This window comes from Zootoca vivipara, chromosome 3 (genome assembly GCF_965207765.1).
Source record: "Zootoca vivipara chromosome 3, rZooViv2.hap1.1, whole genome shotgun sequence".
Lineage (NCBI taxonomy): Eukaryota > Metazoa > Chordata > Lepidosauria > Squamata > Lacertidae > Zootoca > Zootoca vivipara.
In genome coordinates, this window is record NC_142586.1 from 109,832,610 (window position 1) to 109,893,557 (window position 60,948).

Sequence of the window (60,948 nt, forward strand, 5' to 3'; positions counted from 1 at the left end):
AATGGAAAGTGGATTAACCCATTCCAGACGGGTCTGCGGAGTACGTAATCTGAAAATACTCAAACCGAGGCATACTTAAACTGAGGTATGGCTCTAATCAAAATTCAAGGACTCATATCTTTTTAAGATAGAGTTACATGGTTGGTGGATCAGGGGAATGCTATGGATGTAGTGTATCTTGATTTCAGCAAGGCTTTCGGCAAAGTCCTCCTTTATATTCTGTGGAGAACCTGGCAAAATGTGGTCTGGATGAGGCTGACTGACCAAACTCAAAAAAATGCTCATTAATGGTTCCCTCAACATCCTGGAAAAAAGTGACAACTGGGGTGCCACAGGCTTCAGTCCTGTAGGTGTCCTTATAAATGAAATGGATGAAGGAATTGAGGGGGTGATCACCCACTTTGCAGATGACACCCAACTGGGAGGGGTAGCTAATGGCACAGAAGACAGAATTCAGATTCAACATGACCTTAGCAGATTGGAGAAATGGGCCAAAACTAATGAAATGAATTTTAATAGCAACAAATGTAAGGGTCTGCACTTAGGTAGGACAAACCAGCTACACAAATATAAGATGGTGGGCACCAGGCTTGCCAGGAGTACAGGTGAAAAGGATCTAGGGGCCTTAGTAGACAACAAGTTTAACACAAATCAACAGTATGATGCAGCAGCAACAAAGGGTAATGCTATTCTAGAATGCATCAACAGAAATCTAGTGCCCAGATCAAGGAAAAGACCACACCTGGAGTACTGTTTCCAGTTCTGGGTGCCACAATTTAAGAAGGATATTGACAAGATAGAAAATGTGCAGAAGAAGGTAACCAAGATGATCAAGGATCTGGAAACCAAGCTTTATGAGGACCAATTGAGAGAGTTGGGTATGTTTAACTTGGAGAGGAGATATGATAGTTGCTGTTTAGTTGTTTAGTCGTATCCGACTCTTCGTGACCCCGTGGACCAGAGCAGACCAGGCACTCCTGTCTTCCACTGCCTCCCACAGTTTGGTCAGACTCATGTTGGTAGTTTCGAGAACACTGTCCAACCATCTCGTCCTCTGTCGTCCCCTTCTCCTTGTGCCCTCCATCTTTCCAGCAATCAGGGTCTTTTCCAGCGAGTCTTATCTTCTCATGAGGTGGCCAAAGTATTGGAGCCTCAGCTTCAGGATCTGTCCTTCCAGTGAGCACTCAGGGCTGATTTCATTCAGAATGGATAGGTCTGATCTTCTTGCAGTCCATGGGACTCTCAAGAGTCTCCTCCAGCACCATAATTCAAAAGCATCAATTCTTCAATGACCAGCCTTCTTTATGGTCCAGCTCTTGGAGAGGAGATACGATAGCTATCTTCAAACATTGAAAGGGCTGTCACGTGGAAACTTTTTTCTGCCTGCTCTAGAGGCTAGGACGCAAACCAATGGCTTACTAGAAAAGGATATTCAGACCTCAGGAAGAACTTTCTGACAGTAATGCAGTGGTACCTCGGGTTGCGGACCCAATCCGTTCCAGGGTGCCGTTTGTACCCTGAAAAGTCTGCAACCTGAGCAGAGCTTTTGCGCATGTGTGAAAGCGTGATAGAGCACTTCTGCACATGCACAAAGCGCACAGAATGCTTCTGCACATGCGCGCGCGGTGTAACTCAGAAGTAAACACTTCTGCGTCCACTGCATTCGCAAGATAAAAAACGCAACCCGCAGTGGACGCAACGCAAGGTATGACTGTAGCTGTTTGACAGTGGAACAGACTCCTGCGAGAGGTTGGATGGCCACCTAGCATTGATGCTTTAGTTAAGATTCTTGCATTGCAGAGGGTTGGACAATTCTATGATTTTCTGATTCCAGCTGTACAAAAGTACCTGAGGGGCTGAGGCAGTGAGAGGAGGTGCCTGGGTAGGGGCAGTTTCAAAGGATGGGATAGAGATGACTGGAGTTTTAGTCCATGGCATCATCACCGGTGGAGGAAGGTGGGTGTGGGGGGTGCGGTGTGCACTGGGTGTCAGCCGTGTGTATGGGTGACATTGCTGCGCCACCCCCAAACCCACCCCACACTCGCTGCGTGGGTGGCACAAACGGACACTTGCTGCGTGGGCAGTGAGCCTCAAGGGACGATGCTGACGCGGACGGCTAGCAGAGCCCCTCTGACGCTTGCTGCGCGGGCGGCTAAGAGCACCCCCCTCATGCTCACCGTGCAGATGGCTGCCCCCCCCCCGTGCAGCTCCGGGTGCCGGGGCAGGTAGCTCCGCCCCTGGGCATCACCTGCTGAAATGTTCTGAGCTTTGTGACATATTTTTGAATCATGGGTGTTGTTGGACTCCGACTCCCATCAGCACCAGCCGGCATGGCAAATGGTCAGGGATGATGGGAATTGTAGTCCAAAGAAATCTGGAGAGATACAGGTCTCTCACCACCTGTTCTAAACTTCTCGTGGCTTCCATCTTGCCTGTTCCAGCTGGATATTCAGCAGCTAAAGACTAGAAACTCTGGTAGGGGTTTGCTGGCCTCCCCATGCTGCGCAAAAACTTTTTAAAGGCTCAATTAGCAACGTTTCTCGAAGAAAATGTTTAGCCAATTTGTAAAATTATCAGTTCAATTTTTTACTGACCTGTCTCTTTAGCACATTAAGCCAATGTATCACAACTAATATCTTTCCCTCTCTAATTATTATTAAGTGTGACTTATTCTCCCTTAACCAGAATCAGCTCTCACTTACCCAAATTAATCATAGTGCAGAATAAATCTGAGGAGAAGTTAGTGCTTTGGGTTTCACATGCATCTGTTTTGATCGGTTTTGGGCCTTTGCAGTGATTTCCAGTCGGGCATTCTCTGTTTGGCCTGGCACATCACCAACCAAGCTGTCCTTAGGTACGGATGAGACAAAGCTATGGTTCCCAGGTGGGATGGGAATAGTTCTGATAGGGAGTTGAGATTCACTTTCCAGTTCTGATTCCAAATCCATTATGGAAATGCATAAGAAGTAGGTTTAGGTGCTAGAGCAGAGGTGTCAATTTGAATAAAATATTCATAGAATCATAGAATCATAGAGTTGGAAGAGACCACAAGGGCCATCCAGTCCAACCCCCTGCCAAGCAGGAAACACCATCAAAGCATTCTTGATGGATGGCTGTCAAGCCTCCGCTTAAAGACCTCCAAAGAAGGAGACTCCACCACACTCCTTGGTAGCAAATTCCACTGCCGAACAGCTCTTACTGTCAGGAAGTTCTTCCTAATGTTTAGGTGGAATCTTCTTACTTGTAGTCTGAATCCATTGCTCTGTGTCTGCTTCTCTCGAGCAGCAGAAAACAACCTTTCTCCCTCCTCTATATGACATCCTTTTATATATTTGAACATATTGGTGGGGGGGAGGGAGGCAGGTATGCCCCACATAAATGATCACATGAGTTGGTGGGCACACACCATTTGAATGGCAATGCCCATCGGCCCCTAGGAGTTGGCTGCTATGGGCTAGAGATCCTTCCGAAATTTAATCATAGAAAATTCTGGTATTACCTGATTCAATTAAGAGAATTCCGCTATGTAAAAAGCTCCATGTATATAGAAAGGTATTATGCTAAGGAGAAGAAGGTGCTTTCTTTCTTTTTTGTAAACTACTTTGAGGAGCTGTGGTTATTTTTGCAATCAAGCAGTGCATGAATTTTATAAAAAAAAGTTTTAAAAAATGATTAAGTAATAAAAAAAAATTCTCACCTGGGTTAGGGCAGAACCACTCCACACATTCAAAGCACATTCAAGTACGTTCAAGTCGCATTACTTCCCCCAAAGAAACCTGGTAACCATAGTTTCATCCTCAGAGAACTCCTATTCCCAGAACCCCGAACAAACTACATTTCCTGTATACTGTATTTCCTGTATTTCCTGTATTTCCTGTATTTCCTGTATACTTCAGTATACCTGAAGGAACGTCTCCACCCCCCATCGTTCTGCCCGGACACTGAGGTTCAGTACCGAGAGCCTTCTGGCGTTTCCCTCGCTGTGAGAAGCCAAGTTGCAGGTAACCAGGCAGAGCGCCTTCTCGGTGGTGGCACCTGCCCTGTGGAACGCCCTCCCATCAGATGTCAAAGAGAAAAACAGCTTCCAGATTTTTAGAAGACATCTGAAGGTAGCCCTGTTTAGGGAGGTTTTTAATGTTTAATAGATTATTTTATTTCATTTTTCTGTTGGAAGCCGCCCAAAGTGGCTGGGGAAATTCTTTATCTGGAGGGATTCTTTATCAGGAAGCCAGGAAAAAATCAGGAAGCAAAAAAAAAAAGGATAAGCACACCCCCACCTGAAATTTGATATGGTACAGGTCAGAAATCCACCATTTTGCAGGGAAGTGTGGCTCTCTGTCGCCCCCTTCAGGCCTCAACACGCTAAGACCTGAGAGGAGTTCCTCTTCAACCAGGTCTTTGGCTGATTAATACCTGGTTTAAATGTGTTTGTAGGAGGGGGTGGGGGAGAGGATTATTGGTTTGTTTTTGTTTTTGATTATGTATGTTGTGCTTTTCATCTGAGATCTACAGATGGCATGCGTATTTTAACAACGACAACAACATTTGCAATAATAATGACAAATATTTGCAATAATAAATAAATGCAATAATAATAAATATGGCATGTCGTTTAGTCGTTTAGTCGTGTCCGACTCTTTGTGACCCCATGGACCAGAGCCCGCCAGGCACTCCTGTCTTCCACTGCCTCCCACAGTTTGGTCAGACTAATGTTGATAGCTTCGAGAACACTGTCCAACCTCCTCGTCCTCTGTCATCCCCTTCTCCTAGTGCCCTCAATCTTTCCCAACATCAGGGTCTTTTCCAGGGAGTCTTCTCTTCTCATGAGGTGGCCAAAGTATTGGAGCCTCAGCTTCAGGATCTGTCCTTCCAGTGAGCACTCAGGGCTGATTTCCTTCAGAATGGATAGGTCTGATCTTCTTGCAGTCCATGGGACTCTCAAGAGTCTCCTCCAGCACCATAATTCAAAAGCATCAATTCTTCGGCGATCAGCCTTCTTTATGGTCCAGCTCTCACTTCCATACATCACTACTGGGAAAACCATAGCTTTAACTATACGGACCTTTGTCGCCAAGGTGATGTCTCTGCTTTTTAAGATGCTGTCTAGGTTTGCCATTGCTTTTCCTCCCAAGAAGCAATGGGAAATATTTCTTGCATAGCTGCCAAGTTTTCCCTTTTCTCGCGAGGAAGCCTATTCAGCATAAGGGAAAATCCCTTTAAAAAAGGGATAACTTGGCAGCTATGATTTCTTGGGAAATATTGCATACAAGAATGTTTAACAACAACAACAACAAACAACAAATTTCTTATACCCTGCCCATCTGACTGGGTACCCCAGCCACACAGAGGGAGAGGGAAGCATTAAACATTAAATGTCGCCTGTGACCCTTCTGGCCCATTTTAACCAGCTCAGGCAAGCACCTTCCCATAAGAGGGTTTGTGAGAAGTACTAAACCAGTCAGTGGAAGACCTGCATGAAGCCTAAAACACCGGGGTGCGGAGAGCAATCCCCCCAATGTTGACACCAGCTATTGAGTAATTGATCTGCAATATTTGCAATGTCCCCCCCCCACCTCGCGTTCCTCTGACAGCATGTTACCTTTGCAATTCATTCATCTACCCAAGCTACTGCTTTTCATATATATATACATATATATGAAACATACAACTCTTTTAACTTAAGGTCATTACAAAATTATAGCAACAACAGATGTGTGCACTCATTAATAAAAGTATAATACGCGCCTGCCCCCCCTCTCTGAGAGAAGCCAGAAAATTATAGATTATATCTGAGACTGCAGGGGAAGAGGAGGGGGGGGAGAGAAGCTACTATGTAAGTTAAATGCTCTATTATTAAAAATGTCATCCTGTATGAATTTCATAAATAGCAAAGCCAGGAACGAAGTAACCATTTTAAAAAGTCTAGAGGGGATTCCGTAACAACATTTAAATGCATTACTACTCAAACAATTTGATTGGATTATAAAATATTTAAAAACTGCAGCTGTACTTGCAGTGTTTAATATTGGCTATTTTGATTTCTGGAGCATCTTTTCTAAGTTTACTAGTTATCTCATTTGAATATAAATATATATCCAACTGCCTGACACATTAAAGCCTATGATATTGACTTTTAATTTACAGCACATACAAAGGCGAGGGTGGGGGGAGGAAAGAGAGGGACAGGAGAGGTGTTGTGTGGAAAACAGACGGGGAAATTCAAAATGCCGTGAAGATCAATGTTTTTCCTCAGGCTCCTTTGAGGTCCTTGAACACTTTGCTGGGGAGGTGTCACTTAGAGGGGGCAGAAGGATACTCCCTCCCTATATTTCTTTTATTCCAATGTATCAGTTTCTTTAGTCAACCTAATGGCTTTACACCAATAGCGGGGAACCTTCTTTTCCATCCAGAGGGCCACATTCCCTCAAAAGCAGCCTTTCAGGGGCCACGGGTGGTGCTGTTTTACTGTTTTTAAGGTTCTGTTTCTGTTTTAACATTGTATTGTTAGATATATTAGATAGGGTGCAGCAGAAGGCGAGAGATAAGGAGGGAGAGAAGACAACTCCATGGAAATGGAGGTCGGAAGTCAACAACAAGAAAAGACAAAATTGTTTAATGATTGCATATGTTAAAAATGTTGAAACTTAATAAAAATATCATTTTAAAAATCATTTCATTGATATATTTTTTAGGCTGTAAACTGATTAGAGATGCTTGATTTTTTTTTAAAAAAAGTGCTGATACAATAATAATCAATTTTGCCATCAATATCCCCTAATATCATGCATTTTTTTCACCATTTATTTTAAACATCTCCAAAACACTTAACATTTAAAAATATTTAAAATCTCAAAGTGGTGTAAAGTCTCAAAGCCATATGCAAAAATAAAAACAGAGTTAAACAGTGTAAAAAAAAAGAGAGAGAGAGAGAGAGAGAGAGAGAGAGAGAGAGAGAGAGAGCAGAATTAATAGATGCATTTTTCATGCACAATTTCTCCTAATATATTCCTTTCTGTACTCGTTTTTTGTTTTGAGAACTTCACTGCAAATTTCAAAGTTGTGCCAGTTTCAATGGACAGCTGCGTTTCAGTTTGCATGTTGTTCCAGGAAATGTGAAATTTTGTAGGTTAAAATATGAACCAAACCTGATTTCTCCCCATTCCTAGATGTCACCCAATTAGAGAAGTCAAAGTTGATTGATCTATCAAATTTAGTTGATTCAGCAAGTGATTAAATCTACATTTATTTGCCTATGAAAGAAACAATCATTCTGAAGTTGGGGACATACCTGCCAAGTTCCTGCCGGAAAAATAAGGGATCGGCAGACCGGAAGTAGCGCTGCCACCATTTTGGAACTGGGTAGAGCAGCAACGGAAGTCGCTTCTGAGCATGCTCTGCTCAGTTCCAAAATGGTCACCGCGCCAGAAGCATAGCTGCCAAGTTATCCCTTTTTTAAGGGATTTTCCCTTATGCTGAATAGGCTTCCTCGCGAGAAAATGGAAAACTTGGCAGCTATGGCCAGAAGTCGTGCTGCGGCCATTTTGGAACTGGGCAGAGCAGCATCAAAAGTCGCTTCTGAGCATGCTCCGCCCAGTTCCAAAATGGCCACCGCGTCAGAAATCACTTCTGCGCATGTCCAGAGACTCCAGACATGCGCAGAAGGAGCCTCCCCCGGCCGGTCAGTAAACCGGGGGGAAACAAAAAAATCCGTTTTTCCAGCTGGGAACGGCTGGAAAAATGGTAGTTTCCCGGGGAATACGGGAGAGTTGGCAGCTATGGTTGGGGAGGGCGCAGTGAAATGTTTTTAATGTAGAATGCTACTAGCCCAGAGATGGAAGGAAGGACCAATACCAACAAAAGAAGAATGGCAGATGAAACTGATGGATGCAGAGACTGTTGCAGAGATGGCGAAACGGACGGAGAAGATCCGAAACCAAGAAGATCAAGTATTTTCTAAAGATTGGAGTAAATTTGTAATTTATTTAAAATGCCACTGTAAAAACTATAGGAAACTATAGGATAATAAAATAATGGAGATTGATTTGGACTGATAAAGAAAAGTGTGACATGTTAAAGCTTATAGGATCCACAATGGGGTGATGGGAAGTTGTTATAGAAATTATGTATAGGGGGGGGACTAAGAATATGGGAATGTGTATTTTTTCTTTTTCTGAATGTATGCCTTCTTTGTGAATTTAATAAAGCATTAAAAAGTCAAATAAAGTGGCGGGGGGAGAGAGACCACTGTAAACAGTTAAAATCTTTGGAAGGGATGTAATGACACTTGAAATGTGGAATTATTTATGGTAATTGTGGTTATATAATAGACAGAGTTGCAGCAGATTTAAACTTAAATATGGAACCCATGGAGGGAGGGGGGGGAGGTCTGAAGGTTCAAAATAACCTTGTATTTTAATGTTTGAAATGGTTATATGTATAAAGTTATCAAAAACCCAATAAAAACTATTTTAAAAAGAAATGTTTTTAATGTGTAACTAAATAGTTTGTTAACCAAACCAATAGCATCTCTGTGAGGGTCAAGTCAACAGCAATCTGCTCCCACAAGATCTAGGGATGGCCGGAACTGGACAAATAAGGCTCTGAATGCCTATTGACCATGATGGCCATGGTCTCCTGCCACTGCTACCACCGTTGCTGAGAATCACAAGCAGGGCGAGTGCTGTTGCATTCATGTCCTGTTTTTTATGCTGTCCATGGACCAGCAACTGGGAGAATAGGATGCTGGACTAGATGGGGACATTGGCTTGATCCAGCAAGACTAAGCCCACATATTAGTCTGAGAGGTCCACTTGTATTCATGAAGATCTGATTCCACAAGCATCCCTAAAGCCCAGCAGAGCTGGTCCCTTAAGATGCATGTTGTTGTTGTTGTTGTTGTTGTTGTTGTTGTTTAGTCGTTTAGTCATGTCCGACTCTTCGTGACCCCATGGACCAGAGCACGCCAGCCACTCCTGTCTTCCACTGCCTCCCGCAGTTTGGTCAGACTCATGTTAACATAGCTTCGAGAACACTGTCCAACCATCTCATCCTCTGTCGTCCCCTTCTCCTTGTGCCCTCCATCTTTCCCAACATCAGGGTCTTTCCCAGGGAGTCTTCTCTTCTCATGAGGTATGTTTGCATGTAGAGCAAACATCAAAGGAATCACCAGTAATTTGGGTGGCCACATGCCCTAATGGACAGAGGACAGTTCTCTATTGAAGAAGTCCTCCATTTCAAGAGTAGTCAATGTCATGCTCTCTGGATGTCATTGACCTACAATTCCCCTTCTCCCTAACCATTGGCTATGATGGCTGGTGCTGATGGGAGGTGTAGCCCAGAAGATCTGGAGCACACCATTTTTGTTACCTCTGCTTTAAATGAAGGACTCTCTGGTCCAAGTCCAATCTAAAGAAGGGAGATCAAGAGGCACCTTCTGCATCAGAAGTTAGCATCTAGACAGCAGGCATGCAGGTCAGCTGGCCACCGTTTCCCCCTTGGTGAGAAGTATAAAATTATGGTTTCTAAAAGTGCATCTATGCATATATAATAGCATACATGGATTTATGCAAATCTACATCCTCTTTTTTTGGTGACCCATAAGTGCCTACCAGGTAGTCTGAGCTCCAAGAGTCAAAGAGCTGGGTCTAAGTTTAATAATAATAAAATAAAATAAAGACCAGCTACAGAACTTTCTCCAAATCCCTCTGTGTGAATTCCAGGAATTTGCCAGTCATTGCGCCTTGCAAATTATTTGGCCCGAGTCTCGTTCTCGGCGAATTGTGCTCTTTTGTGCTCTTCAATGTTCTGTCAGCTTCCAGGAAAAGAAATCTTTGATTTGGCTAGGTTTTAAACAGAGGTTTGGGCCACGCATGAAAGGATCCCATCAGAAAATTAGATATAAATCTCATTTACGTGGCAAAAAGGGCAAATCTCTCACCCGGTTAAAGAAAGGGAGAAAAGGGGAATGCCAACAAAGCTCTTAACATTTGGCTGCTGCTATTCCTTCATTTTTATTTTTATTTAAGAGAATGTGTTGACTTCAGGCCCTTCTTGTGCAGAAAGGAACGCCAGGTAAGGGTGCCTGGCCAACACTTAACTCCCCTCTGTCTCCCCCCCCCTTCTTTTTCCTCTTCTTTTTCCTCTTCTTCTTCTTCTTCTTCTTCTGCTGCTGCTGCTGCTGCTGCTGCTGTGAAAATGCAGACTTTTTGCTGCTACTGTATACTGCTAAAATAAATTGAGAAGGAAGAACTAGCTACTTAATGGCAGGCCCAGAACCTCCAAAGCCAAAAAGTATTCCTTAACCCCCAACAAAACAGCCATTCTCGCTTTGCACAGAGCACCCAAGAAGCTGAGAGCTCTGAAACATCAACAAAGAGGATGATAAAATTCATTTCCTGCCCTTCCTCCCAGAGATGTCCAGGGTAAAGGTAAAGGACTCCTGACAGTGAAGTTCAGTCACAGACGACTCTGGGGTTGCGGCGCACATCTCGCTTTACAGGCTGAGGGAGCCGGCGTTTGTCCGCAGACAGTTTTTCCGGGTCATGTGGCCAGCATGACTAAGCCGCTTCTAGCGCAACGGAACACCGAAACCAGAGCAGCTCACACAGAAAAGCCGTTTACCTTCCCGCTGCAGTGGTACCTATTTTTCTACTTGCACCTTTTTGGGCGTGCTATCGAACTGCTAGGTTGGCAGGAGCTGGGATCGAGCAACGAGAGCTCACCCCGTCGCGGGGATTCGAACCGCTGACCTTATGATAAGCAAACCCAAGAAGCTCAGTGGTTTAGATCACAGCGCCACCCGTGTCCCAATGTCCAGGGTAGCAAACATCAAATCAGAAATTCTCATGGACACCACACACATAATAGAACTAACCAAGGGCATACCACAGTCTATTCCTTGGCTACAATGAAGTGTTCCTTTCAGATCTAATTTCAGCAGGTGGAGGGGTCCGTGAGAGGATCCTAGGGTGCAAGGAAAGGCCAATGTGAACACAAAGGTGCTATGTGTGGTACCCTCCCTTAAAAAAAGCTCAACAATTCTGGGCAATGTGGGTGGGTGACAAAAAACATTTCGCACCGGGTACCACCTGACCTCGCTACACCTCTGCTGGCAGTGTTCCTTCCTTCTCAAAAAGAGTGCCCCCATAAGCTTGTGTTCTTCCACCTTGGGTCTCCAAATGTTGCTGGACTACAGCCCCCATCATCCATGACTATTGGGGGCGATTGGCCTTGTAGTCCAATGACATATGAAGAACGCTGCTCTAAGCCTTCTGCGATAGGCTTCAAAGGGTAATTGCATGGTCAAACACAAGCAAGTTGCTGCCTTGGCAACAGCAGAGATAAATTTGGAAAGTATACTTTTTCAGCGTGAGATTTGGATCTCAGGCACTAGCACGGTGCAGAATGTCTGACCTTCTCCTGAAGTTTGTGTGAAACAAAGGCAGATGCATTATGTTTATTAATGTGTGACTCCTCAGTAGGATCTGAAAAGCCAAGGAGACCACCTCCATGCTTGGATGACATCAGGGGTATAACCTGCAAACAATTACCGGAGTGCTTCTACCACTTTTGGCAGGAACCCAATAGCTCTATCTAAACACACAGGGTGATTTAGAGGACCTTTGTCGGACTGCAAACTAACTAGACCTCCCATTTGAGAAAACCATAAACATCTCAACCCTAGCTGATTCAATGCAAGCAACACTTTATTTAAGACCGCAGTCATGGGCAGGAATGGCCAATATGGGGTTATCCATATTGTCTTTTTGTATGAACAGAAGTTTCAGAACAGTTACTTCCAAACTATGAACTCACGTTCATGTGTTGTTGTTGTTGTTGTTGTTTAGTCGTTTAGTCATGTCCAACTCTTCATGACCCCATGGACCATAGCACACCAGGCACTCTTCCACTGCCTCCCGCAGTTTGGTCAAACTCATGTTCGTAGCTTCAAGAACACTGTCCAACCATCTCATCCTCTGTCATCCCCTTCTCCTTGTGCCCTCAATCTTTCCCAACATCAGGGTCTTTTCCAGGGAGTCTTATCTTCTCATGAGGTGGCCAAAGTATTGGAGCCTCAGCTTCACGATCTGTCCTTCCAGTGAGCACTCAGGGCTGATTTCCTTCAGAATGGATAGGTTGGATCTTCTTGCAGTCCATGGGACTCTCAAGAGTCTCCTCCAGCACCATAATTCAAAAGCATCAATTCTTCGGCGACCAGCCTTCTTTATGGTCCAGCTCTCACTTCCATACATCACTACTGGGAAAACCATAGCTTTAACTATACGGACCTTTGTTGGCAAGGTGATGTCTCTGCTTTTTAAGATGCTGTCTAGGTTCGTCATTGCTTTTCTCCCAAGAAGCAGGTGTCTTTTAATTTCGTGACTGCTGTCACCATCTGCAGTGATCAAGGAGCCCAAGCAAGTAAAATCTCTCACTGCCTCCATTTCTTCCCCTTCTATTTGCCAGGAGGTGATGGGACCAGTGGCCATGATCTTGGTTTTTTTGATGTTGAGCTTCAGACCATATTTTGCGCTCTCCTCTTTCACCCTCATTAAAAGGTTCTTTAATTCCTCCTCACTTTCTGCCATCAAGGTTGTGTCATCTGCATACCTGAGGTTGTTGATATTTCTTGGGATTCATCCAATCCAGCCTTTCTCAGTCTCAGGAGACAGATGAGGTGATCAGGCACTCCCATTTCTTTAAGAACTTGCCATAGTTTGCTGTGGTCGACACGTGCATGTAGTGTGCCTAAGAAAAGCCATCATGCATCAAACACTTTGCCCACCAGAGAGATCCTCGCCCAACCCTTTTCTGCTTAAATATGGGCCCTTGCATCATCCTGAGGAAGGGAATTAAGGAGACGCTGTGATTCCTATATAAGTGTGGCTGTCATGTCCCCAAAGTTTCACTGTTATCCGTGCATCAGGGATGAGGAACCTATAGCCCTCCAAATGCTGTTGGAACCACACACACAAAGTAAACATCCCAGAACCCCTTCCGAATTCTGAGCATCCACCTGCCCTTCATTGCTTCAACCGCCACCCATAACTTAAAGGTTAAGATAAAGGACCCCTGACAGTTAAGTCCAGTTGTGAACAACTCTGGGGTTGTGGCGCTCATCTTGCTTTACAGGCCGAGGGAGCCAGCATTTGTCCACTCCACAGACAGTTTTTCTGGGTCTTGTGGCCAGCATGACTAAGCCGCTTCTGGCGCAACGGAACACCGAAACCAGAGCAGCACACGGAAACACCGTTTACCTTCCCGTCGGAGTGGTACCTATTTATCTACTTGCACTTTTTGGGAGTGCTTTCGAACTGCTAGGTGGGCAGGAGCTGGGACCGAGCAACGGGAGCTCACCCCGACACAGGGATTCGAACCGCCGACCTTCTGATCAGCAAGCCCTAGGCTCAGTGGTTTAGCCCACAGCGCCACCTGGGTCCCTAACCCATAACTTAGGGATCGCTTTTATGCAAAAGCTGTCTACCCCACCTGCAAAACAGGGCTTGTGCCAGATCTGAATTCCACTGAAACCTTCTGCCCCACAAAACCCACTGAGATGCATGGGAGCTGCTATCACAGGCACATTTGCCTGGCTTGCGTAACTCCGTGGGGCTCACAATACAATTCTGTTCCAGCCTCCTCAGAAGCAAGTGTGCTCCTGAACAGTCCCCGTCCATTTCAGTGGGTCATAGCCTGGAGAGCATCCCAGTAGATGGAGCCTTTAATCTGTTTTCTACCCATTTCTCTTTTCCCTCCCCTCCTCCCTTCGTTTTCCTCCAGCAGAAAACGGTATAATGAACTAGCATTTCATTTGAATATAGTTTATTAATGACACAAAACACTAATCTATTAATCAATTGAAAAGCAAGTTGGTAAAAGGAAGGAAAAGGTTTTGGGGTTTTTGTGCCTGCGTGCATATGCTTTATTTTATTTTAATTTTCTTTCTTTTTTTATAGAAACAGGAACACACACATCTGAAAAAAGGGGCCCATTATCTCTACGGGTTTCTCGGCTGAAGTTAAAAATCTGAAAATGATTTCTCATTAATATGCAAAATTATTCAAATGAGGCAGTAATTAACCATCTACTCAGTAGAAAACCTTTTCATGATAATTTATGATAAACTCGGTTGCAGCTTTGATTGAGGCTGAGAAGCCAGCGTGCATACAAAAAAGCACCTGAAAAAAAATATTTTTAAACACCTAACTTATTGCTCAGCTAATTACATGGTAACCATGTTCGCAGTTTATTTCAAAGGCAGGCCTATGGGCAAAAAGAATGCGGGCGTAACATCCTTCCTAGCCTGTCCTACATTTCATCAGAGAGCTGAGTTTTCTTTTACATCTCGCTGCGCAATCTCCCTCGGCATAAAGGGAATTAGCACACGCAGGCATGGCTGTGGACTTCTGTGGTTCCCATGGATTCCTGTTTCGTTCCTGAGGATCCAGGCAGCTCAAGCCATTTCGGTACCATGAATGGAAATGAATTCCAGCCACACATCTTATTGTATGTAAGGGAGGGGGGGGCAAGCATGTTTCTTTCTTGGGTCCAAAACGCAAACTACAGTCAAACCTCGGTTGCTGAACATAATCCGTTCCAGAAGACCGTTCAACTTCCGAAACTTTCAACAACCGAAAACTGAAAGCGGAAGCCTCAATACAATATGGAAACTCAAAATGGAAGCCGTGTAGCACGTTCGGCTTCTGATAATTGTTTGAAAAACTGGAGCAATTACTTCTGGGTTTTCAGTGTTCGGGAGCTGAAACGTTCCAAAATGGAGGCGTCTGGGAACCAAGGTTTGACTGTACATTTATTCAGCACATAATGGTTGCAGATTTTATGCCGTTCTTTTCAGAAAAAAGGGGGGTTGCAACCATTATGCAGTGAATTACGGGGGTGGAGATGGAGGAAGGGGTTGTGGGCAGATGGCGTAGATGGTCACTCACCTGCTGCTCCTCCTTCTTGGCTGGGATGTCCCGGGCTGCGAGTCCAAGGTGGCGGCAGCAGCAGCTCAGGACTGGCAAGCCAATGGGGGCCTGGATTCAGGCCCTTGCTGCTTCAGGAGCCACCGGGAGCCCCCCGTGCCAACCCCCAGCTGGCCTGGCTCTAGGAGAGGCAGCTGCAACCGACCCCTATGCCGTGCTTCCAGGAAGCGGCCAAGTCTGCCTGGGTGCTCATGGCCGAGACAGCAAGGTACGAGGGATCTTGGATCCCTTATGTTTATCTTTTTAAAAGTGTGGCTGGAGGAGGAAAGGAAGGGGCCTGAGGCTTGGCGGGATCTCAGAAGTTGCCATGTGTCAGGGGTGGAGAGCCCTCCCCTCCCTTCGGTAACTTCACAGATAAGAATTAACCAGCAGTTGATTTATAGTCCTTTTATTACCGCATCATGTTGCAAGCACATATTCACAGCTCTCCGCAAAGACTTCCGCAGCATTTTTGGCGCCATGATAGGTTTGGACCTCCGAGTCCAAGGTGATGCTCTCTCTCAAGTGATGTCTCAACTAGCTGCCCCCTTCCTTCTGGTTCTGTCGTTATTATATCATAACTAGTTAACTCCTCCCTAAGCTGTTCAGCTTCTGTCTCTCTCTCTCTCTCATACCCTCCAACTCCCAGAAAGAAAAGTCCGGGATCAGCAGCGGCGCGGCACCAAAAGTCGCTTCTACGCATGTCTGGACATGCACAGAACCGATTTCGGGTGCCGCTTTGTCCATGTCTGGGCACCGGAAATCGGGCAGAGCGGCACCCGAAATCGGTTCCGCGCATGTCCAGACATGCGCAGAAGGAGCCTCCCTGGCAGGTAGGAAATCCGGGGGATTTACGGGATTTTTCTCTATTCAGGATAACAGCGGGAAACGGGTTTAAAAAGGGGGTTTCCCGCGAAAAAATGGAGACTTGGCAGCTATGCTCTCTGTGCTTCTGAACACGCTGTGGACAAAGGGGGGGCTCTTCCTCCTCCAGCTCTCCATCAGAGAGAAGCTGGTCTGCCATAGAATGCATTCCCCAATCCCCATCTTCAGACCATTCCTTGACACCATGTGACTATTATACGGCGAAAACATTGGAGCCGATTTTAGGGCCGCAAAAACAGGGTGCAACTATTATGCGGTGGCAACGATTATGTGATGAATTACGGTATCTGTTCTGAGCCGAAGGTCCAATGGAAGGCTTGTAGAAGTGGTTGGTTATGCCGAAGAAGGATGCCCCAAACCACCAGGGTGATCCAGCTGCAGACTTACAGCAAATCAGCCTGCCAGTTCTCCTAGCCTTTGCAGCCGCGGGACGGATTCTGCAGCAAGAAGGTGGCTTGTTCACACCCAAGCAAGCCACATAACGCCTCTTTGTTTTGACTTTCCATCACTTCACCTGCTCAGATGAGGGCATAGGTAGCAAATACCCAAATCTTACAGATAGCTCCCCTTTCTGGGCCCGGAGCCCAGCCCCCCAAGCCTGCAGATGAGGATAACACTAAAGCAAGCCCATTAGCTTATATCGAAGCAAGTGACGGTAAACATATATGAGTTCACATTACTACAACGACTACCAGTTAACGGCGGCGTTATGGTGACTACCAAGCAAAGTATCCAGAACAGTTCAATACCCTATCGAAGGGATGGAGCCAGTGGCATGCAATCAGTGGACTTGGGGGACCACGTTAGATCCTGGCAAATGAGAGTATTAAAGCCTGGTGCCTCCTCCCCCAAAGCCTGGGAAGCTTCTGCCCAGCTTAGGAAGGGAGGTGTGATGTTCACATACATTACATTAGGACATTGAGGTGTCACTGCCTCTCTCGTAACACTGGAACTCGTCAGCATCCAATGAAGCGGTTTGCTGGAAGAGTCAGCGCATAGTTAAAGTATGGGACTTGGCGCCCACAGGAGGTAATGATGGCCACCAACCGAGACGGCTTTAGTAAAGGGCTGGGCAAATTCATGGAGGAGAGGGCTATTGACTGCTAGCAACCACAATGGCTTATGCTCTGCATCTATGGTCAGAGGCAGCAATGTTTCCAAACACATGGAGGAGAATTGGGGGGCGGGGTAGAGTAGAATGAGTTGGCTTTACCTCTTCTTAGCTCTGGCGCCACCTACTGTTAGCCTCCCTGCCCTCTGTCATGGCTGCTAGCTATGCTCTACCTCAAGGGTCAGCAAACTTTTTCATCAGGGGGCCAGTCCACTGTCCCTCAGACTTGTGGGGGGGGGCGGACTATATTTTGGGGAAAAAATTATGGACGAATTCCTATGCGCCACAAATAACCCAGAGATGCATTTTTAATAAAAGGACACATTCTACTCATGTAAAACACTCTGATTCCCAGACCGTCCTCAGGCCAGATTTAGAAGGCGATTGGGCGGGATCCAGCACCCGGGCCTTAGTTTGCCTACCCATGACCTACCTCCGTGGTTGCAGGCAATATGGCCTCTGAATACGAGTTTCTATGGCACTCATGTGCAGATTCAAGTTTCCACAAAACATCTGTAGTTATTTTAAGGGGTGTGTGCGTGTTGGTGTATTTTAGTTATTTGCTGTTGTTTTTTAGTTGAAAGGGAAAAGTGCATGTAAAAAGTAGGAATAAAAGAATCAGAGGTCCATGAAGCCCCTATGGGCTCATTACAGATACTAGATACCATTCTGGTATAATTATATCCTTGCACTATGAACAATCATTCTTAATGCAATTTCCTTTCTTCTTCTTTTTTTAAAAGAAAAATGTAAACCACTCATTGTTAAATGCATCTCCTGTTTTCCCCTAAAACTATAACTTAATTGGGCACTCTTTGACCCCAATATCAGATGGGTAAAGTGTTTCCTACGAGCACATTTGGGTTTTTTAAAACCCCTTTCTTTTCTAAAGAGCATCCAGGGAGATGGCAAGGTTAATGTGTTGTGTATGTGATGTCATGAAGGATGTGCTTTCATTTGTTTTTTCAGCGAAGAAGTCCAGGGCTGGGGATGTCCTTCTGTTAGACACTGGGGAATTTTTAGAAATTTTAACTCTTTGTGGGAAAGGATAGAAGTGGAGGTGACTTTCTTCCCCTTTTTGCAGTAACAGGAAGGGCGTGAGTTGTAGGTTATGGCGACTGCTGGTTCCGTGAGCGCAGATACATAGCTGTCAACTCTCCCGTTTTTTGCAGGAAACCCCCGTATTTAAATCCATTCCCCGCTGTTATCGCAAATTGCAAAATATCCCGTAAATCCCCCGGATTTATAAGAAAGCAGCTCCTGCCGGCCAGGGAGGCTCCTCAGCTGCGTAAATGTCCCGGCTCCCGGCTGGCTGCTCGCTCACTTGGCTTGCTGAGTGCTGCTGGAAATCGCCTCTGTGCATGCCCGGGCGTGCGCAGAAGCGATTTCTGGTGCCCAGGCATGCGGACATGGGCAGCCTGGCACCAGAAGTCACTTCTGTGCATGTCTGGACATGCACAGAACCGATTTCTGGTGCTGCTCTGCATATGTCTGGGCACTGGAAATCGGGCAGAGCCGGCACCGGAAGTCGCTTCTGCACATGTCTGGACATGCGCAGAAGCGACTTCCGGTGCCGCGCCGCTGCTGATCCCTTATTTTCCAATCCGGAAGTTGACAGCTATGTGCAGATATCAAGACCTTAAAGGAGGGAAAACAGGAAGCGATTTCAATTTTTCTCCCCTGACTTTCCAGTTAGGCACCCAGGATAAGGATTATTGTGTTCCCTGCATGATGACAAGCAGTGACAAAGTTTGATCCAACTTACAGGGAGCCAACATGGTGCTTTCCAAATTCCCATTGGCCATGCTGCTTGGGGATGATGGGAGTCCCAACAGCACCTTGAAGGCACAACTTTGGCTATCCCTGCTCTAACGGCTCCTTAAAATTTTCCATGGGTGGTGAACCAGTTTTACCACCTCCTTGGATCTCAAACTTCCCTTGCTAAAACTGATATTAAAAGGGAGGTCTCTCAACTGGAAGCGGAGTTGTCTTCCTCCCCCTCCTAATCTTCCACCTAAATCTACCTCCCTATAATTTAAAGCCATTGTTTGTTTTCTTTTATCATGGCCTCCGTCTATTAAAAGTCATTGTTATTAGGCATTTATCTTGTATTTGTCTCTTTGGGAGAATAACCTGACGTGAACCATACAAATGGCATCCCAATTTCCATGAGCGTTTTTTTAAACACTTGGCCCATTGTTTGAGCGGTGGCCTCGCAACAAAACCTCGCATCACTTCCCCTCCCACCCACCCCTAATCAGCGCGCCGTGTAATTGTTTTGTTTAGGAAAAATATTCCCCAGCTCGCCTTCTTGTTCCAAACAATTTTGCTCCTCTATGCCGCATTTGCCATCCACTGAACTAATACCTATATTTACAATCTGAATCTTTTGAAACAGACCCCATTGTTCGTCATTATTTATTATGCTTCCCATTGTTTCCAGATGGTGCAAAGGAACAATGCGTTCATTCGCTCTTCTGGAGGAAGGAGGGAAAAAGAAAGATGAACCCAAATTAATGGCAATATTGGGCCCTTCTATTTCCCCCATGAGGGAGTCGCAAAACTTTTGCACTTCCTCCCCTTTTGTTATCTGCACAGAGTACAACAAGTTGCTTGATCAACAGCAGCACACCTGCCAGGCTAATCAGCAACCAGATTCAAGCCTGGCTTTTGTATGCGTTTCCAACACAATTAGGGCATCATTAGGGAAGAGGGGGTGAAATTAAGTTCAGCTTGCACTTATATAGAGGAATCCACCTTTCCCGAAGCAATATGTGAAGTGAAACCCGTTTATTTAGCTGTGTGACTTCTGCATTGCTGCATTGTTGAACCAGATGAACCTCAGACCCTCCAAGTGTTTTGGAGGGTCAGTCCTGGATTTACAGGAGCCATCCAAGTTTCTGATTTGATCCCAGAATGCCCCCCTTTTCCTTAGGGCATCCCTATTTTCATTGGAGAAATGTTGGAGGGTATGGAGTTATGCAACCCCTAGGCCAATGAGATATATAATTGTACATTTTTTAAAAAGGTAAAGGGACCCCTAACCATTAGGTCCAGTCGTGGACGGCTCTGGGGTTACGGCGCTCATCTCGCTTTACTGGCCGAGGGAGCCGGCGTACAGCTTCCAGGTCATGTGGCCAGCATGACAAAGCCACTTCTGGAGAACCAGAGCAGCACACGGACACGCCGTTTACCTTCCCACTGTAGCGGTTCCTATTTATCTACTTGCACTTTGATGTGCTTTCGAACTGCTAGGATGGCAGGAGCTGGGACCGAGCAACAGGAGCTCACCCCGTTGCGGGGATTCGAACCGCTGACCTTCTGATCAGCAAGCCCTAGGCTCTGTGGTTTAACCCACAGAATACATCTAAAGGCAGTCCTAAATAGGAAAGTTTCAATGTGCTGATTTTGACCTATAAAGCTTTAAATGGCTCAGGACCACAATACCTCAAGGACTGCCTCTTTCCATATGAACCTACCAAAATCCTGAGATCATCTTCTGAGGCCCTCCTTTGTGTGCCTCCTCAAGAGGTCCAGAAGGTGGCAACACGAGAACGGGGCTTTCTCTGCAGTGGCTCCCTGTCTGTGGAATGCTCTCCCCAGGGATGTTCGCCTGGTACCTTCATTATACACCTTCAGGCACCAGGCAAAAACGTTCCTTTTTAACCAGGCCTTTGGTTGATCTGATTTACACCCTATGCCCTTTTAAAATGTGTTTTTATTGGGGGGGGCTATTGGGTTGTTGTTTTTATTTTTATTATGTTTTTGTGGTTTTATATCCTGATTTTATTCTGTGAACTGCCCTGAGACCCCCGGGTATAGGGCGGTATATAGATTCTAATTCTAATAATGATCATGATGATGATGATGTTCTGATGATGATGGTTTTTATAAATGTTGGAAGCCCCCCAGAGTGGCTGGGGCAGTCTAGTCAGATGGGTGGGGTATAAATAAGAACGTTTCATTGGAGAAACGTTGGAGGGTATGGACCCTTCTAGTCCCTTCCAATGTCACAGTCTATGATCCTTCAGAATTTAGATGCCTCCATATTTGGCAATGCGAAATGCCAGGAGGCATACATGTTTATTATTACAATTCTCATAATCCTTATTATCTTAATGTATTTATATCCCACCTCTTTGGGATGATTCAAGGTGCCTTACTTTATTATTATTATTATTATTATTATTATTATTTATTTATTTATTTATACCCCGCCCAAGGTTATGCTTAAAATTCTACAAGGCAGGCTTAGGCAGTATGTGGACCGAGAACTCCCAGAAGTGCAAGCTGGATTTCGAAAGGGCAGAGGAACCAGAGACCAAATAGCAAACATGCGCTGGATTATGGAGAAAGCTAGAGAGTTCCAGAAAAACGTCTACTTCTGCTTCATTGACTATGCAAAAGCCTTTGACTGTGTCGACCACAGCAAACTATGGCAAGTTCTTAAAGAAATGGGAGTGCCTGATCACCTCATCTGTCTCCTGAGAAATCTCTATGTGGGACAAGAAGCTACAGTTAGAACTGGATATGGAACAACTGATTGGTTCAAAATTGGGAAAGGAGTACGACAAGGTTGTATATTGTCTCCCTGCTTATTTAACTTATATGCAGAATTCATCATGCGAAAGGCTGGACTAGATGAATCCCAAGCCGGAATTAAGATTGCTGGAAGAAATATCAACAACCTCAGATATGCAGATGACACAACCTTGATGGCAGAAAGCGAGGAGGAATTAAAGAACCTTTTAATGAGGGTGAAAGAGGAGAGCGCAAAATATGGTCTGAAGCTCAACATCAAAAAAACCAAGATCATGGCCAATGGTCCCATCACCTCCTGGCAAATAGAAGGGGAAGAAATGGAGGCAGTGAGAGATTTTACTTTCTTGGGCTCCTTGATCACTGCAGATGGTGACAGCAGTCACGAAATTAAAAGACGCCTGCTTCTTGGGAGAAAAGCAATGACAAACCTAGACAGCATCTTGAAAAGCAGAGACATCACCTTGCCGACAAAGGTCCGTATAGTTAAAGCTATGGTTTTCCCAGTAGTGATGTATGGAAGTGAGAGTTGGACCATAAAGAAGGCTGATCGCCGAAGAATTGATGCTTTTGAATTATGGTGCTGGAGGAGACTCTTGAGAGTCCCATGGACTGCAAGAAGATCAAACCTATCCATTCTTAAGGAAATCAGCCCTGAGTGCTCCCTGGAAGGACAGATCGTGAAGCTGAGGCTCCAATACTTTGGCCACCTCATGAGAAGAGAAGAATCCTTGGAAAAGACCCTGATGTTGGGAAAGATTGAGGGCACTAGGAGAAGGGGACGACAGAGGACAAGATGGTTGGACAGTGTTCTCGAAGCTACGAACATGAGTTTGACCAAACTGCGGGAGGCAGTGCAAGACAGGAGTGCCTGGCGTGCTCTGGTCCATGGGGTCACGAAGAGTCGGACACGACTAAACGACTAAACAACAACAACCCCGCCCATCTGGCTGGGTTTCCCCCGCCACTCTGGGCGGCTTCCAACAAATACCAAAATACATTAAAATATCACAAATTAAATACTTCCCTAAACGGGGCTGCCTTTAGGTGTTTTCTAAATGTCAGGTAGTTGTTTATCTCCTTGACCTCCGATGGGAGGGCATTCCACAGGGCCGGCGCCACTACCGAGAAGGCCCTCTGCCTGGTTCCCTGGTTCACTTTACAAACACAATTACAAATTTAAGATTATTATTAAAATACAACAAAACACATTTGGAACCAGCATTAAAATACTGATTGCCTGGATAGCAGTCGTTCTCTGCACCTATTTTTCAAATGCCTGTTTCATCATCAACAACATCATCATCATTTTACCTGTATGCTGCACTCCAGTTGGAGAACAGCCTTTACCAAAGGTGTCATGGGCTCTGAAGACACTCGAACTCAGGACAGAAGGGAGAAACATGCTAGGAGGAAGGCACGCTTGGCAAATCCACACCATGATCAGCTCCTACCTGGAAACCAATGTCCCCACTATGGAAGGACTTGTGGATCCAGAATTGGCCTCCACAGTCATTAAGGACTCATTGTTAAAACTGTGTTTATGGAAGACAATCTTACTCAGCTATGAGTGATCGCCAAAGAAGAATAGTTCAAACAATGCTCAAGGTGGCTTACAACATCACAAGTTTTACATAATTACCAACATAACAAAAGTCATAAACAATAAATAATCAAAAATACACAACAAAATGGAAAACATTTTCCACATAAATCATAAAATCTAAAACTAAGAACACAGTGGTACCTATGGTTGTGAACGGGATCCGTCCCGGAGGCCCGTTTGCAACCTGAAAAGGTTGCATCCTGAGCGCCACGTCTGCGCAGGTGCGTGACACAATTCGTCACTTCTGTGCATGCGCGCAGGTCACGGACGCACCAAACCCGGAAGTAACCTGTTCCGGGACTTCCAGGTTCAGCGTGTCCGTATCCTGAAAAGACGCATCCTGAAGCAGACGTAACATGAGGTATGACTGTACAGCATTAATATCCATCACAATTTAAAATGACAGAGATAAAAAATAAAAGCAATTTAAAAACAAAAAGAAAACAAAAACAAAAATGGAGCTCTCTCTGCCCAGCAACAGCAGCAGCAGTCCTTTGTGAAGCCTGTTGGGTCCTGCCCCAAGCCAGGTGGAGAGATGCAGGGCAGGGCCTTGTAGGCTCCCAGCAGGTCAGTCCTGGGCAGTAGCCTTAGCCTGCCAGTGGAACGATGGGGGTCCCAGAAAGTCACCCGTCCCGTCACTGACCAGACCCAAACCTCCTTAGCTCCAGCGAGGAGGTGGCCTCCTGGGTCCTCAGACCACATACCGTGGGGGGCCATGAGGCAAACAGGACTCACTGCTCTGATGTACGTGGTACATATTCATTTATTCTTTCCAAAAGTTTTAGAACTCACGGCAACTTTTGGTGTTTTTTTTCTTGTCAGCTGTGAAAATGTGAAATGGTTAAGGCAGAAAATATGTGAGATAGGCAAGGGAGCCTGAAGTTCATCCTGCGTCTCCCCACCCTGCCCCCTTTCCTTTATTATAAAGTCTTTTTTTTTTCAAATCACCTTTCTGACACATTTGTCCATATTGATTAGATGCTTTTGGAATGACATTGTCTGACCTGTCGAAATCTATCAATTGCTCTTCGGCTGAAGTCTAATTCCCAGGCTCCTCCAGCATCTAAAAGCAAAGTGTGGCTGTTATTCATGAAGGCTTCTCTCCTCTCTCACTCCCTCTCCCCCTTTGCTGAAAAAGATCAATATTCATATGCATATTAAATCTGCATTAGCGGTGCTGTTCAATTTACTCCTTTAGCTGGCCGTTCCCTATAACTTCTCCCCCCTCCCCCCTCCCCACATCACTAAACCTATCGCTGAGAGCATTTCAGGAATACATATCTGATATTACACTCCCAAGATGTTTGGACGAGTTATTAGGAACTTGTTGCTTTTAGGATAAATGCTTATCCCCAATGGTTTCCATTGAGTTTTCAATTGGTGCACTGCAAACCCAACTATTAAATACGTTTTTGTCCATTTAATGTCTCTCTCTTTCTCTCTTGCTTTTAAAAACACACACAAGGAAAAAAAACCTGTTCTGTGTAGGGAAAGGGCGCCTTAATTGTTCCCAAGACATTGGATAATCCACTTCTGATGGGGCTTAAGGCTGAACTAATAGAGAAGCAAGTTACAGCTTAGCTGCGCTGGGTTTTAATTGAGTAATGAACCGGAGTATCCTGAAGTTCAAAACTTGTCAAGATGGACAGATGATTGTATTAGAAGTTGGAGTAAGTTTCTTAAACCAATTTTCTTCTCTTTCTTTCTTTTGAAACCAATACATTATTACCCCGGAAATAGAGAATTCTCTGAGCTGATTAAAGGCTTCCCGGGTCAATAGGGAGAAAGGGGAATGGCTATGCTCACTTGGAATGAAAAGAGGACATCTCACATTGAGTTGGATATTTGTCTCCCCCTGAAGCTTGGAGGAAGATGCATATTTTGAAACAAGCAAGCAAAGATCAACAAACAGATACGAGAGCACCAAAGTACGAGAAAGCTCCACAATTAGATTCTTGTTAGGGCTGTTCAGAAAGCCTCAGACAAGACATGGACCCCAATAGCCCCATGTTGGGTGTATTTGGACAATTTGGCCATCGAGGGGGGGGGCAGTGGTGTTTCCCTGACCTCCCATTCTTAGCGTCGGGAAGGAAAGCGGTCAGGTCAACACCGTCCAAAAACACCAAAAAGAGCACTGGATTGTCCCAATGGGTATGTTGGCACTGCACCAGCTCACCCTTCCTGTTACGTAGTGAGCTTAGATCCTAGAACAATAGGCAGGTAGGATCCTAGAAGGCAGCAACCTGATTGGTTTGCGGGAGCTGCCCAATCTTGCTCCAGGAGGAAGTGAATCGGCAACCTTGTTGGCCTGCAGAGGCAGTCCAATCAGGCTCCAGGAGGAAGTCAATCAGCAACCTGATTGGCCTGCAGGAACAGTCCAATCAGGCTCCAGGAGGGGAGCTGAATCAGCCAATCACACGGGACCCATTGTGTAAATAATGTATATCTAGCCAGTGGTTTTGGGGGGAAATGCTCACTCACTGTTTACCGTGAGCAGAAATAAAGAGGATGAAATCAACACTCAACTCCGGGTATCTTTCACTTCCCTTTCTGAATAAAGCACAGCAACATTGGTAATGGGAGATCAGGCCAATGCCTCACCAACCACTACTTTACCCAGGTTTGAAGCAGTAAAAGGTGAAGTGGGCTGGTCCAATCGAAGACCTTTTGTTTCTCCTCTGAACTCTCCATAAATTGAAAACGCCACCATGAGAGGAGGGTTCGGTGACTGACAACTCTAGCTTCCAATCACAACATGACTTTACAGGTGAGGGGTGTCTCATTCAGGGCCATCTTAAGCACCTTTGGCAGCTGGCGCCGTGGTGCGACGGATCCCTCCGCCGCCCCCCCGCCGCCCCCCGCCGCCCCGTTTTCCAGCGCAGCAGGCGGCTGGGCGGCCAGGCTCAGCGTGCAGCGAGGTCGCTGGCGGCGCTGCTGCGCGATGGGCGGGCTTGCTCCGCGGCGGAGCGGCCGGCGGGCGGGCAGGCGCGGCTGCGTGGCTCCCCCCTGGCGGGGCGGCGCCGTGGCACCCTGCGCCACCCAGCCTGGCCATAGAGCCGGCCCTGGTCTCATTTGTACTTCCAGTCTTAGTGCTCTCTCCACTTTTAGGGTTGCCACGTGTCCTCTTTTTCTAGGACACATCCTATTTTTCAGGGGTAAAAATTCTGCCCAGGTGGATTTTTAAAAATTTGCCAAAATGTCTCTGGCTATACTTTCTGGCTGAGACCTTAGCATAACTGGTGGCTGAAGACTTGCTTTCCTCTTCTCTTTTCCTGCCCCCCTCAGCAATATATCACAGTTTCTATAGCCTACTGTAGGGGTGTTTAAAATGAGAGTTGTCATAGCGTCCTCTTTTGTGCTCTTCAAAAGATGGCAACCCTACGACTTGTTCCTCCCTGGCAACTACGATCAGGGTCTGTGGCTCAAAAAAGAAAAGAAAGCCTGAAAATCTGGCTAATTTGAATTCAAGCACTGTCTTATGCCAGTGTGGTGCAGTGGTTAAGAGCGGTAGACTCGTAATCTGGGGAACCGGGTTCGTGTCTCCGCTCCTCCACATGCAGCTGCTGGGTGACCTTGGGCTAGTCACACTTCTCTGAAGTCTCTCAGCCTCACTCACCTCACAGAGTGTTTGTTGTGGGAGAGGAAGGGAAAGGAGAATGTTAGCTGCTTTGAGACTCCTCAGGGTAGTGATAAAGAGGGATATCACAGTTGGAAGGGATCACAGAGTTGGAAGGGATCCCAAAAGTCCAATCCCCTGCAATGCAGGAATCTCAGCTAAAGGATCTATGACATATGGCCGTCCATATGATGTTTGGCTTGATGCCTCTGTGTCAGGAACTGCTGCCCTATGTGGTAAGCCATATAACTGCAACCTCTTGGGAAAGAACTTCCCAGATCCAACCTCTTGGGCTAAACATTTGCCCTTCATGGCAGGAAGCAGTATAAAGCACCTGAGCTCTAACCTCATAGAATTATAGAGTTGTGTATCTGGAGGATGAAGCTATCAGTGGCTACTAGCTGTACTGGCCATGTTCTATGTCCACTGTCAGACACATTGTGCCTCTAAGTTCTGGACTGACCCATTCCCACCACCCTTCTGAGTAATACCCCTCCCCACCCTCTCACTATATATAAGGGTATGGAGATTCCGAGCCATAAGGTGGTTAGATTGGTCTCGACTAGGGCCAGGGCCTTTTCAGTACTGGCCCCGACTTGGTGGAACACTCTTTCACAGGAGACCAGGGCCCTGCGGGATTTGTCATCTTTCCGCAGGGCCTGCAAGACAGAGCTGTTCTGCCTGACCTTTGGGTTGGATTCATTCTGACCCCTGTGTTTTCCTCCCTGATGGTTTTGATTTATGGACTACTTAAAGTGAGGCTGCATTTTAAATTTTAATATTGTATTTTAATCTGTATTTTAATTCATTGTTTCCTTTCCTTTTATGTCTTATTGTAATTTTATTGGTATTAGCTGCCCTGAGCCCGGTTGTGACTGGAGAGGGCGGGGTATAAATATATTATTATTATTATTATTATTATTATTATTATTATTATTATTATTATTCTGTTTCTGTGTATCTGAAGAAGTGTGCATGCACACAACAGCTCATACCAATGACAGACTTAGTTGGTCTCTAAGGTGCTACTGGAAGGATTTTTTCTATTGTGCCTCTGAGTACCAGCTGCTTGGAATCACAAATGGGAAGAGCACTGTTGACTCAGGTCCTACTTGTCTTACCTTCCAAGTCCCGGACTGCAGAATCCGGGACCGGCAGCCCTGTGACACCGGAAGTTGTGTCGACATAACTTCCGGTGTCACTTTACCCTTCTATGGGCACCAAAAATGGCCGCCGCCAGCTTCGAAAGTCGCTTCTACGCATGTCAGGAAGTGCGTCGACGCAACTTCCGGTGTCACTCTGCCCATCTATGGGCACCAAAAATGGCCGCCGCCGACACCAGAAGTCGCGTCTATGCACTTCCGGACATGCGTAGATGCGACTTTTGAAGCCGGCGGCGGCCATTTTTGGTGCCCATAGAAGGGCAAATCAGAAAGGGAAAAAATGGCCACCGGCAGGAGAAAATAACGGAGAAAAACGGGAGACGAAGTGATACGGGAGACCACTGGGAAAAGGTAAGTAAAAACGGGGGTTTCCTGGGGAAAACGGGGTACTTGGCAGCTATGCCTACTTGTGGGCTTTCCATGAGTTGCTCACTGTGAGAACAGGATGCTGGACTAGATGGGCCTTTGGCCTGATCCAATAAGGCTCTTCTTATGGTCTGGTCTCACTCTTGGCTCCTGCCTTTGGGCTTGTTCTTTTGCCCTACTTCCTGCTTTGCCCCCAGATCCTGATAGCTCTGTGGCAGCTCCGGAGAACCTTTGACTGTCCAATACAAATTCCAACAACCCTAGCAAGCATGGCCAATGGTCAGGAAGTTCAGTTACACTGAGAGGACCAAAGGTTTCCCACACCTGCCCTATAGTCCTGATGCCAGGATCATGCCCAACCCTCCAAGCACTTTTATTTGGAAAAAAATAATAAACACTATTTAAGGATTTGTCTCTGTGATCAGTTAGTTAAGGATACCGCCTCCGCCCTTGCAGAGATAAGAAGGAAAGTCATCAAGAAAGACACTTCTGAGACACCCCAGGACAATGTGAAGCAAACAATGGATACAGCATGACTTCATTTGTCCAAATGGGCTTGGAGGACATCCAAAATGTTCAGGTAATCAAATGCTCCAATAAAGGTAAGTGCTATTTACACAGGGGTTATGCTGACCCTAGGCTACGTGGGTGACACACAGTGAATTTGGATAACTAGATGCTTTGGATGTGTGGCAAGGGCTGCCAGGTCAAAATTTCAAAGATAAGCAACATTATGGAGCCGTGGTGTCCTTTTGCCTCAGAGAGACGGGGAGTCACTTATGTCCTCCTGTGCTATTGCAGGTGCTCCTTTAAAACAGGGTTGAAGAGTCTATGGGCCTACAGATGTTTCTGAACTACAACTCCCATCATTCCTAGGTGTCAACTGGCTGGCGCTGATGGGCACTGGGGTATATGTCTCCCAATCCCTGCTTTCGAAAAACGAATGGAAGCGCCGCCTGGCACTGATATCTCCTGTTGCTGTTGTTTAGTCGTTTAGTCGTGTCCGACTCTTCGTGACCCCATGGACCAGAGCACGCCAGGCACTCCTGTCTTCCACTGCCTCCCGCAGTTTGGTCAAACTCATGTTAGTGGCTTTGAGAACACTGTCCAACCATCTCATCCTAGCAGAGTCTAATTGTTTTCTTGCATTTTGACCCCCATCTTTCTTCCATCATGAAAGTCAAGATTCAGACATTATCTGATATATTTCTTGTTGCCATGGCTGTGCTTTCTATACCTGGTTATTTATTGATCTATCATATCACGTGAAATCATCAACCCTTCCATATAATGCTCTCCGTCCCTAGTATCACGTCCGTAATTTGAGGTTGCACCACAATCTCACTTCCTCCCCCCCCCCTCCCCGCCCGCCCAAGGCCTCTAGTTCATGGGTAGGCAAACTAAGGCCCGGGGATGGATCCAGCCCAATCGCCTTCTAAATCTGGCCCATGGATGGTCTGGGAATCAGCATGTTTTTACATGAGTAGAATGTGCCCTTTTATTTAAAATGCACCTCTGGGTTATTTGTGGGGCCTGCCTGGTGTTTTCACATGAGTAGAATGTGAGCTTTAATTTTTTTTAAAAAAAGCATCTCTTTTCTATTTGTGGGGCATAGGAATTTGTTCATTTTTTTCCTTCAAAATATAGTCTGGCCCCCCACAAGGTCTGAGGGACAATGGACCGGCCCCCTGCTGAAAAAGTTTGCTGACCCCTGCATTAGGTCAGAACCATTCTACTCTCCATCAACGTGATCTCACTTTTCCCCAAAGCTGGCAGTTAATGGGTTAATTGCCCTCTTACCCATGCACATGGCATCACTGATCTTCCTGGTGGCTGGTATGTTTTTGTTTTTTTTTTCATTTCTCTATCCCTTCAGAACCACATCTCCAGTGCATATGCCAATCCAGTTTTACTCTGGAGTCACAGTGCAATGGTCTTCCTGCAAGCTCTCTATATGATCTAGGCACTGGCCAAATCCAGACCCGCTTAACTTCAGCAAGCTGGTGGCTTCATGTGACTTCAGGCAGTACCCAACAGTTCCTTCCTCCCCAGTCCCTCCAGGGGTTCAAATGGGGCCTGCAAGGCTGTTTTCCCCAAACCGCGTCCAGCCACCCCACACCTGATGTTATATGTGGGGCAGGCAGGGATGCCAAGGCACAGCTGGCAGCCTTAAAATGTGCTTCCATTTGAGCTTTGATAAGGGTGACTGACAGATGGGCTACAATGGATTCAAACTACAAGAAAGAAGATTCCACCTAAACATTAGAAAGAACTTCCTGACAGTAAGAGCTGTTTGGCAGTGGAATTTGCTACCAAGGAGTGTGGTGGAGTCTCCTTCTTTGGAGGTCTTTAAGCAGAGGCTTGACAGGCATATGTCAAGAATGCTTTGATGGTGTTTCCTGCTTGGCAGGGGGTTGGACTGGATGGCCCTTGTGGTCTCTTCCAACTCTATGATTCTATGATCTGATAATGCGGGTTCACCATCGTGGTGAGCACGATTTGCGGTGGGGGCTTAACAAACCACTCCTGAGTTCCAAAGGCGGGGGGCATGAGTGGAATAGGTCCTCGGCTGTTGCTGGGCAAATTTGGATGTTGCAATTTGATGGGTATAAAAGCCAAAGAGAGAGGTTTCTCTTTTTCTTTGGCTGCGTTTTCGGATCCCCACCCTCCCTCCGCTGTTTTTAGGCCTCTGTGTTGACATTGTTGTGCCTCTCATGGGGTTGCCTGTATTCAGGGGCCTGGTAGGAATTTTTCCATTTGGCTGATTGGCTGGTGCCATCTGGTTTTTGCCTGTTGTTGTTGTTTAGTCGTTTAGTCGTGCCCGACTCTTCGTGACCCCATGGACCAGAGCACGCCAGGCCCTCCTGTTTCGCACTGCCTCCCGCAGTTTGGTCAGACTCATGTTCGTAGCTTCGAGAACACTGTCCAACCATCTTGTCCTCTGTCGTCCCCTTCTCCTAGTGCCCTCAATCTTTCCCAACATCAGGGTCTTTTCCAGGGAGTCTTCTCTTCTCATGAGGTGGCCAAAGTATTGGAGCCTCAGCTTCACGATCTGTCCTTCCAGGGAGCACTCAGGGCTGATTTCCTTAAGAATGGATAGTTTTGATCTTCTAGCAGTCCATGGGACTCTCAAGAGTCTCCTCCAGCACCATAATTCAAAAGCATCAATTCTTCGGCGATCAGCCTTCTTTATGGTCCAGCTCTCACTTCCATACATCACTACTGGGAAAACCATAGCTTTAACTATACGGACCTTTGTCGGCAAGGTGATGTCTCTGCTTTTTAAGATGCTGTCTAGGTTTGTCATTGCTTTTCTCCCAAGAAGCAGGCGTCTTTTAATTTCGTGACTGCTGTCACCATCTGCAGTGATCAAGGAGCCCAAGAAAGTAAAATCTCTCACTGCCTCCATTTCTTCCCCTTCTATTTGCCAGGAGGTGATGGGACCAGTGGCCATGATCTTGGTTTTTTTGATGTTGAGCTTCAGACCATATTTTGCGCTCTCCTCTTTCACCCTCATTAAAAGGTTCTTTAATTCCTCCTCACTTTCTGCCATCAAGGTTGTGTCATCTGCATATCTGAGGTTGTTGATATTTCTTCCGGCAATCTTAATTCCGGCTTGGGATTCATCTAGTCCAGCCTTTCGCATGATGAATTCTGCATATAAGTTAAATAAGCAGGGAGACAATATACAACCTTGTCGTACTCCTTTCCCAATTTTGAACCACTCAGTTGTTCCATATCCAGTTCTAACTGTAGCTTCTTGTCCCACATAGAGATTTCTCAGGAGACAGATGAGGTGATCAGGCACTCCCATTTCTTTAAGAACTTGCCATAGTTTGCTGTGGTCGACACAGTCAAAGGCTTTTGCATAGTCAATGAAGCAGAAGTAGACGTTTTTCTGGAACTCTCTAGCTTTCTCCATAATCCAGCGCATGTTTGCTATTTGGTCTCTGGTTCCTCTGCCCTTTCGAAATCCAGCTTGCACTTCTGGGAGTTCTCGGTCCACATACTGCCTAAGCCTGCCTTGTAGAATTTTAAGCATAACCTTGCTAGCGTGTGAAATGAGCGCAATTGTGCGGTAGTTGGAGCATTCTTTGGCACTGCCCTTCTTTGGAATTGGGATGTAGACTGATCTTCTCCAATCCTCTGGCCATTGCTGAGTTTTCCAAACTTGCTGGCATATTGGGTGTAGCACCTTAACAGCATCATCTTTTAAAATTTTAAATAGTTCAGCTGGAATATCATCACTTCCACTGGCCTTGTTATTAGCAGTGCTTTCTAAGGCCCATTTGACTTCACTCTCCAAGATGTCTGGCTCAAGGTCAGCAACCACACTACCTGGGGTGTACGAGACCTCCATATCTTTCTGGTATAATTCCTCTGTGTATTCTTGCCACCTCTTCTTGATGTCTTCTGCTTCTGTTAGGTCCTTACCACTTTTGTCCTTTATTATGGTAATCTTTGTACGAAATGTTCCTTTCATATCTCCAATTTTCTTGAACAGATCTCTGGTTTTCCCCATTCTATTGTTTTCCTCTATTTCTTTGCATTGCTCATTTAAGAAGACCCTCTTGTCTCTCCTTGCTGTTTTTTGGAAATCTGCATTCTGTTTCCTGTATCTTTCCCTATCTCCCTTGCATTTTGCTTGCCTCCTCTCCTCCGCTATTTGTAAGGCCTCGTTGGACAGCCATTTTGCTTTCTTGCATTTCCTTTTCCTTGGGATGGTTTTCGTTGCTGCCTCCTGTATAATGTTACGAGCCTCCATCCATAGTTCTTCAGGCACTCTGTCCACCAAATCTAAATCCTTAAACCTGTTCCTCACTTCCACTGTGTATTCATAAGGGATTTGATTCAGATTGTATCTTACTGGCCCAGTGGTTTTTCCTACTTTCTTCAGTTTAAGCTGGAATTTTGCTATAAGAAGCTGATGATCTGAGTTACAGTCAGCTCCAGGTCTTGTTTTTGCTGACTGTATAGAGCTTCTCCATCTTTGGCTGCAGAGAATATAATCAATCTGATTTCGATGCTGCCCATTTGGTGATATCCATGTGTAGAGTCGTCTCTTGTGTTGTTGGAAGAGAGTGTTTGTGATGACCAGCTTGTTCTCTTGACAGAACTCTATTAGCCTTTGCCCTGCTTCATTTTGAACTCCCAGGCCAAACTTGCCAGTTGTTCCTTTTATCTCTTGATTCCCTACTTTAGCATTCCAATCCCCTGTAATGAGAAGAACATCCTTCTTTGGTGTCATTTCTAGAAGGTGTTGTAGGTCTTCATAGAATTGGTCAATTTCACTTTCTTCAGCACCGGTAGTTGGTGCATAAACTTGGATTACTGTGATGTTAAAAGGTCTGCCTTGGATTCGTATCGAGATCATTCTGTCATTTTTGAGATTGCATCCCATTACAGCTTTTGCCACTCTTTTGTTGACTATGAGGGCCACTCCATTTCTACTACGGGATTCTTGCCCACAGTAGTAGATATGATAGTCATCCGAACTGAATTCTCCCATTCCCTTCCATTTTAGTTCACTGATGCCCAGGATGTCGATATTTATTCTTGTCATCTCATTTTTTACCACATCCAGCTTACCTCCATTCATGGTTCTTACATTCCAGGTTCCTATGCAATATTTTTCTTTACAGCATCGGACTTTCCTTTCGCTTCCAGGCATATCCGCAACTGAGCGTCCTTTCGGCTTTGGCCCAGCCGCTTCATCAGCTCTGAATCTACTTGTACTTGTCCTCCGCTCTTCCTCAGTAGCATGTTGGACGCCTTCCGACCTGAGGGGCTCATCTTCCAGCGTCATAACTTTTATATGCCTGTTGTCTTTGTCCATGGAGTTTTCTTGGCAGGGTTACTGGAGTGGCTTGCCAGTTCCTTCTCCAGGTGGATCACGTTTAGTCAAATCTCTCCACTATGACCTGTCCATCTTGGGTGGCCCTGCATGGCATAGCTCATAGCTTCTCTGAGTTATTCAAGCCCCTTCGCCACGACAAGGCATTGATCCATGAAGGGGTGGTTTTTGCCTACTGCATAGCAAATAGTCACAACTTGTAAGGTTGGCGGTTAGGCATTGGTTATTGGTTGTATATGGGGTCTGTTGACTGCGTTGGCCCCTTGTGTTAATGCCTGAGTTAGGGGAGATTCCGGTCAGGAATACAGGGGCTCTATGTAGTGTCCATAACCCCAGTAGGGGACCAGCAACACGCATGAGCCCCTGGGAGCCTGAGGGGAGAGGGGAGAGCCTATGAACCCGACTCCCTGTCTCTCCCTGTAGGGTTTCCCCTTGTTGACGAGGCGAGTTTATTTCTGTCCTTAGGTGACAGTTGGAGAACCAATGCCTACGCAACCACTCACTTGTTGTTTGATATTTGTATTTCAATAAAGGTTGTGGCCAAATTCATGCCAAAAACCATTAAACAAAAATTATGTCTATGGTGTGAGTTATTTGAGGGGTGGTTTGGGGGACCTCCACATGCAAGGCTAGGATCTGATGGAGATCTAGTCTGTGGAGCCTAAAAGGCTCTCCACCTCTGGTGTAGGAAAATATTGGGCCAACTGTTCTGCCTTAGTGCATAGCTGCCAAGTATCCCGTTTCCGCCGGGAAAAACCCTTTTTTCCTACCGTTTCCTGGCGGTCTCCCGTTTAGTTTTTAATCCCGATATTCTCCCTTAAATCGGCTTCTGCCGACGGCCATTTTTATGGTGCCGCTTTGCCCTTCTATGGGCACCAGAAAATGGCGGCGCCGGCGCCGGAAGTCACTTCCGCGCATGACCAGAAATGCGTAAAAGCGACTTCCGGTGGCGCTTTGCCCTTCTATGGGCAGCAGAAAATGGCGGTGCCGGCGCCGTAAGTCGCTTTTACGTGTTTCCGGTGCCGGCGCCGTAAGTCGCTTTTACGTGTTTCCGGTCATGCGTGGAAGCGACTTCCGGCGCTGGTGCCGCCATTTTCTGGTGCCCATAGAAGGCCAAAGCGCCACCGGAAGTTGCGTTCACGCAACTTCCGGTGTCGCGCGCTGCCGATCCTGGATCTTTCCGTCCAGCACTTGGCAGGTATGCCTTAGTGTGACGGAGCTTCCTGCCTCAAAGTGTTTTGATCCTGTTATATTGGAATTCTGAACCAGATCACTGCCATCTGGGTCAGCATCATGACGTTGGATTGGAGAAGCCACGGGTTGCCGCGGTGCGAGAACTGGCCCTCATAATCCATCATCAAGTACCACTCGTTTCTTCATGAAATCATCTGAGTTTTATTTACCAGCCCTGTCAACAGTACAGTTTTGCAGGCCGCCATTGTGAAGCATTAAATATGGCTGTTTCCATTGACCGTCCCTTGAATTTGACAATATTGTCCTGAAGGCGCATTAAAAGAAAAAAGCCTCCACTAATTTGAGCTTTTTAAAGTTTCCAATGTTTAATGACGAATGAAACTATTTGAACTCTTATTTGATTGTAAATCCTGCTTGCTGTCTTGTTGCAGATGGGGAGTGGGGGGGTATAAAATATTCCATCTCCCACCCCCGCTCCCTCTTTTGATGGCATAAATACTTCAGTATCCTGCTGCTAAGATATATCAATCAAATCAAAGGTTCAAAAATGGGTTATTATCCAGGTGCGGGGATGAGTGCAAAAACCAAGGCTCTCTTTCGCAATCAATCGGTAAAGAATGCCTTCACAGTCAATAACCGGCTGCAACAAGCACCTCGTGCAGAGTTATTACTGCAGAGTTCATAAAGTGGAACACAGCACTTCTGACAGAACTGTAAGAGGCTGCATTTTTGAGTATTTTTATGCTGGTTTATATTGCAAATAAAACAACAAGCCTATGTAAAGATTGAGTTTTCGTGGAGGACACAGGGATGTCACTGCACAGTGCAGTCTCTCCTCTGTTGTTGTTGTTTAGTCATTTAGTCGTGTCCGACTCTTCGTGACCCCATGGACCATAGCACACCAGGCACTCCTGTCTTCCACTGCCTCCCACAGTTTGGTCAGACCCATGTTCGTAGCTTCGAGAACACTGTCCAACCATCTCATCCTCTGTCGTCCCCTTTTCCTTGTGCCCTCAATCTTTCCCAACATCAGGGTCTTTCCAGGGAGTCTTCTCTTCTCATGAGGTGGCCAAAGTATTGGAGCCTCAGCTTCACGATCTGTCCTTCCAGTGAGCACTCAGGGCTGATTTCCTTCAGAATGGATAGGTTTGATCTTCTTGCAGTCCATGGGACTCTCAAGAGTCTCCTCCAGCACCATAATTCAAAAGCATCAATTCTTCGGCGATCAGCCTTCTTTATGGTCCAGCTCTCACTTCCATACACCTCCATACCTAGACCCAAATCGTGGGGCATATTTTTTTCAGGAGGAAATCAAGAAGGGATATAGGCAAGCATCACTTTCCATTCCGTCCTCTGTGTTCCTCGCACGCAGTGCGGCTTCCGTTTTGCTGCAGTTTGTCTTCCGCTAAAAACTACGTTGCTCGTCTCACTGCGGCAAAATTATGTACCCTATGCAACTGATCGTGTAGATTGCATTGTTATTTCACCTTTTCCATTTCAGTGCCAAGGAAAACCCAATGCAAATGGGGGGATGTAATCAATTTGCATATCATTTGCCTACCGAAAGAAACAACAACAGCAAATGGAGTTATTTATGCATTTTGTGTTTTTTTATATTGCATTTTTAAGCCCTGAGATCCCTGAAATCTACAGACGGAGAGTGGCATACAAATGTAATAAATTGTATCTGCTGGATTTATTTTCATTCCAGGCATAATACAAATCTGTGAATATTGGCTCTACCGGCTCGCTTTTCCGTCAGAATTGTCCAATGTTCCTAGTACCAAGCCAAGGTCTCACTTAATAAGAGTTTGGGAGTTTCTTTACTCCTGGGCATGCTGCTATCACCAGCATCCAGTAAGACTCTTTGCTTCAAATCCACTCTTTGAGTATCAGGGCTTTTGTTTTGAATTCCGTATTATCCTACAGTCTGTTGGCCTGGTGGAGGGAGTGTGGTGGCCCGGAACATTCACAAGCATTCCAACTGTGCAGGGAATCTTTATGTGGGAGAAAAGGGAAAGAGCAGCCCCAGAAGAAGCACCTAGCTGCAGGCCACTTATTGGTGAGACAGGTATGCATAGCTGCCAAGTCTCCCGTATTCCCCGGGAAACCCCTGTTTTTCCAGCTGTTCCCAGCCGAAAAAACGGATTTTTTTGTTTCCCCCCGGTTTATTCTGGCGCAGCGGCCATTTTGGAACTGGGCGGAGCCTGCTCAGAAGCGGCTTTTGATGCTGCTCTGCCCAGTTCCAAAATGGCTGCAGCGCGACTTCTGGTGCGGCGGCCATTTTGGATCTGGGCAGAGCAGCATCAAAAGTCACTTCTGAGCATGCTCCGCCCAGTTCCAAAATGGCGGCAGCGCGACTTCCGGTCTGCTACTTCTGGTCCGATCCCTTATTTTTCAGGCAGGAACTTGGCAGGTATGCAGGTATGCACATGAGTAGCTAGGCTTTCCCTGCCTCTGTTTGAAAGCACAGCGAGAAGGCAGGGCAGATAGTTGGAACAACCACCTACTCCTGTGCAGTCTCAACTCATGGCTCCTGATCCTGGAATCTTGACCTCCCTGGCTGTATCCATGAACTGAGCTCCGGGGAATTTGAAGCTCCTCTTCTAAGTCAATTTGATCTTGGCCCCATCTCTGGCACCTAAGGGTGCCCAAACTAATCCTTGCTCTTCTCTTGCCACTGAATTTGCGCTGTCCGTCTCCTGGAATAAAGCTTAGCTTCTTACATACCTTCCAACATTTCTCCGATGGAAATAGGGATGTCCTAAGGAGAAGCGGGGCATTCCAGGGTCAAATCAGAAGCCAAGACGGCTTCTGTAAATCCGGGACTGTCCCTGGAAAATAGCCACACTTGGAGGGTCTGTTCTTATGCGCAATGAAGTGCACTTGTTATCATTCCTGGGCAGAAGCAGGGCAGGCCCCCTCTATCGAAGTGAAATTGCTAAGTGTCACAAACTTTAAAGACTTAAAAAAAAAAAGTGTGTGATGCATCTTAGCTTGAAGTGAGCCACACAAAGGGAAAGCTAAAGGCAAAAGGAGAAATCCTTTGACCCCATGGCCAGACTTGGGTTGGCATGTGATTTGAATATTGCTCCCATAACCACTTGCTCCTCCATTCCCCACTAGCGAGTTGTTGTTTTTTTCTAAAATTCGGGCAGGTGGGAAATCGCCCGGTTGGCACTTTCCGTGGCCAGGTGTTAGTAGGAAGAGACAAGTAGCAAGAGGGGAAAGAAGCATTTAGACCTAAGTTGCATATCGTCCCTCATTCTCTCTCTCCAGGAAGTGAGTGATCAATGCCCACCCCCCTGCATGAAATCACACCGGAGAGCGAAGAAAGCTCTCTCCCCGGTGTCCTACACATTTCGCGACCACGTGGACAGTCTCCGCCTAAAAGCCACATTTCCTTTGCATCCTAACTGGGGTGGCATTAAATGGGGGCTGGGAGGGGGGCATTTGCACGAGAGTGTGTGGAATTCCGAGCTGCCATCGCTGTTATCTTCGCTATCAGTTTCCTCAATAAGGCCTAGTCTGGACCCAAAAGAGCCTGTGGATAAATTGTATTTTCCAGGGGTTAATTAAGCTGTCTCGAGCTTCTGCATGAAGCGGTGGGACAAACTGGCACTTGCTGCGTTTTCTGAAACCTGCTGTCGACATTACAGTCCCTGCTGCTTTTAGCTGTATCGATCGGATGCCTGACCTGTAAAATCCTTGATGGCAGAAAAGGCTGCACGCTTACTGGAGCTTTCCATGGAAGCTCGAGGACAGCTTGTGTAGTCAAGTACAATTACCTGTCCCTCTAGGAGAGCCAATTAGTTCACAAAGAGCTGGAGCAGAACAAATGTTTTGTGTGTGATTTTAGAATCTTTACAGGGGTGGGAGGGAAGAGGGGATGGGGAGGGAGATCTTTGTTCTCCCCCGTCCTTTTGTCTCTAATGTTACGATTATTGTCCAACTTGCGTGACTCTCTGCGTGCGCACGGCGTGTGTGTCTGCCGATCCCTCGCTGAGAATTTATTGAGCACACAACTGTTTAGACTCAGGCCTGGCAACGATCATAACAATATCAACAACTCCTGTTACGAGTAATAACGGCAAGAATGCGACGAAATTGCTGCAAATCTCTGGAGTAAAAGAAGAAGAAAGAACTCAGAACCAAGGAGTAGCTTGTGATTTTCAAAGTTCTCCCACATCTCGCAAGACATCCGCAGGCCCCTAACTTTCCCACACGGTTGGCCTGGCTCTTAGGATTAGGGTATATCAATGGCTTCTTAAGAAAGGAGTCTCCCCTAATGCTCTGGGTGTCCATAGCGCTATGTCAGCTGGAGATTAACAGCCTAAAGTGCTTAGGTCTGATTTTCTGAGCCTAGATGTCTTAGACATTAAGACTTAAAATGTGGGAGACTCGCCAGGGGCTTTTGCTATAGGCAACAGGCAATGTAGCTTTATGCTGATGCCCCTAGAGCACTTTCCTTGCTTCCTCCACTGCGGATAGGGCCTTACTTGTTAAATATATTGTTTAATGTACATGTAAATATAACTGTTTAATGTAATGTGATAATTCTCACTCCCAGGCCAGGCCATGGGTACGGATTGCCATAGACATGACAAGAATAGCATCAGGTGATGTACACGTGTTATCTGACGCCTAGTAAGTTAGCAAAAATGTATAAGACACCTTTGACAATATGTGGTGGTTGTGTAAAGTAATAAAAGCATTCTGGGAAATGATATATAAGCAGATGAAAACATTAGCAGGATTTTAATAACACTTATAATGCAACAAGTGGGACCCAGGTGGCGCTGTGGTTAAACCACTGAGCCTAGGGCTTGCTGATCAGAAGGTCAGCGGTTCGAATCCCTGTGACAGGGTGAGCTCCTGTTGCTTGGTCCCAGCTCCTGCCAACCTACCGGTAGTTCGAAAGCACGTCAAAATGCAAGTAGATAAATAGGAACCGCTACATCGGGAAGGTAAACGGCGTTTCCATGTGCTGCTCTGGTTTGCCAGAAGCGGCTTTGTCATGCTGGCCACATGACCTGGAAGCTGTACGCCGGCTCCCTCAGCCAATAACGTGAGATGAGCGTCGCAACCTCAGAGTCGGTCACGACTGGACCTAATGGTCAGGGGTCCCTTTACCTTTACCTTTAATGCAACAAGTACTATGGACAATATGGACAGATTCAAAATATGGATTATGATGCAGTTGAAAACGTTGACAATAAGACCCAAGGAGGGGATGGGGGGAAGCCTATATTCAGAGAAATCTCTAAATGTGGGTATTTATTTGGCATTGTTATAACTCTGCACTTGCAAAACCAACCAATTTTTTAATTTTAATTTTTAAAGAATGGCACCGGGGTCTGAGTCAGGATGAAAGCTACGAAGATGTATTGATTAATGGGCCTCTCCTACCCACCAGCTTTTAAGGGTAAGATGTAGCATGGTCACTCATGAGACTCCCTGCCCCTATGAGATTGGTCATTCATAAACCGTGTGTGTTTATGTGAGGGTTTTTTTTTAAAAAATAGTGATTTGGGACCCCAAGTCATTGAGTCCCGCAGGCTCAAATCAAAGACCCATGTCGGCCCGCAGCCGGTTCTCACCGGGGTCAGCTGGGTGCCTGTGGTAGAAGCCTAGAAGCAGGACATGAGTGGAACAGCATTAACACACCCTGTTTGTGCTCTCCAGCAACTGGTACCCAGAGGCATCATGAGCTAATTAGCTGCTCCCAGGCTAACATGAGAATCAGAACACAGCTATCATTAAGTTGACACACATCTCTGAATTTTGTAGCAGAAGTCCACTCTTTAGAAACATGCACTGAAGTGCAAATTTAACAGAGGGAATGTGTGCCAAAATGCATTGTTTAGGGAGAAATTGATGGATATGCATGCCCCCCGCCCCAAAATGTTCTATATTGGGAGAAGGATGTATATAAAGTCATACCTTGGTTTAAGTATGCCTCGGTTTGAGTATTTTCAGTTTAAGTACTCCACGGACCTGTCTGCAATGGATTAATCCACTTTCCATTACTTTCAATGGGAATTTCGCTTCAGGTTAAGTACGCTTCAGGTTAAGTACGGACTTCCGGAACCAATTACACTCATACCTTGGGTTAAGTACGCTTCAGGTTGAGTACTCCGCGGACCTGTCTGGAACAGATTAATCCACTTTCCATTACATTCAATGGGAAAGTTCGCTTCAGGTTAAGTTTGCTTCAGGTTAAGTACGGACTTCCGGAACCAATTACACTCATACCTTGGGTTAAGTACGCTTCAGGTTGAGTACTCCGCGGACCTGTCTGGAACAGATTAATCCACTTTCCATTACATTCAATGGGAAAGTTCGCTTCAGGTTAAGTTCGCTTCAGGTTAAGTACGGACTTCCGGAACCAATTACACTCATACCTTGGGTTAAGTACGCTTCAGGTTGAGTACTCCGCGGACCCGTCTGGAACAGATTAATCCACTTTCCATTACTTTCAATGGGGAAGTTTGCTTCAGGTTAAGTACGCTTTAGTTGAAGTACTCCACGGACCGTCTGGAACAGATTAATCCACTTTCCATTACTTTCAATGGGAAAGTTTGCTTCAGGTTAAGTACGCTTCAGTTGAAGTACTCCACGGACCGTCTGGAACGGATTAATCCACTTTCCATTACTTTCAATGGGAAAGTTCGCTTCAGGTTAAGTACACTTCAGGTTAAGTACAGACTTCCGGAACCAATTGCGTTTGTAAACTGAGGTACCACTGTACATAAATTTGCAAACACTGTGAAATTGTCATGAGTTACTTTAAAAAAAATATTTAAAAATCCACACAAAAGTGGATGGAAACTAGCACTGAACAGAAAGAAGCTGGCCCTTCCCAGTATCTACACATACCTTTTGTGCAATCAAAAGTTATTCAGAAAACATGCAATGTGCTCTACATACCAAGTGAGGTGTTTTTGTTTTGCTCATCTCACAGCAGCCCTTCCAAGGGGGAAGATGTAGCTTTGCAAAGGTTCTTCGGTGGGTGCGATGGCCAGTCAAGGATGTGAACTTTGAGTTACGTACAATATCTCCATGCAACATCTCCACAGCAAAATGCTAAAAGAATCAGGGCTCTGGAGAGCCACTTCCCGTGGACAAATGCCTTAACGAGTAGGGGGGGGGGGTATAGAAAGTAGTTTGTTAGATAAAGTGGCAAGGAAGGTAGATACAGAACTAGAAGTAAAGCTATGGTCATTTGCAAAAATAAAAATGGTAAAAGTGCGGGGATTTTTGGATCTTCGTTTAGCGGGGGAAAGGTTTGTAAGATGGGGAGACGTTATGAAATTATACAGCAATCCTAAACACACTCAGTGGATAACATACAGTTATCTATGTTTTGCCAGAGCTGGTAGGCGCTTTGCTTCTGCTGTCAGCACAGATCTCTAAAACGAGGAAGCAAATAACGCAAAATTGCGTGTTGGTAGATGCATTTGGCAGACCTACAAAATGTAAACTTCGGTAGCAAAGGATTACGGGCAACATGGTCTCTCCTCGCTGCCCCATGGCCTGGACCAGTCAGACGATGAACTTTGCTTCCTCAAAGGCCTCGGAAAGAGTGATTTGTTGTCTTTGGGCTGATTCCCCTCAGACCACCAAAGAGATCAGTGAACCAAAGCCCACGAAAGCAGATAAACATGCCCTGTCTTTTGTTCAGCATCAAGATGTAATATCCAGCAGAAAGAGACAAGGGGAATGTCTCTGTTTACATCACGTGGTTCTCCAGAGAGCGAAGCCACTGTCAAAATCGGACGGGCCATCGTGTTATCGAATAGAAGGCTGCCTCATACTAGGCCAGGCTTCGTTTGACCATATAGCCCAGTATTTATACTTTTATTTTATTTTTAGTTATTAAATTTGTATACATACAACATAAAAGCACAATATAAAAAGCACAAACTACAACCGCCCTATACCCGTCGACTTTAAGGCAGTTCACAAAATAAAATCACAATATTTAAAAAACAAACTACATAATAAAAATAGAAACAAAGACAACCCAATAATTCCCCCTTCCACAACACATATTTTATTTTGTTTATTGAATTTTCATTGCTTATTCTGATGTGCAGCAGCTCTCCAGGGCAGATCTTGGGGACCATACATCATCATCATCATCATCATCATCATTCCATACTCATATGGCCAGGTCTCCCCATTCTGGACAGCTTCCAGAAAAATATAAAAAACATAAGAAAACATGAAACATTAAAAACTTCCCTATACAGGGTTGCCTTCAGGTGTCTTCAAAAAATTGTGTAGTTCTTTATCTCCTTAACATCTGATGGGAGGGCGTTCCACAGGGTGGGTGCCACTACCGAGAAGGCCCTCTGCCTGGTTCCCTGTAACCTCATTTCTCGCAGGGAGGGAACTGCCAAAAGACCCTCGGAGGTGGACTTCAGTGTCCAGGCTCGACAATGGGGATGGAGATGCTCCTTCAGGGATACTGGACCAAGGCCATTTAGGGCTTTAAAGGCCAGCACCAACACTTTGAATTGTGCTCGGAAACATACTAGGAGCCAGTGAAGATCCTTTAGGACTGGTGTGAGATGATCCTGGCGGCTCCTCCCCGTCACCAGTCTAGCTTCCACATTCTGGATTAGTCGTAGTAAATGTTATGTCGGATTAGTCGTAGTAAATGTATTGGTTTAATTTGTGTACATGAGTTTCTCTGCTAGTCCTGTAACTACCTTTCCCGCTCCTGGGAGATTCAAATGGGTGCGGTGACAGTTGCTATTGGTTAACTTGTTAGCACAATTTGGATCCTCACTCTGATAGGTTCCCGCCAAAATCTAAATGCATCCTTTCCCCACCCCCTGCTCCTGTACAACAAGCATGGTAGCAGGACAATTATCAATGGTTTGAGATCGACGGCTGCCTAGGGGGCACAAAAACTCAACAGAGATGGTGCGTGCCTTATTTGAGGGGAACATGATGCCACAAGCTAGGTACCACAACAGAAAAGTGCCCTCCCACTGTATGCTATGGGATGCATCTCAGCTGCTAGAAAGTTCTATATGGGAGAATGGCATACATTCGGATCACCTGACTACATGTTAGGTAGCGTGAAATAATCTGTCAATTTTGGTTTCTCAAAGTTTCTCATTCCTTGTTATGTACGGTACTGAGCTGAATCACAGAACAATAGGATCCAGAATCAGCAGTCTGATTGGGCCGCAGGAGCCACCCAATCCAACTCCAGGTGGAAGTGAATCCGCAACCTGATTGGCCTGCAGGAGCAGCCAATCAGGATGCTGGCAGAAGTCAATCCACAAACTGCTTGGCCCACAGGTGTAGCCCTGAAGTAGCCAATCACGCAAGGCCCATTGTGTAAATAATGGATATAAGCAGATGGTTTTGGGAAAAGGGCATTCTTCTCTTCTTCTCCTTGATGACTATGAGCTGAATAAAGAGCATGAAATCCACTCTCGACTCCGAATATATTTCATTCCCCCTCCCATCTCCCCACATTTCGCATCAGTTTCCAGTTTGTTTGTTTGTTTGTTTAAGTCCTAATGTAAATTCATCTCCTGATATACCCATTTTTGTCTGCCATTCTGCTTAATATACGGCATTTCCAAAGCAATTCCCCCTAATTTTTGTACGCTGCTTTCACTAATATATGCATTTGTATGCACACTTTGCCCACAGATATATAAATATACAGCATAGCCCATTTCCAAAAATATAAGATGAAGAACAAATAAAACAAAACCATACAGCAACAGTGTTTTGTGTTGTGTAGGCTCCTATGATGTAAGCAATGGGGCCCCAATCATTTTAAGTTTGGGCTTAATAATTATTTCACTATTAATTGTATTCCAGTTCTACAATGACTTTGAAAAAATACATATTTTGTTATGTGCAAATGGCTTTAGATACTTCTTAGGTCCATAAATTATCGTATAGCATGTATTCAACTCAAAAAACAGCAACAATTTGTTGTTGACAAAGGACAGCTGGATATATAAAGGGCCCCATTACCTTCAGTAGCTTAGTCCGGCCCTGGGACTGGCAAACTGACATTTGACTCCTCCCACCTCCCCCATGTATCTCAGGCATTGCCTCTGCTGCCTGAATTTTGCTTATTTCCCCCTTCTGATCATGCACAAAATTGTAAGCCATTTCAAAAAAGAAAAGGAAAAAGATTGGCTGCGTTGGTAGACAAGAGGTGTTCAAATGAATGAATGAATGAATATGCCACTGATCGTAACTCAGGTGGGTGAGATATACCTTCCATTACTATTCTGTTTTGGACGGAGGGTCAAACCTAACAGGCTTGGTTCCCTATTTCTGCCCCGCAAGAGGTCAAATAAGTTCAGCTAAATCTTTTTAAATACCTTACACCATCGCTATACTGTTGCTTGGTTATCTAGAGCTCCTCGGTCACACTGTTCATTATTCATATATCAGAGCTACACTCTCTCTCTCTCTTTCTATTTATATATTTAATAATTATAATAATTTAATTATTGTGATGGGGAATATATTAAATATGACTCACTTTTACTGCAGAATTGATTTCCTCCTGACCTCTGAATACATATTGATCTCCGTGATCTTTAAATGCAGTCCAAGGATTATTATATTAATGGCATATTAATAGGAAGCAGCCCTGACCATGCAATATTAATAGATTTGCATTCTTATGCCCCATCACAATTTTTAGCCATTTTTCTCTAGCTAAAAAAAATGAAATGTCGTCAGTGAAGCAGCTCAGCTATTTGCAAGAGTGTCAGGTGATACTGAGTACAGGTAGGTAGCCGTGTTGGTCTGGGTCGAAGTAAAATAAAAAAATTCCTTCAGTAGCACCTTAAAGACCAACTAAGTTTTTATTTTGGTATAAGCTTTCGTGTGCATGCACACTTCTTCAGATACAGTGAAATAGAAGTCCCCAGGCACTTATGTAGAGAAGGGGTGGGGAGGGGTGGGGATGGGGAGGGGAGATCACTCAGAAGGGTGGTGGAAGTGGGTGATTGACTGACTGATAGCTGTTGATGACCGCAAACGACTGCAAATGGTTTTGCATGAAAAAGCAAGGGTTGAGATGGCTGAAGATCGCTTATCATGTATAATGAGATAAGAACCCGATATCTCTGTTCAAACCAGGTCCCTCCATTGTTTTGAGCTTGGTGATAAGTTGTAATTCAGCAACTTCTCTTTCCAGTCTATTTCTGAAATTCTTTTGTAGTAAGACAGCTACTTTGAGATCTTGTATAGAATGTCCTGGGAGATTGAAGTGTTCTCCTACTGGTTTTTCTGTCTTCTGGTTCCTGATGTCAGATTTATGTCCATTTATCCTTTGGCGTAGGGTTTGGCCTGTTTGTCCAATATAGAGAGCTGAAGGGCACTGTTGGCATTTGATGGCATACATACACAATGTTAGAAGATGAGCAATTAAATAGTCCTGAGATGGTATGTTGGATGTTGTTGGGGCCAGTAATGATGTTGTCCGGGTGTATGTGGCAGCAAAAGTTGGCATCTGATACTGAGGACAGTCCTAACTGTTGATTATATTTTGGGGAATATTTCATGTTCTTATGTAGCTGCATAGTTCTATATTTTCCGGATGCCCCGTGATCTTATTATAAAGCAGTTGCGTTCTGTGCTATAAACCAAGCATTGCCAAGAGTTGTTTCTGTTTTCCAATTTATTTCTTTTTAAAAATAATATATTTATTAAGTTTTCCATTTTATAATGTTAAATACCTCCTTATAAAACTCTCATTATTTGCTCATACGAGCTATCGACTTCCCTCCATCCCACCTCATGGTTTTCATAATTCCAATTTTACATCATAGCATCTGTACCTTTTCCAAATTATGTTTCCCTCCTTCATTATCACATTTTAAAATTTTATTCTAAAAGGTAATAATCATTAACATTGCAAGGCCAGGGCCTTTTCAGTATTGGCCCCAACCTGGTGGAACGCTCTCTCACAGGAGACCAGGGCCCTGCGGGATTTGTCATCTTTCCGCAGGGTCTGCAAGACAGAGCTGTTCCGCCTGGCCTTTGGGTTGGATTCAGTCTGACCCCTGTGTTTTCCTCCCTCGTGGTTTGGATTTATGGACTACTTAAAATGAGGCTGCATTTTAAATTTTAATATTTTATTTTAATCTGTATTTTAATTGTTTTCTTTTCTTTTATGTCTTATTGTAATTTTATTGCTGTTAGCCGCTCTGAGCCGGGTTTTGACTGGGGAGGGCGGGGTATAAATAAAAATCTATTATTATTATTATTAGTAGTAGTAGTAGTATTCTTAAAACAGACCTGCTGGTGTTGTTAATTGCTTAGAATTGTCCATCAAATATTGTACAAATTTACTCCAGTCTTTTTGGAAAGCTTGTTCACGCTGGTTTCGGATTTTCCCAATCAGTCTTGCCAGTTCTGCGTAGTCCATCATCTTCATCTGCCATTCTTCAATCGTTGGTATTTCTTGTTGCTTCCATTTTTGGGCTAATAGAGACTCTTGAGAGTCTCATGGACTGCAAGAAGATCAAACCTTTCCGTTTGATAGATAGATTGTGAAGCTGAGGCTCCAGTACTTTGGCCACCTCATGAGAAGAGAAGACTCCCTGGAAAAGACCTTGATGTTGGGAAAGATGGAGGGCACTAGGAGAAGGGGACGACAGAGGATGAGATGGTTGGACAGTGTTCTCGGAGCTACGAACATGAGTTTGACCAAACTGCGGGAGGCAGTGGAAGACAGGGGTGCCTGGCATGCTCTGGTCTGGTCCATGGGGTCACGAAGAGTCGGACATGACTAAACAACTAAACAACAACCCTCAGCCTCATTGCATCTCCAACACTTAACTGATTCGGTCGTATAAGAATCAGTTTTAGAATCATAGAATCATAGAGTTGGAAGAGACCACGAGGGCCATCCAGTCCAACCCCCTGCCAAGCAGGAAACACCATCAAAGCATTCTTGACATATGCCTGTCAAGCCTCTGCTTAAAGACCCAGGGGCGTACCCAGGATAAAAATTAGGGGGGGCAAGGGGCGGGGCGGGAGGGGAGGGGCCACAGTGGGAATGTGGGCGGGGCTACGTTGCCTGCGCCTCCCCGGTTTTCCGAGGAGGGGGCCCCAGGTTCCCGCTCCCGGCGCGAAGCCCCAGAGGTGCGCGGGGAATGCGAGCCTGTGGCTGCTTCCTCCGCGCTTCCCCGGTCTTCTGAGGAGGCAGCCCCAGGCTCCTGCTCCCGGCGCGAAGCCCCAGAGGTGCGCGGGGAACGTGAGCCTGTGGCTGCCTCCTCCGCGCTTCCCCGGTCTTCCGAGGAGGCGGTCCCAGGCTCCTGCTCCCGGCGCGAAGCTCCAGAAGTGCGCGGGGAATGCGAGCCTCTGGCTGCCTCCTCTGCTTACGCTCCCCACTCCTGCTTAGCGCTCCTCCGCTTACGCTCCCCGCGCGACTCTGGAGCTTTGCGCTGGGAGCGGGAGCCTGGGGCTGCCGCGCCTGCGCCCCTCAGCCTTTTGCTTCTAGGGGGGGCAATTGCCCCCTCCTACCCCCTGCCTACGCCCATGTAAAGACCTCCAAAGAAGGAGACTCCACCACACTCCTTGGTAGCAAATTCCACTGCCAAACAGCTCTTACTGTCAGGAAGTTCTTCCTAATGTTTAGGTGGAATCTTCTTTCTTGTAGTTTGAATCCATTCCTCCGTGTCCGCTTCTCTGGAGTAGCAGGAAACAACCTTTGTCCCTCCTCTATATGACATCCTTTTATATATTTGAACATGGCTATCATATCACCCCTTAACCTTCTCTTCTCCAGGCTAAACATACCCAGCTCCCTAAGCCGTTCCTCATAAGGCATCGTTTCCAGGCCTTTGACCATTTTGGTTGCCCTCCTCTGGACACGTTCCAGCTTGTCAGTATCCTTCTTGAACTGTGGTGCCCAGAACTGGACAGAGTATTCCAGGTGAGGTCTGACCAGAGCGGAATACAGTGGTACTATTACTTCCCTTGATTTAGATGCTACACTCCTATTGATGCAGCCCAGAATTGCATTGGCTTTTTTAGCTGCAGTTTTATACATTTTATAGATGGGCTCCTCTTATGCTCTAGCCCCGGGATGGGGTCAAGGGCCATATTTCTCCACAGGCAATCTCTTGGGGGCTGTGACGGATTGGGCTGGCTTGAGTAGAACTCCAGGGTGTTAAGTGTTAAACCCAGCCTCTTAGTTGATTGACACATTCCATTCCATGAGGGGCGGGACAGCCACTGGTTTAAAGGGGATGGGGAGCCGTTAATTCAGTTGAGGAGGGAGAGAGGGTTTGGGGAGCGGGAGCGTGTCGGTGGTAGTGGAGAGTAGAGTGTTAGAGAGGTTTACTGGATTTGTATTAACTAGTCTGAGTTATATGTAAAGAAGATGATGAACTAAGAGTTTATTCAAATGAAACCATAAAGAATTATACATGTCCTCCAGTTAAATAAAGCTTTCTTTTATGTTGTGTTAAATCGGATGTTCCTCCTTATTCCAGCAAAGTATCTAAACTCAAAAGGGTGGTGACTGAAGAGGGGAGGTAAAACTAAGCCTGAGGAGTAGGTGATTAGTTTACATCTCAAAGTCACTCACTGGGGAGGCAAGTGAGAGGGAAAGGGTGCCACAAAGTAGCTAGAGTGCTGAGGCAAACAGCTGCTGAGGTGAACCTGCGGTGAAAGGGAAACCTTACTAAGGGCACGATAAAATTCCTGTAACATTTGCCTGGAGTTAATAAAGATACTGAGCCACGTTATTTGGATAGCTGGAACTGTATTCTATGTACTAGCAAACCCATATAAAAACAGGGAGTCTATTTGGGAGAAAGAAGGATTAGTGGGTTGTTTAAACAATAACTTAATTCATTTTGGCACACTGCTAGTAATAGAGGAGGGAGGTACATTGCATATTTGGTGGTAGCAGCGGGATCGTCGCAGGGGCCATATGCCAATGATGGGCAGAGCTATGAATGTTCAAGGACAGGCAGGCAAAACCACTCAGGGTGTGAAGCCAAGCCAGTGAAGTGTGGGGTCTGATGGACAGTGGGTGCGGCCCGGGGTGAATTCTGAGGGCCAGACAAAGAAGTCTTGGGCCCTGTGTCTGGGGTCTACCACCACTACTCTAGCCAATGGCTTCTTGGCTTCCTTGGCAATGCCAGCCAGGGACAATCTGTAGGCACTGAATCCAGATCTGGTTTTCTTACCAACTGTCCAGCACTGACAGGTAGCTGGTGGGACCACACTCTGCTCCCATGACCATCTCTGGTTCTCCTGCCCTGGCCAATAACTTCAGTCTTTGACAACCCTGGGTGCCTCATGAGGCCTTGAGGGTTCTCGCACCGTTAGCTTTACGACTAAGACAGGACCATTGAGTACGGAGGCAGACAATTATTATATTTACATTAAATGAAATTAAGGCAGGATGCCCATCTCTTTAACTTTATGTTCCTTTAATAGACAATCATCCTTCATCTTCCCCCTTCAAGCCGGAGAGCGCTCGGATGGCGTAAAACCAGCTTCATTTTAATAAGGTGAAGGGAGAGGGCCGCCGGATCGAAAATGACTAAATTATGCTCAGTTTAGGGGGTTTCACTTCGGTCTTTTGCCTCAGGCTTCGGGGACATTAAGGCCATGTTATAAATCCCGGCCACTGCTTTCTTCTAAAGAGCAGAAATGAGAGTTTATTAGTATCACAGTGGTTGCCTCAATAATGACAAAACAGTTGCTCATTACTGCTCATTAGATTCATATTAGATTCATTTGCAGGAGCAATACATCTTCTATTCAGAGTCGATTGCAAAACAACGGATATGATTTGACACCTGCTGTAGGACCGAATTCATTAGACGGTAATAACACAAACAGGAATTCAAAGGATGGCCTTATGCTTGCCCCACTCTCTGAGGGAGCTGAAATGTTGGAGAATTTGTACGGAATAAATAAAGGCAGCTATCCATCGTTTTAAACACTATGCTATAAAAATACTCGTTTCGTAGAAACAGGAGCAAAGTAGGCGCCCTTCTGACAGGTGCCGGATGTGTGAGTGTGTTGTGGACTTGTGCTTTGCAAGCACCCCATGGAGTCCTGTGGGTATCTGTGGGCACATGGAGACATAGCGCACTTCCAGCGACACCCTTCCTCAGGGTCCCTTCCAACTCTACAATTCTATGACTCTAGGTACCGCATTTTTCGCTCCATAGGACGCACCTGACCATAGGGTGCACCTAGTTTTTAGAGGAGGAAAACAAGGGGGGGAAATATTTTGCTTTCTTGAATTGTCCGAGGCATAGCAGCCAACTCCTAGAAGTCTAGGTGCCTTTGCCCCCCATTAAATATTTGGTCAAACATGAGTTTGACCAAACTGCGGGAGGCAGTGGAAGACAGGAGTGCCTGGCGTGCTCTGGTCCATGGGGTCACAAAGAGTCGGACACGACTAAATGACTAAACAACAACAACAAATATTTGAGGAAGCTTCTTTTGCAAAGGGGGAAAGCTCCATTTTTTCAAGGATCAGCTCAAAGTTGTGCAGCTTTTTTTGCAAATGGGAAAAGCCCCATTTGGGGGGGGGGTCAGCTCAGAGTTGTGCATCTTTTTTGCAAAGGGGGAAAGCTCCATTTTTTAGGATCAGCTCAAAGTTGCTGCGTTTCCTTGCAAAGGGAAAAAATCCTGTTTTTATGGGGTTCAACTCACAGTTCTGCAGCTTCTCTAGGAAAGGGACTCATTTCTACAGTTTCCAGGCAGATAATCTAACCAGCCATAAAATGTCTCCCTCTGCAGACAACAATTGAGGCCTAGGCAAGGGGCCAGGAAGGGAGCTAGCTCTCTTATCTCCCTCCCCAATCTCTTGCTCATTCCCTCGTTAGCCTTGAGCTTTCTTTTTTTTTAAAAAAAAAAAAAAGCACGATCTGCCTTTCGCCCCTGGGCAATTCGGCTCCAGGGACCATGCATTCGCTCCATAAGATGCACAGAATGTCCTCTTACTTTTTAGGAGGAAAAAAGTGTGTCTTATGGAACAAAAAATACGGTATGTGTTTGCCTTTTAAATTTCTGAATATTTTATTTATATATTTGAGACCTTAAATTCTTATAACAAGAGGTTGAGGAGAATTAACGAGGACAACCCATGCCTTTCTCCTGACGTTGGTCATCATACTAGGTGACCCGAGCAGCTTTTGTCCCAAAACCAGACCTAAACCCCAATTGCAACAGATCTAGAAAATCAGTTTCCTCCAAGAGCACCTGGATCTGTTTCGTGACCACCTACTCATGAACCTTGCCCAAGAAGAGGAGACTGGCAATTGGCTGGTAATCACTAAAGACTTTCCGAATCCAGGGAGGGGTTTTTGAGGAGTGGTTTGCAGAGATTGTCGACCCCCAAATTCCAACACTTGCCTGCTCTGCTTGTTTCCAAGTATAAATAATATAAAAGATAATACAATAATGCCATGTGTGTGTGTTTTTTTTAAAGAGAGGGAAGGCAGCTGGGTACCCACCATCACAGCCTGCAAGTAATGTCCCGAGAAGTGGTTCCAATGGTTTTTCGAAAGCTAAGTGCTAGCCCTCCATCAAAAATAATACTTCTGCTTGGTAAAGAGCTTTCTCCCTGTGCAATAAAATGAGACTTACTGTAAAGATTTGTTCGGAAGGTTGAATGATTCTGCTCAGGGTACAGCTGTTTGTTTTACTGCACTGTGCACTACATACACATTTAACTACTGAACGGAGAACATATTGCTGGCATTTAAGGTATTATTATAGACACAGTGGTGTAATTATGAGTGGAGGAACCAAAGGAAGGGGGAACAGGGGGAGGTATTGCAATAACTACCGCCCGATAGCATGAATTAGAGATGTGTGCATACCAAAAAACAAAAAAACACAACCCTGCTTGCCTTAGATGTTCAAATGCAGTGAAATTCCTGCACATGGGTGCACAGTCATGCTGTATTGCATTTGATTTTTAGAGGTCAACAGGGAGGAAAGTGATGAGCCAAACAGTAACAAGACTTAAGGACATAAGTAAATCCCTGTTGGAATAGTCCAATGGCCTGTCTAGACCAGTATCACAGGGCCAAACCGATGCCTGTGGAAAGCCCACAAGCAGGGCCTAAGAGCAGACACTCCAAGTGTCCCTATTTTCCAGGGACGGTCCCGGATTTGCAGAAGCCGTCCTGGTTTCTTTCTTTTTTAAACTGATTTTTTTTAAAAAAATTCTCATATACAAAACAAATATATCCAAAGTAACCTTAATCCAAATTTTCCATATTGATACGCCTCTAATAAACATCGGTTATCATATTAATAAACCTCTATTTTATACATTTCATACATCTATGATCATATTTATACGGTCTTTTCATACATACTAGTGTTTTGTCAAACCCGACTTCCCTTCTTTCCCTCATTTGGTTTTCCAATTTCTTCTCTTATTTTTATGTGCTCTCCCCATTTCCCCTGTCTTTCTCTTTAATATTTTCCATTTTATCTTACTCACAGACATAGGTATCTATTCTTTTTGTTGCAGTTTTTATGTTAATCCTACCAGCGTCTTCACATTTTTACAATATTCCTTTAAGTACTCCACAAATTTATTCCACTCCTTTTGAAACCTTTGGTCTTTTTGATCTCTTATTCGTCCCGTCATCCTTGCCAACTCTGCGTATTCCATTAGTTTAGCCTGCCACTCATCTATTAGCTGTCCTGGTTTCTGACTTGCTCCCATAATGGTCCGCTTTTCCTTAGGACATCCCTATTCTCATCAGAGAAGTGTTGGAGGGTATGAAGTTATCTGACCCCCCCAAGCCAAGGAGATAAGTAACTATACAACCTTTACAAGACATCTGAAGGCAGTCCTGTAGAGGGAAGTTTTTTATGTTTCATGTTTATTATGGTTTTTATTTATGCTGGAAGCCATCCAGAGTGGCTGGGGCAACCCAGTCAGATGGGTGCATACCTTGCCAAGTTGCTGTCAGAATAATAAGGGACCGGGCCGGAAATAGCAGACCGGAAGTAGCGCTGCCACCATTTTGGAACTGGGCGGAGCATGCTCAGAAGTGACTTTTGATACTGCTTTGTCCAGTTCCAAAATGGCTGCCGCGCCAGAAGCCGCACTGCAGCCATTTTGGAACGGGGCAGAGCAGCATCAAAAGTCGCTTCTGAGCATGCTCCGCCCAGTTCCAAAATGGCTGCCGCGCCAGAATAAACTGGGGAAAAACAAAAAAAAATCCATTTTTTTCAGCTAGGAACAGCTGGAAAAACGGGGATTTCCTGGGGGAAAACGGGAGACTTGGCAGCTATGGATGGGTGGGGTATATATAAAACAAGCTTGGAGGAAGCACAAACTCAGGATGAAAGGGAGAAATGAGGCAAGAGGAAGGCATGTTTTGCAAATCCTGTGATCAACTCTGGCCCAGAAAACCTATGTCCCCACTGTGGAAGGATCCAGAACAGGCATCTATAGTCACTTATGGACATACTGTTAAGACAATATTCATGGAAGACAATCTTACTCGGCTATGAGTGATTGCCAGAGAAGAAGAAGAAGAAATAGTAATGTTGTTGTTGTTGTTGAATAGGATGTTCCTATTTTCATCGAAGAAATGCCGGAGGGTATGTAAGAACAACCAGCCATCTTCCTGCTTCTCATGCCCAACAATTGGTATTCCACCACGGATTATTCCAACATGGAACCACTCTACGTTGCAAAGGATTCTGGGAGGAGGAGGAGCCTCTTCTTGAGTTGTACAAAGTTCTGATTGCACTTGTTTGGGTTTGCTGTAGCCCTGCGCTTATGGCTGTAATAAGATTCTAAATTAAGTTGTGTAATGTTCCTTTTTAATAGGGTTGTATAAATAACCCAACAAAAATTTTAATGAGTAGAGAGGACTATCATAATCTATCATTAATTTAATTATATAGATGATTTCCCCACCCCCACCCCCCCATATGCTTGTATTTTGAGAGGTGGTCCGCTAGACATGTGTGGAAGCTTCTGATTTTGAACAGTGTCAACCGTCATCATTAGCAGTTTTATAGATCTTTAAAACCTTTTGTGGAGTAAGAGATCGGGAATACATAATTCTGAAGCAATTTTCTTTGAGGTCGGTAAAATAACAAGCTACTGGCTGGTGATGGGGAAGTTTTCAAAATAATTTATTTCAGACATCGTCAGCAGTCATTTCTACCACCCGCACCCCTTCCATTTACAGATAAATATTTTTCCTGTTTGGTTTTTAAACTCTATCAAAAAAAAAGAACATATCTGAACATTTGTTAAGTCAATTACCCCAGGAGGGGTGGGTCATATCAGCTTGCTAATAATATTTACAAAAAGTGGAATGGAGGGCTGTAAGAAGGGAGGAGTGCAGTAGCAATTGGCAAGATCACTGTTTAACCAGCTTCCAGCATTAAACAAAATTTATTGCATAAAAATGGAATTAAACTGTATCATGAAAACTGGGGGGTTTTGTATTTATTTATTTATTAATTACAATCAAGTGATGTATCAATTTTATGAAACAAACAAACAAACAAACAAACAGGAAATTGCACTTTCCCAGCTAGAACTTCCCCACACTGGACAATCTCAGAAACAGTAGTGGTTGTTCGCTCACAATGGGCTGGGAGCTCAACCTGAGAGGTTTGGTGGACCTAGCAAGGCCAGCTGTTCCTCACCCCTGCCAGAAAGCCACTGCCAGCCAGAGCAGGCTATACTGTGTCCAAGGCATGTTTCTATGTTTTCCACACTCACATGGGCAAGGATGTTTCTTCTGAAGCAACACACGAATGAACAATTTTTTCCACCCCTCCCACTTCAGAACGATCATCGTATTCATATGCAAATTTATGTACAAGCCAAACCATTAATCAGCTGAGACATCTTTAAAAAGCCCAGGTCACAGGTGCTGTTTACGGTCACATTCCCTCCCTTCTGCAAATCTGTGAACACACACACAAAAAAGTGCTTAGGAGTTTGAACTCGCAGCGCGTCGCAGAACGTTAACAATTGTCCACTTGAGGGGGGGTGGCAGCATGCACACGCGGAAATAACGGGGAAAATAAACCCTTAATCAGTCACCGCCTTGGTAAATTACACTCCTGTGCCATCCTTACTGAGCACACATTCTCCTAGACATAGTACATTAACTGACTCATTAGCTATTTCCAACCATATGGACTTAGGTTTGGGTGGGTCACTTTGATAATATCCAGAGGTGAGCTTCCTTAATTATTGCAATTACGTGATCTCAATCAGGAGGCCAGACAGAAGGAATCTTGCTGGGGACTTTCAAAATGGGTGTCAACGCGCCCCAGACATTGACGGAAATGAGTGGTGTGGCCTTTGGGCGCTCAAGGCCCCCTGGTACCTGGGGAAGTAATTGCCTGAAAAGTTTCTGAGAACCTGGTGGTGGGGATGGAGGAAAAAGCACCATCCGTAGCACGGATAGATCTCTGTTTGGACACAAAGAACTTTCTCTCGGCTGCGGCTTCTGGGGAATGTACTCCACATTTTGCTCGGTTGTATTGCTGATGAGCTTGATACAAGGTTGTTATGTCTCTCCCTGCCCCCCCCTCCCGGTGTAATTTTAGCGATGATATTTTAAGCACTCTCGGACTAAAAGGAGGGATGCAGAGAGGAGGTGCTGAAATGTCAGTGTTAAATACCACTAGGGTGTCACACCAGGCAACAGTGTGAGAAGTCGCAAGTCGACTAGCAACCGCTGTTGCAGATCTAAGGTGTGAAACGGCAAGATTTCAAGATAATTGAGCCATCCGTTTTATCCCTAGCTACAGTTTGCTTTTACCAAAAACCAAAAACCCACCGAGAGAATAAAATGAAATTAAAAAAAGGGAAGTGGATCTAAAGCAGCAACGTGTCTCAGTTTGAAAAAAGAAAAATGTAAATGCTGAATCAGGGCAATATTGTTCACTGTATTCAAGGCACTGTATAAATTTAAATGATAGCCCCAGTTCATACTTTTGTTTTGCCATTGATGGAAGCATCGGATAGATAGAAGCCTCCCAGCAACTGTAGTGGTCACTAGACCCCCGAAGGCCACTACAGGCATCTATGCCTTGGAATCTCCTTACTAGCCTCAGTCTGTGCATCAGGTAAGGACAGAATTCCGATTGCTCGCTGACCTTCACAGCCATTAAGAACCTGCTGAAGCTGAACAGGGATTACACACACACACACACACACACACACACACACACACACTACCAGCAGTAAAACCGCCAGTGGTATGCAGGGCTGCGATGAGAAAGGCTGACCAGCAACTGTGCTCCCTCCCCCCCAGTTTTCTTCACACAGCGTTTAGACTTACTCCAGGGCAATGTGTGCAGGAGTGCGAGTCTTCGTGAATCCCGAATATGTTCCGGAACGCCGTGGAAAGCCCTTCCCTCAAAGAATTCTGGGCACTGTAATCTGTTAAGGGTTGCTGGGAATCGTAACTCTGTGAGGGGTAAAATGACAGTGGCCTGAAATCTTTGAGGGAAAGGGTGCTCTTCAAATGTGCTTTAAAGGTGTAGCGTATACACAGCCCAAAGTGGGCTACTTGGTATTGAAATTAGCCCACAGCAGGGCTGGCTAACCTGTGACACTTTGGAGGCTGATGAACTCCGCCTTCCATCAGCCCTAACCAGCATGATGGAAGTTGTAGTGCAGTAACTTCAGAGGGCCACCTGTTTCTTCACCTGACCACCAATTTATGGTGTATGGGTCTACCATACCCTCCAATATTTCTCCAATGAAAATAGGGACGTCCCATTCCATAATGATAATTTTGCTACTGGTATTTATACCCTACACATCTTCCTGGCGGGTTGCCCCAGCCACTCTGGGCAGCTTCCAACATATATAAAAACAGAATGAAACATTAAAAAATAACTTCCCTATACCGTACAGGATTGCCTTCAGATGGCTCAGGGTTTGGAGAAACCCTCCAACATTTCTCCAGTGAAAATAAGGACATCCTAAGAAAAAGCGGGGCATTCCAGCAACAAATCAGAAACCGGGACGGCTTCTCTAAATGAGGGACGCCCCTGGAAAATAGGGAGACTTGGAGAGTGTGAATGTATTGCACTGTATAAAATGCTAGATTCTAAAACACTAAGGGAGACCAGGGAGGGAAAAGCCTGAGCCGAAACCTTTTAGGCAATTGAAACATCTGGATTTATGAATAACACTGAGATTCCTCCCCCACCTTGCAGCCTTATCCTCTCTGTAGGGAGATGCCGTAACTCAATGCAAGCAGTAGCAGTCCTGCCATCCATTCTGCGTAGACCTTTGAGGTCTGCAGCTGACATTAGTGATGACCCAAAAGCCAGCACACTTCACTGATGACTACAGATTGTCATAAAGGCATAAGCGGCGCTGGAGGTCAGAGCTATTCTTCAACAGCAAAAGGAAAAGGGGAAAAAAGGAAAAGGAGCAGACTCTTCAGAGAGGCAAGAGCTTTGCAGTATAAAAATAGTGGTGTTGCAAACAGGAAAGAGCACAGACCGCAGGGTGCGGGGTGAAAAACTACAGGATTGCCACTTTCTCTCATTTGGCCAAATGATTGGTTTGTGCTTGGATCTGCTCCTTTTTATAAAACCATAGGCTAGGCGTTCAGCTGCGTATCTCATATTTCAGCTAGAAGGAGGTCTGAGTATAATCGAAGGGACAGCTGCATATTCCTGCCTTGCCGGGCGTTCGACACGATGATCCTCAGGGTCCCTTCCAACTCCACAATTCTATTATTTCTATGAGGCAGGAGCTGGTTCATGGGTGGTCCCTTGGTGGAACCATGCAACACATGGTTAAGCTATGGAACTCTCTCCCACAAGAGGCAGTCATGGCCACCGACTTGTATGGCTTTAAGAGAGGATTAGACAAATTCGTGGAGGAGAGGGCTACCGATGGCTACTAGCTACGGTGGCTGTGCTCTAGCTCCACAGTTGAAGGACAGAATGCTTCTGAACACCAGTTTCCGGAAACATCTGGAGAATGAGCTCTTGTGCTCAGGTCTTGCTTGCTGATTTCCCATAGGCACCTGGTTGGCCCATGTCTGATCAGAATGCAGGACTACTTGGACCACTAACCTGGTCCAGCAGGCCCTCCTTAAGTTCTTAATTCACTGCCATGAATTATCTTAGAAAGCTTTAGAAGACTATTAGATGAATTCATGGAGGATAAGGTCCGTCTCAGAAACTACAACTAATCCAGAATGCAGCTGCTAGACCAGTGACCAGGAGTGGCTTCTGGAACCATATAACCCTGGTTCTAAAGGATCTACATTGGCCTTGGTCTTGTATACTTGAAGGAGCATCTCCACCCCATCACTCAGCCTGGACACTGAGGTCCACCTCCACCTTCTGGCGGTTCCCTCACTGCGAGAAGTGAGGTTACAGGGAACCAGGCAGAGGGCCTTCTTGGTAGTGGCACCCGCCCTGTGGAACGGCCTCCCTTCAGATGTCAAGGAGATAAACAACTTTCCAAAGACATCTGAAGGCAGCCCTGTATTGGGAAGTGTTTAATGTTTGACATTTGCTGTGTTTTTATTATGTTGGAAGCTGCTCATATCCTCCTCCTCCTCCTCATCTAGGAAAGGGGTGGAAAAGGCCCTTGGCTCAGTGGCAAGAGCAGCTTCTTCACATGTAGCTGGCTCCAGGTTTGATCCGTGGCATCTCCAGGTTGGGCAGGGATAGATCCTGTCTGAAATCCTGGAGAGCCCCTGCCTGGTAGCAGGGTAGAGACAGTAGGTAGAGAGCAACAGTCAACCCTAGGTCCCCGGAATGCACACCCAGGTCCCTGGCAAGCATTACATCCATGTTCGTTTTTAGGTTTACACTTAAATCACCCAGAATGAACGCCAGACTGTGTGAAGTGGCTCTGATTTAAAGACTCATTGGCTTCCCAACAGCCCGCAGACAGCAACAGGAAAGAGAAGCGAAAGCAAAGGAGCAGGAATCACCTGACAAAGGTTCTTTCCAAGTGACTCATTTGGGTAATGATGCAATGAAAGTTTAACCGCTTTCTGTTCCCCACTGATTTCCGCAGGAGACTGAAGCGTCCACTAAAAACAATGGGAATTTGTGCTTAACCCTGACCAGATCATGCCCAGGGCCAACAATTTTGATGAGGGGCTTCTTCTATGTGCATTCGCCATCGTATCCCTGCACTCTGCCCCTTCCTTTTAACCACAGGCCTTGTTATCTCCCCCCCCCTCCCTTCTTTCAAAGTCATGCCTGAAACCCTGGGAAGTTCAGTGCGACTTACTCCCAAGTAAGTGTGCTTAGGATGGCAAGTACGTAATGCAGACCTCTGGCAATGGATGATGTGAACATCTGCACAGTTGATGCTGCGGGACTCTGGGAAAGGAGACAATGAACAATAAAACCCTTGCAAAAAAACAACAACTACTGCACACATACCCCCAAGTCAAAATAGAAACACTGGTTTGGGACAGGAGGAGTGTTTGGGGCAAAGGAAATAGCTATTATTTCTGCTAAATTGTTATTGTTGAAAGATGCGTCAGTCGGAGCTACTTCTGCATAAGTCCATCTTTTCCATAAACAACACATTGGTCTTTGGATGGTGGGCAAATTCAACATAGTGGGACTAGGGTGGGGACGATCCAGGTTCACATTGCTGTCTTGCTATACCCCA

The 60,948-nt window shown here is 45.5% G+C and overlaps 1 long non-coding RNA gene across 1 annotated transcript; it reads right to left on the bottom strand.

Annotated features, from left to right (window-relative positions):
* Positions 1-55,435: 55,435 nt before the first annotated feature.
* LOC148686400 (uncharacterized) lies at positions 55,436-60,705 on the bottom strand. The gene is made up of 3 exons (XR_015949395.1): positions 60,559-60,705; positions 57,623-57,751; positions 55,436-56,234 (listed from the first exon to the last, which is right to left on the bottom strand). It is a non-coding gene; the product is annotated as an uncharacterized LOC148686400 (long non-coding RNA).
* Positions 60,706-60,948: the final 243 nt, after the last annotated feature.